The sequence below is a fragment of the Heptranchias perlo genome, chromosome 35, assembly GCF_035084215.1.
Source record: "Heptranchias perlo isolate sHepPer1 chromosome 35, sHepPer1.hap1, whole genome shotgun sequence".
Taxonomy (NCBI): Eukaryota; Metazoa; Chordata; class Chondrichthyes; order Hexanchiformes; family Hexanchidae; genus Heptranchias; species Heptranchias perlo.
In genome coordinates this window covers 10,497,287-10,569,375 of record NC_090359.1, presented here as the reverse complement: position 1 = coordinate 10,569,375, position 72,089 = coordinate 10,497,287, and the positions used below count along the sequence as shown (strand labels likewise).

The following is a 72,089-nucleotide window of genomic DNA, read 5'->3' as shown; positions in this document are numbered from 1 at the left end:
AGTAAGAGGAGGGGTGGGGCTGATTATGGACCATAAAGGAGATCTACTCATGGAGGCAGTGGGCATGGCTGAGATATTAAATGAATACTTTGCATCTGTCTTTACCAAGGAAGAAGATGCTGCCAGAGTCTCGGTAAAGGAAGATATCGTTAAGATACTGATGGGCTAAAAATTGATAAAGAAGAGGTACTAGAAAGGCTAGATGTACTTAAAATAGATAAGTCACCTGGTCTGGATGGGATGCACCCGAGGATGCTGAAGGAAGTAAGGGGGGAAATTGCAGAGGTACTGGCCATAATCTTCCAGACATCCTTGGACATGGGAGTGGTGCCAGAGGATTGGAGATTTGCAAATGTTACACCCTTGTTCAAAAAAGGGTGTAAGGATAAACCCAGCAACAATAGGCCAGTCAGTTTAACCTCAGTGGTGGGGAAACTTCTGGAAACGATAATACTGGACAGAATTAACAGTCACTTGGACGAATGTGGATTGATTAGGGAAAGCCAGCATGGATTTGTTACAGGCAAATCGTGTTTAACTAACCTGATGGAGTTTTTTGATGAGGTAACAGAGAGTGTAGATGAGGGCAATGTGGTTGACTTTGTGTATACGGACGTTCCAAAGGCGTTTAATAAAGTGCCACGTGGTAGGCTTGTCATCGAGGTTGCGGCCCATGGAATAAAGGGGGCAATAACAACATGGATACAGAATTGGCGAAATGACAGGAAACAGAGAGTAGTGGTGATCGGTTGTTTTTCGGACTGGAGGGAGATGCACAGTGGTGTTCCCCAGGGGTCGGTGCTGGGACCACTGCTTTTCTTGATATATATTAAGGACTTGGACTTGGGTGTACAGGGCACAATTTCAAATTTGCAGATGACACGAGACTTGGAAGGGTAGTGTGCAGTGAGGAGGATAGTGATAGACTTCAAGAGGATATAGACAGGCTGATGGCATGGACGGACACGTGGCAGATGAAATTTAAACCAGATAAATGTGAAGTGATATATTTCAGTAGCAAGAAAGTGGAGAGGCAATATAAACTAGAGGGCACAATTCTAAAAGGGGTGCTGGAACAGTGAGATCTGGGGGTATATGTGCACAAATCGTTGAAGGTGGCAGGGCAGGTTGAGAAAGCGGTTAAAAAAGTGGTCGGGATCCTGGGCTTTATAAATAGAGGCATAGGGCCTGATTTTAGCAGGCCTGCGGGTTTCCGGCGGGTTGGGTTTCGGGTGCGTGGCCTCCGCGCCCGGTGAAATTAGTGGGCTGCCCGCGCGATCGTAGCAGGCAATGCACTAATTGGAATCACTTACCTGCTCCTCCGGACTCCGCGCTGCTGGTCTGCGCGTCGGGCGGGCTGCGCATGCGCAGTACGATCTGTCAGCTGGAGGCTCTCTAGTTAAAGGGGCAGTCCTCCACTGACAGATGCTGCAACCAATGGAACAAATTAGAGCATGGAGCAGCCCAGGGGGAAGGCTGCTCCCAGTTTAATGATGCCTCACCCCAGGTATCATCAGATGGGGTGAGGAGGAGGGGGAGGACAGAGATCTTCCACCCGGCGGGCGGGAGGAAGCGGCCTGCCTCTGCCACCAAGAAGGCCTGGCTCGAGGTGGCAGAGGGGGTCACCTGCACCATCAACATATCGCCCACCTGCATACAGTGCAGGAGGCGCTCCAATGACCTCAGTAGGTCAGCCACAGTGAGAGCACATAGTCTTTCCCCTACACTCCGTCTGCCACAACACTGCCCCCACCCCACATCTCCTTCGGCACCGCCAACACTACTCTGTCACATCACCCCTCATACCCACTCAAACCCCATCCTCATCTTACCTGCATCTACTCACCTCGCCAGTACTCACCCGCCACTAACACGCAACCCAATCCTCATACAATCTCATGGCTCTATCCCATACTCACCCTCTCGTGCATCTCTCTCACGGCCAGCCTCACTCAACCTGCCACCATCTGTGCTGCAGCCACAGGGCATGCATCGCATATGTGCAGTCGGCAGCGTACGGCAAACGTGTCGTGAGCATGAAGGGGATGCACAAGGGTGTCTGAGGGTTTGCCATGGGTGTTACCTATATTGAATTTCAGAGCAACAAACATCACACATTATATTGGCACCACCACTGCCATGTCTCCGCGAATCCTGTCTGTTGTGTCCAATAATGCCCGCTCCTGGGTATCACTATGAGGACCCACCACTGATGCCACCCATTGTGTCACTGCAGAGTAGGTGGCAGGTGTATTTGCAGGGCTCTTGCGCGCAGACGACTGAGAGACATCCGCGGTGTACCCGGCTGCACCCTGGAAGGATGCGGAGGAGAAGTTGTGGAGGGCAGTGGTGACTTTGGCAGCGACAGGTAAGCAGATGGTGCTGGGGCCAGCCAGGAGCAGCTCGGCATGAAAGAGCCTGCAGATCTCCACGACTACATGTCGAGTGAATCTGCGCCTCCGTGTGCACTGCTGCTCGGAGAGGTCCGGGGAGCTGCGCCTCGGTCTGTGGACCCTGTGGCGAGGGTAGTGCCCTCTGCGACGCGTCTCTCTCTGCGGTAGCCCTCCCTCCTGCTGTACAGGTGGATATGTCACAGCACTCTGTTGTGGAGCTCCACGTGTCAGAGGTGGACGGCGTGGATGGCGAGGCTGGTGATGCTGTTCGCCCTCCGAGGGGGTCATGACTGCAGCTACAGCGGCCCCCATCCGCAATATGTACATCTGGAGGGGGTCCGCAAGGTCGGCACATGTCTCCGGACCCCGGGGTGAGTGTGCAGGTTGGTGACTTTGACCGTCCGGAGGGGGGTGGTGGAGGCCACACTTTGTCCCAAATGACAGAGCGGCCTTCTGCAATGGGTGAGAGTCTCCCCCCCCACCTGTCAAATGGACCTTTGCAGCTGCCACAGGCTGACAGCTGCAACACGTCCAGTTCAACTAGGACTGTTTCCCCCAGTGTGTGAAACAGTCCCATGTTCCCCAAAATCACACACAGTCCCTCAATCAGGTCAGTTAATGACCTGAACAAGCGAAATAAATAACCTCAAGTGGCATCCCACTGGCTTTAATTGCCTGCGGGATTCCCACCAGCGGGGGCCACGCACGCACCCCCGCACGTCATCAGGGAACCCGGAAGTGGGCGGGATCGTGGCGGGTTCCCGTCACGTGACTGGATATCGGGATTTTCGGAGCCCCCCCGGTGGAAACGCACAGGAAACACGACGGTAAAATCGAGCCCATAGAGTACAAAAGTAAGGAAATCATAATAAACCTTTATAAAACACTGGTTTGGCCACAACTGGAATATTGTGTGCCGTTCTGGGAAGATGTGAAGGCCATAGAGAGGGTACAGAAGAGATTTACTAAATGATTCCAGGGATAATGGACTTTTCTTACATGGATGGACTGGAGAGGCTCGGGTTGTTCTCTTTGGAACAGAAAAGGTTGAGAGGATATTTGATAGAGGTGTTCAAAATCATGAAGGGTCTGGACAGAGGAGATAGAGAGAAACTGTTCCCATTGGCGGAAGGGTCAAGAACCAGAGGGCATAGACTTGAGGTGATTGGCAAAAGAACCGAAGGTGATATGATGTAAAACTTTTTTACACAGCGAGTGGTTATGATCTGGAATGTGCTGCCTGAGGGGGTGGTGGAGGCAGATTCAATCATGGCCTTTAAAAGGAGACTGGATAAGTACTTGAAAGTAAAAAATTTTCAGGGCTATGGGGATAGGGCGGGGGAATGGGACTAGTTGGATTGCTCTTGGATGGAGCCGGCGTGGACTAGATGGGCCGAATGGCCTCCTTCCGTGCTGTAATCTTTCTTTGATTCTACGATTCGAAGATTAAAAAGTATGACTCTGCCTAATCATATTATGATTTTCGAGGTGCCCTTTTACTACGTCCTTAATAATACATTCTAGCATTTTCCCTACTATTGATGTCAAGTTAACTAGCCTATAGTTCCCTCTTTTCTCTCTCACTCCTTTCTTAAATGGCGGGGTTACATTTGCTGCCTTGCAATCCACGAGGACCATTCTGGAATCTGGGGAATTCTGTAAGATCACAACCAATGCATCCACTATCTCTGCAGTCACCTCTTTTAAAACCCGAGGATGTCGGCCATCAGGTCCAGGGGGTTTCTCGGCTTTTAGTCCCATTAATTTCTCCAGTATTTTTTCTTTACTAATATTAATTACTTTAAGTTCCTCACTCTCATTCAACCCTTGGTTCCCCACTGTTTCCGGTATGTTTTTTGTGTCTTCTACTTTGAAGACAGATATCAAATATTTGTTTAACATCTCTGCCATTTCCTTACTCCCCATTATAATTTCTTCTGTCTCTGCCTCGAAGGGACCCACGATTATTTTCACTCATCTCTTCCTTTTCACATACTTGTGGGAGCTCTTACAATCTGTTTTTTTATATTTCTTGTTGGTTTTCTGTCAGATTCAATTTTCTCCCTCTTTATGAATTTTTGGTCATCCTTTGCTGATTTCTAAATCCCTCCCAATCCTCAGGCTAACTACGCTTTTTGACTACATTGTAAGCCTCTTCTTTTAATCTAATGTTATCCTTAAATTCTCTAATTAGCCACACTTTTCCCGTGGAGTTTTATTCCTCAAGGGAATGTATATTAGTTGAGAATTATGAATTATTTCTTTAAATATTTGCCATTGTTTGTCTACCGTTATATCTTTTAATCCAATTTCCCAATCTACCTCAGCCAACTCGCCCGTCAAACCTACAGAATTGGCTTTATTTATATTTAAGACCCTAGTTTCGGATTTAACCACATCACGCTCAAACTGAATATGAAATTCTATCATATTATGTTCACTCTCCCCCAGAGAATCCATTACTATAAGTTTACTAAGTAACCCTGTCTCATTACACAATACGAGATCTAAAATAACCTGTTCCCTCGGTGGTTCCTCTACCAATTAAGTACTTTTGAAGTGTAGTTGCTGCTTTACTGTAGGAAACACGGCAGTACATTGAACACAGCAAGGTCCCACAAACAGCAATGTGATAATGACCAGATCATCTGTTTTAGTGATGTTGGTTGAGGGATAAAAATTATAATTGAATTTAAAAGACCGGTCCAGCAGTCAGATACAGGTTTTCACCCACCTGCAATGTTTCTAAACCCGACCTTATCACTGGGGAAAATACCAAGCAAAGGCTGGGCCAGGGAGGCAGGGACTCTCCACAGGTGGTGGGGGGGAGATCAAGGGAGAATTGCCCAGGTTGCTCTTACACCCTCTTCTCGTGGCTGGATTCAGACCAGCAATGGTGGAGGTCTAAGACCCAGAGAAGGGGAGAAACGGCCTCAGATATAGAAATGACCGAGGCTCAGTGTTAATCACTGTGAAAAAGTTTACAATTCAGCAAATATGTTGTCCACACGGAGAAAATTGTCCACCGCAGCCAACGTATCAGGCGGGTAGAAGTGAACTCTTCGAGGAGTCGCGTTTCCCTTAAAAACTCTCCAGCCAAATGGTGATGTCCCTTTAAATTTACAATCCTGCCACACCAGTCATCGCCAGCTTTAATGTGCTGTGTCAGATCCTCTATCCAAGCAGTTTTCTGCTCCTGTCACTGTGACTCATTTCTCTTATACACCAGAGAGAGGGAGAGAATGTACTGCAAGTCTATTTATAAATCTCAGCCCATCTCCCCATCACTCACTGAAACATTGTTGGTGCAGAGGGGTGATTAAGCAACACATATTTCTCCCTGTACCTTACACATTAAAGCTGAAATGTGTCCATTATAATGAGAACGGATGATGTGCCACGTAAGTACAGTGCCTGGCATGTGATCCTTGGCACATTTATACACAGAGGCACCCTCAGAAAAGGTGGCAAATACCATGGCACTATTTTGGATGGAGAGGGCCTGAGGCTTAATTGCGACAGGCCTTTCCCCACAATATATGTGTGAGTGACAGGAGACACAGACGGAGACACGGGAGAGACAGACGGGGAGAGAGAGACAGACAGACAGACATGGGAGAGACAGACGCAGATATTAAAACGTACTCTTGTTTTAGATGGAGTATGACTTAAAAGCAAAGTAATGCATTGTTTCATTGACTAGTAATGTGGTGAATAGTTACTAATAGACCCGAACTCATTCATAACACCTGCAAGAATAACTTGCAGTTATAGCTTTCCCTCCAGTGACACATGTGGACTATCATGCAATGTGAAACAGGGTGATTTTAACTCGCCCTGATCGCAGGAGCAGTTAAAATGGAGCAGCTCCATTTCCTGCTCCATTCCCGTCAATCGGCCGTTTTAACGCCACTCATCTTGGCTTTTAACGAGTCTCCCGCCGGACTCCTCGGTCACATCGTAACCCCTGAAATTTAACCCACTTCTGAGCAGGGAGGCCACCCCGCAGGGGGAACCTGTCGAGAAGCCTGCAAGACACACTGAGGTAAGTTTAAAAAATAAACTGACCTTTGAGTAAATAAGGAGAAATTGTTTCCACTGACAGGAGGGTTGATAACCAGAAAAAAACAGATTGAAGATATTTGACATCCAATCCAAATACATTGGGCCCGGTGTTACCAGGGCTGCGGATTCTCGGCGGGGGGGCTATCGGGCACGTGGGTAACGCGCCCGGTGAAATCAGTCAGCTCCCCGCGCGATCGTAGCATAAGTGGATCCACTTACCTGGTCTTCCGGGTTCCCCACTGCTGGTCTGCGCGTCGGGCGGACTGCGCATGCACAGTCAGATCCGTCAGCTGGAGGAGCTCTATTTAAAGGGGCAGTCCTCCACTGACAGATGCTGCAACAAACAGAAAAAATTACAGCATGGAGCAGCCCAGGGGGAAGGCTGCTCCCAGTTTAATGATGCCTCACTCCAGGTATCAATACATAGGGTGTGGTGGAGGGGGAGGACAGAGATCTTCCCCCCCCACCCCCGGCGGGCGGGAGGAAGCGGCCTGCCTCTGCCACCAGGAAGGCCTGGCTCGAGGTGGCAGAGGAGGTCACCAGCACCACCAACATATCGCCCACCTGCATGCAGTGCAGGAGGCGCTCCAATGACGTCAGTAGGTCAGCCAAAGTGAGTACACTTACTCATTCCCCCACACTCCATCTGCCACATCACCGCCCATCACCGCCCACACCTCCTGCACAGCCAACACTACTCTGTCACATCACCCCTCATACCCACTCAAACCTCATCCTCATCTTACCTGCACCTACTCACCTCGCCAGTACTCATCCCGCCACTACCACTCAACCCAATCCTCATACAATATCATGGCTCTATCTCATACTCATCCTCTCGTGCATCTCTTTCACGGTCAGCCTCACTCAACCTGCCACGACCTGTGCTGCAGCCACAGGGCATGCATCACATATGTGCAGTAGGCAGCGTAAGGCAAACGTGTCGTGAGCATGAAGGGGATGCACAAGGGTGTTTGAGGGTTTGTCACGGTTGTTACTTATATTTAATTTCTGAGCAACTCACATCACATATTATATTGGCACCACTGCTGCCATGTCTTCGCGAATCTTGTCTGGTTTGTGCAATAATGCCCTTTCCTGAGGATCACTATGAAGACCCACAACTGATGCCACCCATTGTGTCACTGCAGAGTGGGTGTAGGTGTATTTGCAGGGCTCTTTTGTGCAGTCGGCTGAGAGACGTCGGCGATGTCCCCGGTTGCACCCTGGAAGGATGCGGAGGAGAAGTTGTTGAGGGCAGTGGTGACTTTGACAGCGACAGGTAAGAAGATGGTGCTCGGGCCAGCCGGGAGCAGCTTGGCATGAAGGAGGCTGCAGATGTCCACGACTACATGTCGAGTGACTCTGAGCCTCCGTGTGCACTGCTGCTCAGTGAGGTCCAGGAAGCTGAGCCTCGGTCTGTGGACCCTGTGGCGAGGGTAGTGCCCTCTGCGACGCATCTCTCTCTGCGGTTGCCCTCCCTCCTGCTGTACAGGTGGATGTGTCACAGCGCACTGTTGTGGAGCTCCACGTGTCAGAGGTGGACGGCGAGGCTGGTGATGCTGTTCGCCCTCCGAGGAGGTCATGACTGCAGCTACGGCGGCCCCCATCCGGAAGATGTACATCTGAGGGGGTCCGCAAGGTAGGTACATATCTCTGGACCCCGGGGTAAGTGTGCAAGTTGGTGACTTTGGTTGTCAGGAGGAGGGTGGTGGAGGCCAAACTTTGTCCCAAGTGACTGAGTGGCCTCCTGCAATGGGTGAGGGTCTCCCCCCACCCACCTGTCAAATGGACCTTTGCAGCTACCACAGGCTGACAGCTGCAACAGGTCCATTTGAACTGGGAGTGTTTCCCCCAGTGTGGGAAACAGTCCCAGTTTCCTTTAAAATCCCACCCCTTCTCACATAATCCCTGAATCAGGCCAGTTAATGACCTGAACAAGCAAAATAAATACGTTCAAGTGGCATCCCCTTGGCTATAATTGCCTGCGGGATTCCCACCAGCGGGGGCTGCGCGCGCATGCCGGCGCGTCAGTGGGGAACCCGGAAGTGCGATTTCCCGATTTTCAGAGCCCCCCGCCAGGAACGCACCTGATAGCGGGTGCTAAAATGCTGCCCATTATATACAAGATGGGTAAAAAGAGTTAAGATACAGATTAGCCATGATCGAAATGAATGGCAGAACAGAATCGCGGGAATGAATGATCTACTCCTGAGGGTGAGCGTGCAGTTCAATGGGCCCTTACTCTCACTTGATTCAGTTCTATGGGCGCCTACATTCACAGGGGTACAGTTCCATGGACCCTGACAGTCACTGGGGTACAGTTCCATGGACCCTGACAGTCACTGGGGTACAGTTCCATGGACCCTGACAGTCACTGGGGTACAGTTCCATGGACCCTGACAGTCACTGGGGTACAGTTCCATGGACCCTGACAGTCACTGGGGTACAGTTCCATGGACCCTGACAGTCACTGGGGTACAGTTCCATGGACCCTGACAGTCACTGGGGTACAGTTCCATGGACCCTGACAGTCACTGGGGTACAGTTCCATGGACCCTGACAGTCACTGGGGTACAGTTCCATGGACCCTGACAGTCACTGGGGTACAGTTCCATGGACCCTGACCGTCACTGGGGTGCAGTTCCATGGACCCTGACTGTCACTGGGGTGCAGTTCCATGGACCCTGACTGTCACTGGGGTGCAGTTCCATGGACCCTGACAGTCACTGGGGTGCAGTTCCATGGACCCTGACAGTCACTGGGGTACAGTTCCATGGACCCTGACAGTCACTGGGGTACAGTTCCATGGACCCTGACAGTCACTGGGGTACAGTTCCATGGACCCTGACAGTCACTGGGGTACAGTTCCATGGACCCTGACAGTCACTGGGGTACAGTTCCATGGACCCTGACAGTCACTGGGGTACAGTTCCATGGACCCTGACAGTCACTGGGGTACAGTTCCATGGACCCTGACAGTCACTGGGGTACAGTTCCATGGACCCTGACAGTCACTGGGGTACAGTTCCATGGACCCTGACAGTCACTGGGGTACAGTTCCATGGACCCTGACAGTCACTGGGGTACAGTTCCATGGACCCTGACAGTCACTGGGGTACAGTTCCATGGACCCTGACAGTCACTGGGGTACAGTTCCATGGACCCTGACAGTCACTGGGGTACAGTTCCATGGACCCTGACAGTCACTGGGGTACAGTTCCATGGACCCTGACAGTCACTGGGGTACAGTTCCATGGACCCTGACAGTCACTGGGGTACAGTTCCATGGACCCTGACAGTCACTGGGGTACAGTTCCATGGACCCTGACAGTCACTGGGGTACAGTTCCATGGACCCTGACAGTCACTGGGGTACAGTTCCATGGACCCTGACAGTCACTGGGGTCCAGTTCCATGGACCCTGACAGTCACTGGGGTACAGTTCCATGGACCCTGACAGTCACTGGGGTCCAGTTCCATGGACCCTGACAGTCACTGGGGTCCAGTTCCATGGACCCTGACAGTCACTGGGGTCCAGTTCCATGGACCCTGACAGTCACTGGGGTCCAGTTCCATGGACCCTGACAGTCACTGGGGTACAGTTCCATGGACCCTGACAGTCACTGGGGTACAGTTCCATGGACCCTGACAGTCACTGGGGTACAGTTCCATGGACCCTGACAGTCACTGGGGTACAGTTCCATGGACCCTGACAGTCACTGGGGTACAGTTCCATGGACCCTGACAGTCACTGGGGTACAGTTCCATGGACCCTGACAGTCACTGGGGTACAGTTCCATGGACCCTGACAGTCACTGGGGTACAGTTCCATGGACCCTGACAGTCACTGGGGTACAGTTCCATGGACCCTGACAGTCACTGGGGTACAGTTCCATGGACCCTGACAGTCACTGGGGTACAGTTCCATGGACCCTGACAGTCACTGGGGTACAGTTCCATGGACCCTGACAGTCACTGGGGTACAGTTCCATGGACCCTGACAGTCACTGGGGTACAGTTCCATGGACCCTGACAGTCACTGGGGTACAGTTCCATGGACCCTGACAGTCACTGGGGTACAGTTCCATGGACCCTGACAGTCACTGGGGTACAGTTCCATGGACCCTGACAGTCACTGGGGTACAGTTCCATGGACCCTGACAGTCACTGGGGTACAGTTCCATGGACCCTGACAGTCACTGGGGTACAGTTCCATGGACCCTGACAGTCACTGGGGTACAGTTCCATGGACCCTGACAGTCACTGGGGTACAGTTCCATGGACCCTGACAGTCACTGGGGTACAGTTCCATGGACCCTGACAGTCACTGGGGTACAGTTCCATGGACCCTGACAGTCACTGGGGTACAGTTCCATGGACCCTGACAGTCACTGGGGTACAGTTCCATGGACCCTGACAGTCACTGGGGTACAGTTCCATGGACCCTGACAGTCACTGGGGTACAGTTCCATGGACCCTGACAGTCACTGGGGTACAGTTCCATGGACCCTGACAGTCACTGGGGTACAGTTCCATGGACCCTGACAGTCACTGGGGTACAGTTCCATGGACCCTGACAGTCACTGGGGTACAGTTCCATGGACCCTGACAGTCACTGGGGTACAGTTCCATGGACCCTGACAGTCACTGGGGTACAGTTCCATGGACCCTGACAGTCACTGGGGTACAGTTCCATGGACCCTGACAGTCACTGGGGTACAGTTCCATGGACCCTGACAGTCACTGGGGTACAGTTCCATGGACCCTGACAGTCACTGGGGTACAGTTCCATGGACCCTGACAGTCACTGGGGTACAGTTCCATGGACCCTGACAGTCACTGGGGTACAGTTCCATGGACCCTGACAGTCACTGGGGTACAGTTCCATGGACCCTGACAGTCACTGGGGTACAGTTCCATGGACCCTGACAGTCACTGGGGTACAGTTCCATGGACCCTGACAGTCACTGGGGTACAGTTCCATGGACCCTGACAGTCACTGGGGTACAGTTCCATGGACCCTGACAGTCACTGGGGTACAGTTCCATGGACCCTGACAGTCACTGGGGTACAGTTCCATGGACCCTGACAGTCACTGGGGTACAGTTCCATGGACCCTGACAGTCACTGGGGTACAGTTCCATGGACCCTGACAGTCACTGGGGTACAGTTCCATGGACCCTGACAGTCACTGGGGTACAGTTCCATGGACCCTGACAGTCACTGGGGTACAGTTCCATGGACCCTGACAGTCACTGGGGTACAGTTCCATGGACCCTGACAGTCACTGGGGTACAGTTCCATGGACCCTGACAGTCACTGGGGTACAGTTCCATGGACCCTGACAGTCACTGGGGTACAGTTCCATGGACCCTGACAGTCACTGGGATACAGTTCCATGGACCCTGACAGTCACTGGGGTACAGTTCCATGGACCCTGACAGTCACTGGGGTACAGTTCCATAGGCACCTACTCTCACTGGGGTACAGTTCTGTGCACTCTGACTCTCACTGGGGTACAGTTCTGTGCACCCTGACTCTCACTGGGGTACAGTTCTGTGCACCCTGACTCTCACTGGGGTACAGTTCTGTGCACCCTGACTCTCACTGGGGTACAGTTCTGTGCACCCTGACTCTCACTGGGGTACAGTTCTGTGCACCCTGACTCTCACTGGGGTACAGTTCTGTGCACCCTGACTCTCACTGGGCTACAGTTCTGTGCACCCTGACTCTCACTGGGCTACAGTTCTGTGCACCCTGACTCTCACTGGGGTACAGTTCTGTGCACCCTGACTCTCACTGGGGTACAGTTCTGTGCACCCTGACTCTCACTGGGGTACAGTTCTGTGCACCCTGACTCTCACTGGGGTACAGTTCTGTGCACCCTGACTCTCACTGGGGTACAGTTCTATGCACCCTGACTCTCACTGGGGTACAGTTCTATGCACCCTGACTCTCACTGGGGTACAGTTCTATGCACCCTGACTCTCACTGGGGTACAGTTCTATGCACCCTGACTCTCACTGGGGTACAGTTCTATGCACCCTGACTCTCACTGGGGTACAGTTCTATGCACCCTGACTCTCACTGGGGTACAGTTCCACGGACACTGACTCTCATTGGGATACAGTTCCACGGACGCTGACACTAATAATGAAATACCATGGATGAATAAAGAGATAAGATCAGAATTGAAACTAAAGAAAAAGTCATATACTCAGCACCTGGTCAATAAAGAAGAGGATGACAAAAGGGAATACGAAGAGGTTAGGAAATAAGTAAACAAAAAACCTATTCGGAAGGCAAAGAGGAATTACAAAATTAAATTATCAAAAAATACTTTTTAAAAAGTAAAGTATTCTACAGACACATAAATAACAAAAGGAAAATCATGATAGGGGTAGGGCCACTAAGGGATGCACAAGGTAAACTCACAGGTAACGGCAGAAATGTGGAATCATTACTTTGCCTCAATATTGACACGAACGAGATGGATAAGACATTAGAAGCAGAAATCAAAAAAGTTGTAAAGACATTTATGATAGAAAAGGGGAGATAATTGATAAACGAGTCAAACATAGAAAAGAGTAGAAGGATATGCTGATAGGGTTAGATGAAGTACCTGAACTATCTCCTCCTTGAAGGCCTCCCTTTGCTCTTTAACTGTTTTACCTGATAATCTTTGTTCCCATTCCATAAGGGCCAGATCCCTTTTCAACTCACTGAAATTAACCCTCTTCCGATTAAGTATCTTCAACTTTCATTGTCCTTGTACTTTTCCATAATTACTCTAAACCTAATCATATTGTGTTCACTGTTTCCAAAACACTCTCCCATTGAAACTTGCCCCACTTCATTCCCCAGAACTAGATCCAGCACTGCTTTCTTCCTCGATAGGCTGGAAACATAATGATCAAGAACCTCAGACATTGACAAAAGCTTAAACTATCCCAGCAGCTCAATCTAATACAGCACCTCCAACTAACCCAGTAACTTAAGCTAAAACTGCACTTGCAGCAAATAGATTACCTCAAACTAAAGCTGCCGCCCTAAGTAATCCAGCACCTCAACATAATCTAATACCTCAAGCAAAAACAGTACCTCAGACCAGCCCAGAACCTCAAAATAACCTAATACTTCAAAATAATACAGCCTCCAAACTAATCCAACACCTCAAGCTAACCTAGCACCTCAAGTTAGTCCAGCACCTTAACCTAACCTAGCTCTTCAAGTAGTACAGTACCTCTAACTGGCCCAGCACCTCAAGCTAATCCAGCACCTCAAGCTAATGCCATGTATCTCTGAAACTGACCACAGCACCCTGAAACTGACTCTGGTACTGCAAACTGTGTTCAGGGACCATAACTGAGGCAGTGTTCAATGACTGACTATCCCATCTCCCCAAATGAGTCAGCATCCTGAAGCTGTCCACAATACGCCCCAAACCGATCACATCATCCGCAAAAAAAACACAATACCCAGAAACTGACCCAGTCCCCACACACTTACCTCACCATCCACACATTGATCAAACACCCAAAGCTAACGATGGCATCACACGTTGGGCTTCTGCCTCCTGTAAAATGATAACTGCACTGTCACAGCAAACCACAGCATCTGTAAATGGACCGTAAACAGTGCACATTACCCCAATACTGAGCAGAGAAACCCCAAACCACAACACCCACAAACTGACACAGAACAACAAACATAGACAACGATCTCTGATGACTCAACATGCCCAGACTGATGCCAACACTGAGGGATTGCAGAAACCCCTGACGCTCAGCCTTCGGTGTCAGCCTCGTCATGTGGGTTCATTCTGGGTTCGAGATATGTTTCGTGCGTTGAATATTTTTAGGCTGATGAATCAGTGTAAGACTTTGGTTCAATCTTGGATTCTGGGCTTGTTTTCAGTTTCAACACAAATTTGGGTACTTGGCTTTTCTTTATGTTTATAATTCATTTTACATGAGTTGGTCACTTTAGAATTGGGATTGGTTCAGGGTCCCAGTTCAGTTTTATATTCTGGGTTAGTTTGGTCAATTTGAGATTCTGTGTTGTTTTGAGTTTCTGGTTCAGTATCTGGTTGTAACATACTGCACTCAAACTGACCACAAGAGCTCCAATTAACTCAGGACCCTCAAGACTAACATTCTCCACACATCCAAAAACACCCAGCACTGCAAAATATTCCACAGGACCCCGGCAAAGACTGATACTCACAGACTGATCTCAATGATCCCTAACATTACATCATATCTTAAAAACAGCAGAAGAGCCTGAAACGAACTACAGAACGAACAAGTGAACCAGTGGAGTCAGCTAGGGTTCTGGGCCAGGTCGGGTTTCCAGGTCTGCTTGGTGTTTCGGGTTTGCTGTATTTTAATATTCTGAGTCCGTTTAGGATAATGGATCAGTTTCGGGTTTAGATCAGCCTGTGATTCTGAGTTGGTTGCAGTTTTGCTTTGGTTCCGGATTCCAGGTCGGTTTAGGATTCTGGAACAGTTTAACGTTCTTCCACTCTGAGAGGGAAATCCAGAGGACCGGAGCTCTTGGATTGACTCGAGTTCCTTTGGAGCTGTAACAATTTAGGCTACGGAAAGTGTCAGTATGAGGGTCTGGGTCAGTTTATGTTTCTGTACAGGTTTAGGGTTTTATGTCGATTTGGGGCTTTGGATCACTGGGTTTTGGGACGTTTAGGGTATCCAGTCATTTCAATTTACATTTTCATTTGGGGCTTAATGTGAGTTTGGAATTGTGGGTTACTTTGTAGTTATGTTGAATGTAAGATTCTGGATCATTTTCAGGTTCTGACTCAGTATTCTGCAGGTGGTCAGTTTAGGTACCTGTCACTTTTGGGATTCTGGATCAGTTTAGGGTTCCAGGTCAGTTTAAGTTTCTGGGTCACCAGGGGTTCGTGAGCTGATTTAGGGTTTTGTGCAGCTTAGTGTTTTTGGTCTCTAAAGTACTTTGGATCAGAGGGTCTCAAGAAGGGCAAAAGAATCTTGTTCATTGAGAGTTCTGTGTATGTTCAGGATTCCAGGGCACTTTTAAGTTCCAGATCAAGTTGAGGTTGTTCAGAAGTTTGGGTGTTCATGTTCAGTTCAGTTTAGTTTGGTTCAGGTAGGGTTTGTGTCTCTGGGTCATTTTACAGTTCCTGGTTTATTTGAGGTTTGTATGTGAGTTTAGGGTCTTCCAGTGTTGGGCATCGTGTTGTTTCGGTTTGAGAATCAGATTGAGAGTTGTTGCTTATTTTGTTCAGAGTCATTGTTGGGTTCTGGTTAAGTTTAGGTTTGTGACTCGCTCTGTTTGGGGAAATGGTTCAGCGTCTGATTAAGGGTTAGTTTGGGGATTTAGATCAAGTTATGTTTCAGTGTCAGTTTTGGATTGTATCATTGTATGTTTGCCTTGTCGTGCAAGTGTCTACAAAAGATTGGGGTTCTGGGTCACTTTGTAATTCTGGTCAGTTTAGGTTTCAGGTCCAGTTTGGAAATCTTCAATATCATTTCCACCTCAATATTTATCTAGTTAATCTTCACAGCTTTAATTGAGGATTTATTCCACATTTTTTTTTAAGTACAAAATATCAACTTTATTCTCAGTAATAATACGTACAGAGACACTGGAAAAACCTGTTTTTCATTTTGAATATCTCCCCACAGGGAGGTGCACCGTTCCCAGAGACACTGCAATACTGGGTCGATGCGTGGAGTGGACGGAGCAAGCCCCTATTCCATCTCCCTGTTCCAAAAATCAAATTAATATACGGTCCCCAGATAGGGGACGTATCAGATATTAAACTGATAAGAACAGACTTTTTTTTCAAAAAATATACTTTATTCATAAAATTTGTCACAATACATACAATACAGTTGTCATATCACATTTCAAACATACACAATACAGAATATACTTTTTGCAAGATACGTAAAGTACAGTTCAATTATGATTCCAACAATACAGTTACACATTGTTCATAATTACAGTTCATGACACTCTAGGGTGCCTTATTGCATTACAATCAATAAGCTTATTGATTACAGATTAATTACAGGTACATTACATTTCATTACATAAATTTGTATTTTACATTCTGCCCGAGGTGGGTTTTCCCTGATTGCAGCCCCTTGGTTTACAATGGCGGGAGAGCTCTAAACGAGAGCCTTTCCCCACAGAGCCTTTGCGGCGGCCGCACCCAGCTTCAGTGCATCCCTGAGCACGTAGTCCTGGACCTTGGAATGTGCCAGTCTGCAACACTCGGTCGAGGACAGCTCCTTGCGCTGGAAGACCAGCAAATTTCGGGCAGACCAAAAGGCGTATTTCACCGAGTTGATGGTCTTTCAGCAGCAGTTGATATCTGTCTCGGAGTGCTTCCCTGGTAACAGCCCATAAAGCACAGAATCATGTGTCACTGAACTGCTCCCTTGTGGGAGAAACTGGAACCAGTTTAAAAATAAGGGGTCTCCCATTTAAGATGGAGATGAGGAGAAATTTTTCTCTGAGGGTCGTGAGTCTGTGGAACTCCCTTCTCCAGAGAGCAGCGGAAGCAGGGTCATTGAATATTTTTATGGCTAAGTTATATAGATTCTTGATTAACAAGGGAGTCAAAGGTTATCGTAGGTACACGGGAAAGTAGGGTTGTGGTCACAATCAGATCAGCCATGATCTTATCAAATGGCAGAGCAGGCTCGAGGGGCTGAATGGCCTACTCCTGCTCTTAATTTGTATGTATGAACCTGGACAGATACCACTGCATCGCTCTCCAGATCTTCTTTGCAAAGGGACATTCCAGGAGGAGATGGGTGACGGTCTCGTCCCCATCGCAACTTCCTCGGGGACAGCGCACGTTGGCACTGAGAGGTCGGGAGTGCATGAAGGATCTGGTGGGAAGGGCCCTTCTCACCACCAGCCAAGCTACGTCTTGGTGCTTGTTTGAAAGCTCTGGCGATGAGGTGTTCTGCCAAATGACTTTGGCAGAAAGCCTCATCGCTGCACAATGGGGGAATCCTTCCAATCGAACACGAAGGATTGTTAATGTTGTATCCACATCACGTACTTCTGTGCCCCAATAGTTTGTTGTGACACACAATCCATTTCTCTTGTTGTGTTTTATACTATTACCGTGCACGTTTCTGTTCTTATGGAGGTGTCTGTGGGTTCCTGTGGGCTTGATGTTGGTAATTTCAGCCTCCAATGCCTGTGTTTGGACACAGCCCACACTGACAGGAGGTAAATCTGTTCTACCTGCTGCTTGTAAGGATCCCACATTAAATCAGTCTGGGCAGCATCAATCCATTACTTACTGGGAGTGGGCCCACCACAAAAATTGTATTTAATTAATGATCTCACTCAGATAAGATCAGAGCAGGTGGAGTTGGGACAAAGAGCAGAATTAATAGCAAGCTGGGTAAAAAACAGAAAATAGAGAGTAAGTGTTAAAGGTCGTTACTCAGACTGGCAAAAGGTCTGAGTGGTGAATCACAGGGATTGGTGCTGGGACCACTGTTCTTCACCATTTATATGAACGATTTGGACTTGGGAATTGGAAGTATAATTTCAAAATTTGCGGACAACACCAAACTGGGGGGTATAGTTAATACTGAGGAGGAGTGCGACACAATACTGGAAGATATAAATAAATTTGCACAATGGGCGTGTAACTGGCAAATGAATCTCAATATAGATAAGTGTGAGGTTTTAAATTTTGATGGGAAGAATAAGTGGGCCACTGCTTCAATAATGGGGTAAAGGAGCAGAGGCGTCTAGGGGTACAGATACACAAATCGCTAAAAGTAACGACACAGGTTAATAAGGCCATTAAAAAAAGCAAACCAGCACTGGGGTTCATTTCCAGAGGGATAGAATTGAAAAGCAGAGAAGTTATGTTAAACTTGTATAGAACCTTGGTTAGACCACACTTGGGGTACTGTGAACAGTTCTGGTCTCCATATTATAAAAAGAATATAGAGGCACTCCATAGAGTAGGTGAAAAAAAGATTTACGAGGATGATACCAAAACCGAGAGGTTATGCTTAACAGGAAAGATTGAACAGGCTGGGGCTCTTTTCTCTAGAAAAGAGAAGACTGAGAGGTGACCTGATGGAGATCTTTAAGATCATGAGAGGGTTTGATAGAGGAGTCGTAGAGAAGATATTTCCACTTGCGGGGGAGACCAGAACTAGGGGCCATAAATATAAGATAGTCACGAATAAATCCAATCGGGAATTCAGGAGAAACCTATTTACCCAGAGAGTGATTAGAATGTGGAACTCGCTGCCACAAGGAGTAGTTGAGGCGAATAGCAGAGATGCATTAAGGAGAAGCTGGATCAGCAGATGAGGGAGAGAAGAATAGAAGAATATGCTTTTTTTTTATTCGTTCACGGGATGTGGGCGTCGCTGGCAAGGCCGGCATTTATTGCCCATCCCTAATTGCCCTCGAGAAGGTAGTGGTGAGCCGCCTTCTTGAACCGCTGCAGTCCGTGTGGTGACGGTTCTCCCACAGTGCTGTTAGGAAGGGAGTTCCAGGATTTTGACCCAGCGACAATGAAGGAACGGCGATATATTTCCAAGTCGGGATGGTGTGTGACTTGGAGGGGAACGTGCAGGTGGTGTTGTTCCCATGCGCCTGCTGCCCTTGTCCTTCTAGGTGGTAGAGGTCGCGGGTTTGGGAGGTGCTGTCGAAGAAGCCTTGGCGAGTTGCTGCAGTGCTGACAGGGTTCGATGAAGCAGGGAGGGAGGGGGCTTGTGTGGAGCATAAACTCCGGCATAGACCTGTTGTGGGGAATGGCCTATTTCTGTGCCGGACATTCTATGTAAGATAGGCTGCAGCATGGCTGGTGTTAAAAGTGAATCAGTGTCAAACTGGTGAAAATGTCGGTGCTATTGGGGTGTTGGGGCCGCATCACCTTCCTTAGAATTAATAATAATAGGAACAAAACTTCACTCATTTAATCTTCTAATATGCAGAGCATATCTTTGCTTCGTTCGTGAATAATGAACCTAGGCCCTGCGAGTAAAATTGCAACTGACTGTCCACAAAGTTTAATGGAAACTGAGCAACTTGTGTTGATGTATCACCAGCCTGAAAATATAGGGCTCGATTTTAAAAGTAAAGAACAGGTGGGTTGGGGGTGGGGGTGCATTGAAAATTGTCACCTTATCAGACCCGCCTCCAACCCGCTCATTTCCGGTTTTCACGGGGGTGGGCGAGGGGCGGGCGACCAACCCGCTCCCAGGGGGCAGGGCGGGCCTTAAAACCTTTCAAGGAGGCTTCAGGCATCCAATTTTTACTAATTCCAGATTTGAACCCTGGGGGGCTCATTCAGGATTCCTGGGCCTTCTATTTTACTCCTTGTGAAAGGAGGTGAGAAGGCCCGAGAGTAACAGGTAGGTGCCTAGAAAGGCACAGTTTGTGGGTCCTGAGGAGCAGGAGTGCTTCCCCTAGGCCCAACAAGCCTAACTGCACCGACACCCCACCCCCCCGCCGATCACTGATCCCCGACCCTGATCCTCCCCCTCCGACCCCGATCCTTCCCCTCCAACCCCCGACCCTTTCCCTCAACAATCGCTGACCCCTGCAATGACCCTTGATCCCGCACCCCCCCCCACCATGACTGACCCCCGATCCCATCCCACATGACTTGCGACCCCCGTGCCCACCCATGCCCATCCGTGCCCTCCCATCCATGCAAACAAAGATGTACCTGGAGACGTCCTCTCCTTGGCTGGTTTCCTGTCCCACAAAGACCAGCCTGTCAATCAACCGGTCAGTCAGACAGGAAACTGACAAAAAATAAATAAAAGACGTCCTTCCGTCAAAATCGTAAGGACATCCGGGAAACCCGTACTCATGGGTTTCCTGACCTCAAATTGACCCCGCCCCTTTCCCGGCTCCGTTTTAAAATCACCCTCATAATCTCTGAACATCAACCATGGAGTGGAGTGAACAAATAGGCAGCTGCAGTTAAAGGCAGAGAAATGGAATATATAGAGAGAGACGGGTAGGGAGAGGGAGGGATGTGGAGAGAGAGAGAAAAGGAAATTCCGAAAGAGGGAGGGTGGATAAAGAAAAGGAGTGACTTAAACAGAGAGAGGGGTGGACGGCAGACAGAGAGATCCAGGAACGGGGCAAAATGTGGGGATTGTGTAGAAAACGGGTCTTCAAAATTGCAGAGAACAGAGCCAGGCACAGAGAGAAAGTGGATCGGGACAGAGTGGGAGGGAAGAGAGAGGGTAAAGAGCGATTGATGGGGATTTAAAAAATTTTTAAAAATTTATTCGTTCACTGGATGTGGGCGTCACTGGCAAGGCCGGCATTTATTGCCCATCCCTAATTGCCCTTGAGAAGGTGGTGGTGAGCCGCCTTCTTGAACCGCTGCAGTCCGTGTGGTGACGGTTCTCCCACAGTGCTGTTAGGAAGGGAGTTCCAGGATTTTGACCCAGCGACAATGAAAGAACGGCGATATATTTCCAAGTCGGGATGGTGTGTGACTTGGAGGGGAACGTGCAGGTGGTGTTGTTCCCATGCGCCTGCTGCCCTTGTCCTTCTAGGTGGTAGAGGTCGCGGGTTTGGGAGGTGCTGTCGAAGAAGCCTTGGCGAGTTGCTGCAGTGCATCCTGTGGATGGTACACACTGCAGCCACAGTGCACCGGTGGTGAAGGGAGTGAATGTTTAGAGTGGTGGATGGGGTGCCAATCAAGCGGGCTGCTTTATCTTGGATGGTGTCGAGCTTCTTGAGTGTTGTTGGAGCTGCACTCATCCAGGCAAGTGGAGAGTATTCCATCACACTCCTGACTTGTGCCTTGTAGATGGTGGAAAGGCTTTGGGGAGTCAGGAGGTGAGTCACTCGCCGCAGAATACCCAGCCTCTGAACTGCTCTCGTAGCCACAGTATTTATATGGCTGGTCCAGTTAAGTTTCTGGTCAATGGTGACCCCCAGGAGGTTGATGGTGGGGGATTCGGCGATGGTAATGCCGTTGAATGTCAAGGGGAGGTGGTTAGACTCTCTCTTGTTGGAGATGGTCATTGCCTGGCACTTATCTGGCGCGAATGTTACTTGCCACTTATGAGCCCAAGCCTGGATGTTGTCCAGGTCTTGCTGCATGCAGGCTCGGACTGCTTCATTATCTGAGGGGTTGCGAATGGAACTGAACACTGTGCAGTCATCAGCGAACATCCCCATTTCTGACCTTATGATGGAGGGAAGGTCATTGATGAAGCAGCTGAAGATGGTTGGGCCTAGGACACTGCCCTGAGGAACTCCTGCAGCAATGCCCTGGGGCTGAGATGATTGGCCTCCAACAACCACTACCATCTTCCTTTGTGCTAGGTATGACTCCAGCCACTGGAGAGTTTTCCCCCTGATTCCCATTGACTTCAATTTTACTAGGGCTCCTTGGTGCCACACTCGGTCAAATGCTGCCTTGATGTCAAGGGCAGTCACTCTCACCTCACCTCTGGAATTCAGCTCTTTTGTCCATGTTTGGACCAAGGCTGTAATGAGGTCTGGAGCCGAGTGGTCCTGGCGGAACCCAAACTGAGCATCGGTGAGCAGGTTATTGGTGAGTAAGTGCCGCTTGATAGCACTGTCGACGACACCTTCCATCACTTTGCTGATGATTGAGAGTAGACTGATGGGGCGGTAATTGGGCGGATTGGATTTGTCCTGCTTTTTGTGGACAGGACATACCTGGGCAATTTTCCACATTGTCGGGTGGATGCCAGTGTTGTAGCTGTACTGGAACAGCTTGGCAAGAGGCGCAGCTAGTTCTGGAGCACAAGTCTTCAGCACTACAGCTGGGATGTTATCGGGGCCCATAGCCTTTGCTGTATCCAGTGCACTCAGCCGTTTCTTGATATCACGTGGAGTGAATCGAATTGGCCGAAGACTGGCTTCCGTGATGGTGGGGATATCGGGAGGAGGCTGAGATGGATTATCCACTCGGCACTTCTGGCTGAAGATGGTTGCAAACGCTTCAGCCTTGTCTTTTGCACTCACGTGCTGGACTCCGCCATCATTGAGAATGGGGATGTTTGCAGAGCCTCCTCCTCCCGTTAGTTGTTTAATTGTCCACCACCATTCACGACTGGATGTGGCAGGACTGCAGAGCTTTGATCTGATTCGTTGGTTGTGGAATCGCTTAGCTCTGTCTATAGCATGTTGCTTCCGCTGTTTAGCATGCATGTAATCCTGAGTTGTCGCTTCACCAGGTTGGCACCTCATTTTTAGGTGCGCCTGGTGCTGCTCCTGGCATGCTCTTCTACACTCCTCATTGAACCAGGGTTGATCCCCTGGCTTGTTGGTAATGGTAGAGTGAGGAATATGCCGGGCCATGAGGTTACAGATTGTGCTGGAATACAATTCTGCTGCTGCTGATGGCCCACAGCGCCTCATGGATGCCCAGTTTTGAGCTGCTAGATCTGTTCTGAATCTATCCCATTTAGCACGGTGGTAGTGCCACACAACACGTTGGATGGTGTCCTCAGTGCGAAGACGGGATTTCATCTCCACGAGGACTGTGCGGTGGTCACTCCTACCAATACTGTCATGGACAGATGCATTTGCGACAGGTGGATTGGTGAGGACGAGGTCAAGTAAGTTTTTCCCTCGTGTTGGTTCGCTCACCACCTGCCGCAGGCCCAGTCTAGCAGCTATGTCCTTAAGAACTCGGCCAGCTCGGTCAGTAGTGGTGCTACCGAGCCACTCTTGGTGATGGACATTTAAGTCCCCCACCCAGAGTACATTTTGTGCCCTTGCTGCCCTCAGTGCTTCCTCCAAGTGGTGTTCAACATGGAGGAGGACTGATTCATCAGCTGAGGGAGGACGGTAGGTGGTAATCAGCAGGAGGTTTCCTTGCCCATGTTTGACCTGATGCCATGAGATTTCATGGGGTCCAGAGTCAATGTTGAGGACTCCCAGGGCCACTCCCTCCTGACTGTATATCACTGTACCGCCACCTCTGGTGGGTCTGTCCTGTCGGTGGGACAGGACATACCCAGGGATGGTGATGGAAGAGTCTGGGACGTTGGCTGAAAGATATGATTCTGTGAGTATGGCTATGTCAGGCTGTTGCTTGACTAGTCTGTGGGACAGCTCTCCCAATTTTGGCACAAGTCCCCAGATGTTAGTAAGGAGGACCTTGCAGGGTCGACTGGGCTTGGTGTTTTGCCGTTGTCGTGTCCGGTGCCTAGTGGTCCGATGCCGGGTGGTCCGTCCGGTTTTATTCTTATTATGACTTTTCGTCGCGAGATTTTACAACTGAGTGGCTTGCTAGGCCATTTCAGAGGGCAATTAAGAATCAACCACATTGCTGTGGGTCTGGAGTCACATGATAGAGAGGGACGAAAAGGAAGTGAGAGAGTGAGGGGTAGGAATACAGTGAGGTGGACTCAGAGGTGAGAACTCGGTTGGGAGAGAATAGGAGATGGGGAGCAAGGTGGAGAGGGATGCGGATCGAGTGAAAGGGACAGGGAGGAAGAGAGATACACTAGTGTGCAAGGAGTTGGAGGCAAATAAGCAGGGCAACAGGAATAGTGAGATAGGCAATGGGAGATGGAGAGGGATGAAGACAGATACAGACCGTGTCAGAGAGAGAGAGAGAGAGACTCGAACGGGAAGGTGGGAGACAGAGAGACAGGCCCACGGACAGCTGTGTTCGTGCTGCAGGTCAACCATTCTTTAAGATGATCTCAGCTGTTTAGATTCACAGATTATTCATTTAATGGAGATTTCTTACAGTAAAGGAGAGAGCAGGTCCCCAGTGACACCAGAACCAGAGTTTTATTAACACAGCACATGGAGATTTCTTACACAGTCCAACCCCTTAATGGCAAAGTCACACATTGTACAAAAGGGATCCAACAAACTCCTGAAATTTGTCACAGTTGCAAAGAAGGTTATTCATATATCAGTGATAACGCCCTTTGTACAACTTGCTGTCTGCAGGAACTGAGCTAACTGGAGCTATGTTTACTTTTAAAAAAAACTGTGTCCCCGACCCTGTCTCCCCGTGTGTCCCCGACCCTGTCTCCCCGTGTGTCCCCGACCCTGTCTCCCCGTGTGTCCCCGACCCTGTCTCCCCGTGTGTCCCCGACCCTGTCTCCCCGTGTGTCCCCGACCCTGTCTCCCCGTGTGTCCCCGACCCTGTCTCCCCGTGTGTCCCCGACCCTGTCTCCCCGTGTGTCCCCGACCCTGTCTCCCCGTGTGTCCCCGACCCTGTCTCCCCGTGTGTCCCCGACCCTGTCTCCCCGTGTGTCCCCGACCCTGTCTCCCCGTGTGTCCCCGACCCTGTCTCCCCGTGTGTCCCCGACCCTGTCTCCCCGTGTGTCCCCGACCCTGTCTCCCCGTGTGTCCCCGACCCTGTCTCCCCGTGTGTCCCCGACCCTGTCTCCCCGTGTGTCCCCGACCCTGTCTCCCCGTGTGTCCCCGACCCTGTCTCCCCGTGTGTCCCCGACCCTGTCTCCCCGTGTGTCCCCGACCCTGTATTTGGCGTTTTCTCCCTTTCCCTGTCTCCTTCTCTTTCTCTGACTGAAACTTGTCTGATGAGTGGTAACACTGTCATACAAGGTACTTTCTGAATCCTCACTGCCTGTCTGTACAATTCACCTTCTCCCCCTAACCGCTGTGGTGTTGCCGTGGATTTCTTCCAAACACACATTGGCCTCACCCCTTCCTGCTTTGTCAACTTCTCTTCCTTTGCGCATTATCTCTGGACTCCTCCTCTTCGATCACCTCCCTGCCGATCCCCATACCCCGCCCTCCCATTGCTCCACTGATCAGATCTCATTGACCTCCATTGGTTTCCTGTCCCTCAACACATTCCCTATAAGTCCCTCCGAGGTTTGCCTGTCCGACCTCTGCAAACGCCTCCATCTCCATGTCCCACACTCTTTGATCCTCCAACACTGGCCTTCTGTGCATTCACTCATTCCTCAGTTCTCCTTCTGCGGCAGTGCCTCCAGCTAACCCGGCTTTACTCTCTGTTAATCCCTTCTGACTGACGGAAACTTCATCTACTCCTGTTAAATTCCTCTATTGACTATTCTAACTGAGTCATAAGTCATTATTAAAAAAATATCAGGCTAATCGGCCGTTTTAAAACAGCAACGGACCTTCTGCGGCCTGGATGAGTCCGTGTTTCATGTCTACAAGGAGTGTGAGAGGTTGCAGCCCCTGTTCCACTATTTAAAGGGGCTGCTCCACAACTTCTGGCTGAGCTTCAGTCCCACGCTCCTCATCTTTGGCCACCGGGTGAGGAGGAGGGCTGGTCAGTCGGAGGATCTGTTCCCGGGCCCGGCCAAGGTGGCCATCCACAGGTCCAGGTTAGACCTGGCCCGAGGGGGTGGTAGCTCCGACTGTCGGCCTCTCTTCCGTGGCCTTGTCCGCCCCAGGTGGCCCTGGAGAAGGAGCACTCGGTGTCCGCCGGTTGCTGGAGGCTTTCCGCGACCGGTGGGCACCGCAGGGGCTGGACCGTACAGTCGACATCAGCAACAACTTAATGATTGAATTAAATTAGTTTCTTTTGTCCTTCTTTGTACGATTTGGGTTTAATTAGTTGTGCCCCTTAAAAAAAACAGCGACTGAATGTGGAAACATTCCTTCACTGTGATCAACACCAGTCATTCCCAGACTATTGAGGACCAACGGCTGTTAAAATATCAGACACGGAGTTACAGGAATGTTTTAAGGGGGCCCAGAAATAGTTAAAAGAGAATTAACCCCACAGATGCTGTAGGCGGGCTCGATTATTAGTCCAGACCAGTCCCCGACCCTGTCTCCCCGTGTGTCCCCGACCCTGTCCCCCCCGTGTGTCTCCGACCCTGTCCCCCCCGTGTGTCCCCGACCCTGTCCCCCCCGTGTGTCCCCGACCCTGTCTCCCCGTGTGTCCCCGACCCTGTCCCCCCCGTGTGTCCCCGACCCTGTCCCCCCCCGTGTGTCCCCGACTCTGTCCCCCCCCGTGTGTCCCCGACCCTGTCCCCCCCCCGTGTGTCCCCGACCCTGTCCCCCCCCCCGTGTGTCCCCGACCCTGTCCCCCCCCCGTGTGTCCCCGACCCTGTCCCCACCGTGTGTCCCCGACCCTGTCCCCACCGTGTGTCCCCGACCCTGTCCCCACCGTGTGTCCCCGACCCTGTCCCCCCCCGTGTGTCCCCGACCCTGTCCCCCCCCGTGTGTCCCCGACCCTGTCCCCCCCCGTGTGTCCCCGACCCTGTCCCCCCCCCGTGTGTCCCCGACCCTGTCCCCCCCCCGTGTGTCCCCGACCCTGTCCCCCCCCCGTGTGTCCCCGACCCTGTCCCCCCCCGTGTGTCCCCGACCCTGTCCCCCCCCGTGTGTCCCCGACCCTGTCCCCCCCCGTGTGTCCCCGACCCTGTCCCCCCCCGTGTGTCCCCGACCCTGTCCCCCCCCGTGTGTCCCCGACCCTGTCCCCCCCCGTGTGTCCCCGACCCTGTCCCCCCCCGTGTGTCCCCCGACCCTGTCCCCCCCCGTGTGTCCCCGACCCTGTCCCCCCCCGTGTGTCCCCGACCCTGTCCCCCCCGTGTGGAAACTAATATCCAGTCGCTAATTCACAGCCCTTCCTCCGGACAATTACATTTCGGGTCAGACTCCCTGAGGACGTGTTTAAAAAATGATCTGAATACAGGAACATGTTTTGATAATGTTACTGTCTGTTGCTTTTGCTCATTTTATGTCGGGTGCTATTAAATTTAATTTTGATCTAACTTATGACAACAAATGTGTTTAAAGGAGATATCGTTGGCCCTGATGCTGAGTCCCTTTGGTAAATTGAGGTGATAATTGTGATCTGGAATTGAGTTGTGATGTTGGGAGTCAGTTCCCGCTTCACTTCAGCCGTTTTCCTCATTTGACCAATTTACCAATTAGAGTAAACGGATATTTAATCGCATTGAGCAGCTCCTCTCTGAACTTACTCTGGGTCACTGTGTAAATGGCCGTGTTCGTGCAGGAACTCAGAAGCTGAAGCATAATTCCCGCTTGTTCGAAGTTTGCAAAAGGGTTATAGAAAGATCTGTGTTTAAAGATGCTTTTAATTCGATAACATAAAAAATATACGACCGTTGTCATCCAGAGCAGGATAAAACTGCCGGATATGGCAAAAAGTAAAACGATGGACCTTCTGCGGTTCTTCATCTCAGGGTCCTTGTCATTCTCACCATTGCTGAGGTCCCGGAGGCTCCTTCGGGCCCGACTGGCCACTAAAATGCGTCTGACGGTGAGAGCATTAAACAATAAAATCAAACAGAATGGAAGCAACGGGGTTAACAGCTGTTCAATCCAAGAAAATGCGATCCATGCGGGTCGAATATAAAACTGTGATGATACAAGGCAACCCCACGGTATATTGTTAATTGTTACATACGGATACGGAACATACACGAAGGGCCGGGGAATGTTCTTTAAACCGAACAGCGCGCTCAAAGTCACGATAATCACAAGTGAAGTTTTCTCGGTGCAATATTTTGTTTTCAGCTTCTGACAACTAATGGCTACAAAACGATCAAAGGTAAAAGCGACCGTTAACCAAACAGAACTGTCTGTGGCAGTCGGAGCCAGGAAGAGAATGAATCTGCAAACACGAGTGTAGAACAGGAAAGTGTCCCCCCAATAAAGATGAGCAATCCGATATAAGATCACATTACAGACAATCACCAGGAGATCCGCCGTCGCCATGGCCACCAGGTAGCGAGTGATACATTTGGAGAGACCGCACTTTCCACGGGACAGGATCACAATCGCCAGCAAGTTCACTGAGAGAAAGAGAGAGACAGAAACAGTGAAATCACTAACCGGGCTGATCAATGAGCTCTCAGTTTAACCGATGTACATGGGCTATGATTGTGTTTATTTATTGGTTTTGCCCCTTGGCTTCTGCCTCCTGTTCCGAAGGGGCAGCTCATTCTGGGAGGTTCCTTTCGGGTGACGGTGGCCCCGGGATCCCTCACCCGACAGCTGAGTCCTCACTTGTGATCCTTGAGATTAAGTTTATTCAGTCGATTCCGACACTGGGAGGTCCACGGGGCAGGACGTCAACAAATTTGAAAGCAAATGCGACAAGATAATTTCCAGTAAATTAGGCAAACAGGCTGGTGGAATGGGCGGGACATGGCAGATGAAATTTAATGCAGAGAATTGCGAAGTGATACATTTTGACAGGAAGCATAAGGAGAGGAAATATAAGCTAAATGGTACAATTCTAAAGGAGGTGCAGGAACGGAGAGATCTGGGGATATATGTGCACAATTCTTTCAAAAAGGAATTGGATAAATACTTGAAAGGAAAGAAAATTGCAGGGCTGCGGGGAAATGGGACTAACTGGATTGCTCTGACAAAGAGCCGGCACCGGCTCGATGGGCCGAATGGCCTCCTCTGTGCTGTAACTACTCTATGATTCTAAGAGATGGATCCCAGAAGCCGCACTATGTAAGAACAAATCACCACCAACTCTCATTCATGTTCTCCAGCTAAACCCCTCTCGAATTAATGCCAAGTCTGGTTTCCCCCACTCTCCACAATAACATACATGGGCAGCAGCATGCAGTCATTAGTACATAAGTACATAAGAACATAAGCAATAGAAGCAGGAGTAGGCCATCCAGCCCCTCGATCCTGCTCCGACATTCAATAAGATCATGGCTGATCTTCGACCTCAACTCCACTTTCCCGCCCGGTTCATTTTCTTGGAATCTAAAAATCTATCGATCTCAGTTTTGAATATATTCAATGACTCAGCATCCACAGCCTACTGGGGTAGAGAATTCCAAAGATTCACAACCCTTGGAGTGAAGAAATTCCTCCTCATCTCAGTCTTAAATATCTGACTCCTTATCCTGAGACAATGCTCTCTAGTTCTGGACTCTTCAGCCTGGGGAAACAGCCTCTCAGCCTCGACCCTGTCAAGCCCTCTCAGAATCTTACATATTTCAATGAGATCACTTCTCAATCTCCCAAACTCCAGAGATTATAGGTCCATTCTACTCAATCGCTCCTCACAACCCTCTCATCCCAGGAATTAATCGAGCGAACCTTCTATTTATAAGCTGTAATTCAGTTGGTAGCACTCTCGCCTCTGAGTCAAATGGTGGTAGGTTCAAAGCCCCACTCCACAAAAGTTGCACCAACAATCTCGGCCGATCTTCCAGTGTCAGACTGAGGGTGTTGCTCTGTCAGTAGATATTGCCTTTCAACCAACATCACTAAAAAATCAAATCATTTGGTGATTATCACATGGCTATTTGTGGGATTGTGCTATGAGCAAATTAGCTGCTGTGTTTCCTACATTACAACAGCAACCACACTTCAAAAGTACTTTATTGGTTGTAAAGCGCTTTGGCAGGTCGGGAAAGGCGTTAGGTAAATGCAAGACTTTCTTTCTTTTCTTCATTGCATCCCCTCGAAGACAAGTATATCCTTCCTTCGGTAAGGAGACCAAAACTGTACACAGTATCCAGGTGTGGTCTCACCAAAGCCCTGCACAATTGCAGCAAGACTTCCTTACTCTTGAACTCCAACCCCTTGCAATAAAGACCAACATTCCATTTGCCTTCCCAATTGCTTGCTGTAACTGCATGTTAACTTTCTGTGTTTTGTGTACAAGGACACACAAATCCCTCCGAACATCTACATTTAATAGTTTTTTATCATTTAAAAAAAAATCTGTTTTTCTATTCTTCCTACCAAAGTGAATAACCTCACATTTCCCCACATTATACTCCATCTGCCACCTTCTTGCCCACTCACTTAACCTATCCATCTCCCTTTGCTCACTCTTTGTGTCCTCCTCACAGCTTACTTTCCCACCGAGCTTTGTATCGACAGCAAACTTGGATACATTACACTCGGTCCCTTATCTAAGTCATTCATATAGATTGAAAATAGCTGTGGCCCAAGCACTGATCCTTGTGACACCCTACAAGTTACAGCCTGCTAACCTGAGAATGATCCGTTTATTCCTACAGTCACCCTTTTTCAACTAGCCCTTACAATACTTTAAACATCAAATGCATAAAAATCCTGTAAAGTCATTGCAGGAATATAATTACGATCTGAGAGGAACATTTGATGGGAATACAAGATTGTACCTTCAACTCAGGAGGACAGTTTCTGTCACATGTTTTATTTATCTGATGTGTATTCCGTTTGTTCCCTGTCCTTCTATCCTGAAGACACTGACTCATGCCGGGATACACAGCCGCAATCTGCTCTCCGGAACCCCAGGCGATCGGTCCTCGGGAAACACAACAATCTCACCCGGTCCTTCCTCACCCGATCTCCACAACAGGCGCGCTTTCACCAGGAGGCAGTGGATTACACTCAGGACTGTGCGCCCTGCCTGTTTTACCCCTGCCTGGCCAGGGAGCACCAAGGACACATTTAGACCCCAGACTCGACAGTTCAGCACAGAGCGAGGGTGAGTTCCTCGGTGCATTGACCAATGGGATAAGAATGAAAGTTTTCGCTGTATCACAAAACTTTGCAAAATAACATTCCATGTTTACCAGACTCAGCGTTGAAATAGTTCAATGTTCTGTAACTTACACCATACGTGCTGATAATGACCTACCAGGTAACCCAATTGCTGCGAGAATAGGGTAATAAACTGCTTCTGTCTCCGCAATTGCAGGCACATGCATTTCTCTGTGGAGACGATTAATTTCGATGCTGTAAAGAGGTATGCGGACTTCAATGTCAGGTAACGAAGTTAAAGCAGCGAGATACTTATAGTTTAAGTAAACCTCTCATGAGACAATTAAATCGCATATCTGCTGATATTACTTACAGACTCTTGAACAAACAGGTTTTGGTCCCATCTGACCTTTGACTATCACACTCATTAAGGTGACGGAACATTACACATCGACCAGCTGAGTAACCTTTTGGAACAGTGAATTGTACAAAGGCAGAGCCACAATTTCTAAGTTAAATATATTAAATGAAGATTGAAACCACAAGCACACCGTGCAAAAAATATCGAAACTCAGTTCACCAATGTGAAAGTTCTACTTGAATTTTCTGTTCTCCCATTGCCAGCCTGGTCCGACTATTCCCTCTATCGCCACTGGTAGTTTGTGAATTGTAATTCAGTTTAAATGGAAAAAAACAAAATTAACCTGGAACAAAAAGTGACTACGAAGCTGTCAGGTTATCCTAAGTGGTTCACTATTGTCGTTTAGGGCAGGAAACCTGCCGTGCTTACCGGTCTGGCCTATACGTGATGATGAACTGCCCTCTGAATCAAACCGCTACAAAAAAAGGCTGAGAAGAATAAAATCGGACGGACCACTTGGCTGCCTCCCAAGCATCGAATTCGGACATGACAAAGGCACACCCAGCCCAGTCAACCATGAAAACTCTTCCAACATCTGGGGACTGACGCCAAAGTTGGGACAGCAGTCCCACATTCTAGTCAATCCTACAGAATCAAAGCTATCAGCAAAAGTCCCATCATCATCCTTGGGTACATCCTCTCCCACCGGCAGGTCTGACCCACCAGAAGTGGATATACAGTGTGGTGCGAGTGACCCTGGAATTCTTCAACATTGAGTCTGGACCACATGAAGTCTCAAGGCCTCAGGTCAAACATGGGCAAGAAAACCTCTTGCTGACTATCACCTATCACCTCGCCTCAACTGATGAATCAGTTCTCCTCCATGTTGAACACCACTTGGAGGAAGCACAGAATATACTTTGGGTGGGGATTTCAATGTCAGTCAACAAAAGTGGCTCAGTAAAACCACCATTGACAGAGCTGGCAGAATCCTGAAGGATATAGCTACTAGACTGGGCTTGTGACAGTGAGTGACAGAAACAACATAAGGTAACAATCTACTTGACACCGTCCTCACCAATCCACCTGTCACCAATGCATCTGTTCATGACAGTATTGGTGGGAGTGACCACCGCACAGTCCTTGTGGAGACCAGGTCCCAACGAGGAAGCCCTCCATCGTGTCATGTGACATTCTCAACTTGCTAAATAGGAAAGATTAAGAACAGATCTAGCAGCTCATAACTGGGCATTCACGAGGCACTGTTTTGCCATTGGCAGCAGCAGAATTTTAATCCACCACAATCCGTAACCTCATGTCCCGGCATATCTCTCACTCCTCCATCACCATCAAGCCAACCCTGGTTCAATGAGTAGTGTAGAAGTGCATCTCTGGATCAGCATCAGGTGTAGCTGAAAATGAGATGTCAACCTGGTGAAGCTTCAACACAGGACTACATGCTAAACAGCGGAATCAGTAGGCGATAGACAGAGCTAAATGATCCCATAACCAACGTATCTGGTCCAAATTCTGCAGTCCTGCCATATCCAGTCAAAAATGGTGGCGGAGAATTAAGAAATTATCGGGACGCAGAGGCTCCCTGAACATCCCCATCCTCAAAGGTGGTGGAGCGCAGTATGTGAGTGCAAAAGACAAGGCTGAAGTGTTCGCAGCCATCTTCAGCAAGAAGCACCAAAGGGATGATCCTTCTCAGCCTCCTCCTGAGGTCCCCACCATCACAAATGCCAGTCTTCAGCCAATTCGATTCACTCAACAAGATATCAAGTCACGGATGAACGCACTGGACACAGTAAAACTATGTGCCCCAACAACATCCCAGCTGAAAACGTGTTGCAGAACCAGCCAAGCTGTTCCACTACATCGACAACACTGGCATCTACCAGTAGGAAGAATAAGGAGGCCTCACACTACTTGGATAATAAAAGTCCAAATTGGATGGAGGACCAAATGGTCTAGGGGTACAGATACACAAATGACTAAAAGTAGTGACGCAGATTAATAAGGCCATAAAAAGGCAAATCAAGCACTGGGGTTCATCTCTAGAGGGAAAGAATTCAAAAGCTGAGAAGTTATGTTAAACGCTTATCGAACACATGGAGTACTGGTCACAGTTCTGGTCTCCATATTATAGAAAGGATATAGAGGCATTGGAGAGGATGCAAAAAAGATTCACAAGTATGATACCAGAACTGAAAGAATATATGATGTGGAGATGCCGGTGATGGACTGGGGTGGACAAATGTAAGGAATCTTACAACACCAGGTTATAGTCCAACAGTTTTAATTGAAAATCACAAGCTTTCGGAGCTTTCCTCCTTCGTCAGGTGTGTGAAGGTTTCCATAAAAGCTCCGCATGTATAGTAACAGAACAATGCCTGGCGATTACAGATAATCTTTCCAACTGCCTGTTATCACACCTCTGCATGGATGGTGTTCAGACAGGGGAACATTACACCCAAGACCACTGAATACGCAAGCGGTCAGATTACAAAGACATAAGAACATAAGAAATAGGAGCAGGAGGAGGCCAATCGGCCCCTCGAGCCTGCTCCGCCATTCAATAAGATCATGGCTGATCTGATCCTAACCTCAAATCTAAATTCATATCCAATTTCCTGTCCGCTCCCCATAACCCCTAATTCCCTTTACTTCTAGGAAACTCTCTATTTCTGTTTTAAATGTATTTAATGATGTAGCTTCCACAGCTTCCTGGGGCAGCAAATTCCACAGACCTACCACCCTCTGAGTGAAGAAGTTTCTCCTCATCTCAGTTTTGAAAGAGCAGCCCCTTATGCTAAGATTGTGCCCCCTCGTTCTAGTTTCACCCATCCTTGGGAACATCCCTACCGCATCCACCCGATCAAGCCCCTTCACAATCTTATATGTTTCAATAAGATCGCCTCTCATTCTTCTGAACTCCAATGAGTAGAGTCCCAATCTACTCAACCTCTCCTCATATGTCCGCCCCCTCATCCCGGGGGAAAAAAGAGACAGAGAGAGAGACAAAGAATGGCCAGTTGTATTAAAAACAGATAACTTTTTTTTTTCTCTTCCCCCCCGCCCCCCGCGGTGGGGTTACATGTAGCGCGACATGAACCCAAGATCCCGGTTGAGGCCATCCTCATGGGTGCGGAACTTGGCTATCAATTTCTTCTCGACGATTTTGCATTGTCGTGTGTCTCGAAGGCCGCCTTGGAGAACGCTTTCCCGAAGATCGGAGGCTGAATGTCCTTGACTGCTAAGTGTTCCCCGACTGGGAGGGAACCCTCCTGTCTGGCGATTGTTGTGCGGTGTCCGTTCATCCGTTGTCGCAGTGTCTGCACGGTCTCGCCAATGTACCATGCTCCGGGGCATCCTTTCCTGCAACATATGAGGTAGACAGGCACCTTAGCCAGTGCGTGCAGTTTCTCCTTATTTACTCGATCAAAACCCCTCTTAATTTTGAACACGTGGATTACTTCTACCCTGAACCTTCATTGCTCGAAGCAGAACAATCCCAGGTTCTCGAGTCTCTCCACACAACTAAACCCCATCCCTGGTATAATTCTGAAAATCTCCTCTCCATCCTCTCCAAGACCTTGACCTCCTTAATAAATTATAGTGAGATGAACTAACATATCACAGGCCGGGGATCCAACTTGCCCTGTGGGGCTCAGTACCACACGGGTGAATCCAGGTAACTTAGCTCAGGCCGAGGACTGAGCCTCGGCTTTTCTTGCTCCGGGGCTCAGTAGCACACCTCGTGAGATCAGCTAACTCAGTACAGGCTGGAGATTGAACATGTGCCCATCCTGCTCTGTGTGGGACTCAGTACCACACCAGTTGAGATCAGCTCACTCAGCACAGGCCGGGATGGCGGAGAGAGACAGAGACACGTGTTGTGATCTGTCCCTTTTTATAAACACTTCAGTTTATTTCACTCCGTGTCCAACACCGTGCGATCTCCCCTGGTGTGTCAGCTTTCTGTGTTTATACAGAGTGTAATGTATTGAATTGTCTCTTGGATCACACGGGGTGGTAGACGGGGGTCTGTGTGCGGAGGGTTCGGGGGGTGAGCTCTGATTCCCGCCCTCTTCTGGATTGAAAGGAGAAAAGAATGAATGAGAGAGAGAAGCGATGTGGGAGAAGGGATGATGGAAGAATTTGTCCATGAATCTGATTAAAGTGGCCCAAACACAAGATAATATTCAGATATCATCAGCAGAACATTAATACAAGCTGTAAAACAAAAGCAAAATACTGCAGATGCTGAAAATCTGAAGCAAAAACAGAATATCTCCTTTTTCTGATGAAAGGTCATTGACCTGAAAGGATGTTTCTCTCTTCACAGATGCTGCCTGACCTGCTGAGTGTTTCCCGTATTTTCTGTTTTTATTATTAATATAACCTGAGCTCTGTCGAGCGTTTGTTGGTCGATTCACTGATAAAGCTGGGAATTGAGGGGAAGCTGGTTCATGGCGAACCCCAGCTCTGAATCCCCCCGGCAGAGAGTTCAAGGAATGTTTAATATAAATGAGATTCAACGACAGGATCAGAAAATCTCTCCTTGATGGTCGGTCTCATTCTCCCGAAGTGAGGAATGAGCGGGAGGGGCAATTCCACCCGGGGTTATATTTTATTCCAAAAGGATGAACCAAGGCACAGTTTGATGTGGGGCCGAAATAGCTCAGTTGGGAGAGCGTTTGATTGAAAATTTAAAGGTCGCTGGTTCGATTCCGGATTTCAGCAGTTTTTAGATTATTTTGTTTCTTCTTTGGGTCGATTCTCGAACATTTCTTCACACTGACATTTTTACCTGACACTGAACGGTTGGGGATGAAATGAAGAGACATCAAGGATGTCTGTATTTAGCTTTTATTTCTCTATTTCCTTCTGCCTTTCTCTCTGGATTTTGTCTCTCTCGGTGCTCGATGAACATTTGATTTGATGCATTTGTCCTAAACTGATGCCTTTTCCACATCTCAGGGCGGTCAGACATGCTCTGTCTGTCTGTTACTGCTTGTGACCATTAACGGGAACAGGCCGCGAGTTAAACATTTATCAGCAAACCGCCAGAGAGATAACACAGCGGGAATAAAACACATTGCCTCACATTGTTAGACACCGAGTGACACAGATTGTAATGTGTGTCAGTAAACAGACCCGGAAAACAGAGTCCGAGAAAGGAAAGAAATAGAGAGATAGAAAAGAGTCATAAAAAGAAAGAAAACCCTTTCTCCACCCCAACAACAACAACAACTTGCATTTATATCGCGCCTTTAACGGAGTAAAACGTCCCAAGGCGCTTCACAGGAGCGATTATCAAACAAAATGTGACACGGAGCCACATAAGGAGATATTGGGACAGGTGAGGTAGGTTTTAAGTGTCTTAAGGGAGGAGAGAGAGGTCGAGAGGCGGGGAGGTTTATGGAGGGAAATCCAGAGCTTTGGGCCCAGTCGGTTGAAGGCACGGCCGCCAATGGTGGAGCGATGAAAATCGTGGATGCGCAAGAGGCCTGAATTGGAGGAGCTCAGAGATCTCGGAGGGTTGTCGGGGTGGAGGAGGTTGCAGAGATAGGGAGGGGCGAGGTCATGGAGGGATTTGAACAGGAAGATGAGAATTTAAATTTTGAGATGTTGGTGAACTGGGTGCCAATGTCGGTCAGCGAGCAGAGGGGTTCTCCTCCTGAACGGTGGTTTGAATGTTTGGGGGGCGGGGCTGTGATAAATATCTTGATTTAATATAATGATCCCACTTTTCAACTACCCCAAATTATTACAATGCTGACCTGGAACAATCTAGAACATACCGCAAAACAGGACATTAAGATCAATGGTCACTTTAGCAAGGAGTTTAAAAGATTCTTCTAAGGAGGAGAAGGCTCAAGAAATGGACTGTGAACATTTCATGACGGCCTATTTATTTGTGTCCAGGGAGAGGGATGAGACACATGAAATGTTTCACACATTTCAAATCTCCGCGGTCAGACTGGCGATTGTTTATTGATCAGGAAGATGGCTGGTAATAATCTGAGACCCAGTGAAGAGGTGAGAACAGAGCAGCAGGGAATGATCCCAGAACAATAGGAGCCAGCAGCTCACCGTCTGGTCCCTGTGTCAGGGACAATACACAACACCTCAGCTCCAGACCAGGAACAGAGAGCTGCTGTTAACGTGGCCCAGCCCTCGCTAACTGCTGGAACTGTGGGATGGAAATCACACTTTGGGTCTCGGAGGCTGCTTTAGGGGCTCAGTGGCTCATCGAAAGAATGATTTCTATTAAAGAGCAGGGCTCTGCTCCATCACAGACTGATACTGTATAGTACATGGCAGAGTAAAGCTCACTCTACACTGTGCCATCAAACACTCCGGGGACAGGTGCATCAAGGGTTAGATCAAGATTAAATCTCCCTCTACACAGTCACAGAGGATGTCATTTGTGACTTTGACAAGGGCCGTTTCAGTACTGTGGCAGGAGTGGAAACCTGATTGGAGGGATTCAAACATGGTGTTGTGGGAAAGATGGACATGGATTTGGGAGGCGACAACACTTTGAAGAGGAAAGGGAGGTGGGAGATGGGGTGGTAGTTTGCAAGGACACAGGGGTCAAGGGTGGGTCTTTTATGAAGGAGGGTGATGATGGAAGATTTGATCGGGAGGTGGACCGTGCCTGAGGAGAGGAGACCATTAACAATGTCAGCTAACATGGGGCCAGGAAGGGAGGTTGGGGGGTCAGCAGTTTGGTGGGAATAGGGTCGAGGGAGCAGGAGGTGGGTCTCATGGTCAAGAGAGCTCAGAGAGGGCATGAGGGGAGATAGGAGAGAAACTTGGTGGGCTCGGGGAAGGGAGGGGAGCTGCAGAGGCAGCTGAATGAATGGTCTCAATCTCAGTCACACCCCCCATGACTGTCTTTCAATTTACCTTAAATCTTTCTCTTCTGGTTATTAACCCTTCCATCACTGGAAACAATTTCTCCTTAAATACTCTGTCAATACCTTTCATAATTGTGAATACCTCCTTTGAATCGTCCATTAACTTTCCGGTTGTAGTCTCAGTGCCCTTCTTGCTAGTTGTTTTTTCAGTTTCCATATGGTCTAGCGGTGAGGATTCCTGGTTTTCACCCAGGTGGCCCGGGTTCGACTCCCGGTGTGGGAATAGTGAACTTTGAGACCCAGCCTCCCAATTTGCCTGCAGTCCGGGCTGTGGCTGCTGCTTCTGAATTCGCATCACACTGAGAAATGAGGCAGACCACAGCACTTGAAGGGACAGTGCACCAAAAACCCAGTCCCACAAGCTGAAGGGAAGCAAGCAATAATGCCCCGACAGGTCACTCAGCAGCTCATGGCCAAGTGTCTGACTGCAGTCCTTTTATTATTTACTGTAAAGCCCGAGTCTGAGTGAAACACGCACAGAACAATCTGGAAACACTCAGCGGGTCGGGCCCCATCTGCGGAGAGAACGGACCAATTAACTGAGAGTCTCAATGAGACAAGGAAAGAGACACGGCCCACTGTGAGAAACAAGGAACTTGCATTTGTATAGCACCTTTCACATCCTCAGGACATCCCAACGCACTTCACTAGAAGTTCAGTCACTATCGTTTTATAAGAGAACGTAGCAGCCAAGTTGTGTACAGCAAGATCCCACAAACAGTGATGCTATATTGAGCAGACCTCCTGTTTGTTGGGTGCTGATGGTTGGGGAAAGAATATTGGCCAGGACACCGGGAGAACTCCCTGCTCTTCACAAATTACCACTTAACACCTCATTCAAAGGACAGCACCTCTCACGATGCAGCTCCCTCTCAGAACGACACAGTCAGTCTGGATCATGTGTCCCAGTCCTGGAACGGGAGCTGGAACCCACACCCTTCTAAACACCAGCCTGACTCCCTGGGGTTACTCTCACCGTTGGCTCGTCATGAACCAGACTGTGCCACTCCCAGAGTAACTGATGACCACAGCCTCAGCCCTGGGTCCCGGTCTGCACCATAACCGCAGCCTGTTACCGCTCATAGAAAGTGGCGTGGGATTCCTGAGTTCATTCTGTGATGTGCATTGAGGGAGTGGGACTAGCTGGATTGATCTTGCATAGAGCCGGTATGGACTCGATGGGCCAAATGGCCTCCTTCCGTGCTGTAACGTTTCTATGATTCTATGATTCTATGTGGGTGGAGAGGGATACAAGGAAGTGATCAGAGATGGCCTTATCCATGATTGACACGATCGGGAGTAGAGAGGCCACGTGAGATGGCAAGGTCGAGGGACTGGCCATGAATATGGGTCGGGGAGTTTCTATGCAGTGAGAGATTAAGGGAGGATAAAGTATCACATAATAGACTTGTTGGCAAAATTGAAGCCCATGGGATTAAACGGACAATGGCAGCGTGGATACAAATTTGGCTAAGGGGCAGAAAACAGAAAGTAGTGGTGAACAGTTGATTTTCAGACTGGAGGCAAGTATACAGTGGTGTCCCCCAGGGCTCGATATTAGGACCACTGCTCTTTTTGATATATATTAATGACTGGGACTTGTGAGTACAGGGTATAATTTCAAAGTTTGCACATGACACGAAACTCAGAAATGTAATAAACAATGTTGAGGATAGTAACAGACTTCAGGAGGACAGAGACAGACTGGTGAAATGGGCAGAAACATGGCAGATGAAATTTAATGCAGAGAATTGTGAAGTGATACATTATGGTAGAAAGAATGAGGAGAGAAAATAAAAAGTAAATGGTGCAAATTTAAAGGGAGTGCAGGAATAGAGAGACCTGGAGGTGTATGTACACAAATCTTTGAAGGTGGCAGGATAAGTTGAGAAGGCTGTTTAAAAAAGCAAATGGAGCCCTTGGCTTTATTAATTGAGGCACAGAATACAAAAGCAAGGAATTGATACTAAACCTTTATAAAACACTGGTTGGGCCTCAGCTGGAGTATTGTGTTCAATTCTGGACACCAAACATTGGGAAAGATGTCAAGGCCTTAGAGAGGGTGCAGAGGTGATTTACTAGAATGGTGCCAGGGATGAGGGACTTCAGTTATGTGGAGAGACTGATTAAAGTTCACTCTGAACTGCCCCATCAAACACTCGCAGGACAGGTACAGCATGGGTTATATGCAGAATGAAGCTTCCTCTACACTGTCAAATCAAACATTCCCAGGGCAGGTACAACACGGGTTAGATACACAGTAATGCTTCCTCTACTCTGTGCAGTTTCGATATCGCCTCAGATTTCAAATAAAAGGTTGCTTTGCTGCACAGTCTGCTGGTGTCTCTCTCTTTCTCTGCACTCAGTTACACCGCTCTCTACCTCCCTCTGCTGGTGTCTCACCTGACGAAGGAGAAAGCCTCCGAAAGCTGTCATTTTCAAAGAAAATTGTTGGACAATAACCTGGTGTTGTCAGATTCTCTGCATTTCTCTGTTCTCAGTTACACCGCTCTCTACCTCCCTCTGCTGGTGTCTCTCTGTATCTCTGTACTCAGTTACACCGCTCTCTACCTCCCTCTGCTGGTGTCTCTCTGTATCTCTGTACTCAGTTACACCGCTCTCTACCTCCCTCTGCTGGTGTCTCTCTGTATCTCTGTACTCAGTTACACCGCTCTCTACCTCCCTCTGCTGGTGTCTCTCTGTATCTCTGTACTCAGTTACACCGCTCTCTACCTCCCTCTGCTGGTGTCTCTCTGTATCTCTGTACTCAGTTACACCGCTCTCTACCTCCCTCTGCTGGTGTCTCTCTGTATCTCTGTACTCAGTTACACCGCTCTCTACCTCCCTCTGCTGGTGTCTCTCTGTATCTCTGTACTCAGTTACACCGCTCTCTACCTCCCTCTGCTGGTGTCTCTCTGCATCTCTGTACTCAGTTGCACCGCTCTCTACCTCCCTCTGCTGGTGTCTCTCTGTATCTCTGTACTCAATTGTAAACAATTTTACAACACCATGTTATAGTCCAGCAATTTTATTTTAAATTCACAAGCTTGTGAATTTAAAATAAAATTGCTGGACTATAACTTGGTGTTGTAAAATTGTTTACAATTGTCAACCCCAGTCCATCACCGGCATCTCCACATCTCTGTACTCAGTTACACCGCTCTCTACCTCCCTCTGCTGGTGTCTCTCTGTATCTCTGTACTCAGTTGCACCGTTCAATCTGTTCCCGCAGCTCCTTCGGGAGTTTAATGATTTTGAAATGAAGACTTTTTCCTGTGTGACTTGTGAAGTTTTGATCAGTGAAATGTTTGTGAAAGAGAAGGATTGAGAGCCTTTAGTGTGGGACAGATGTTGTTTAACAGAGAAGCCACACGATGCGATAAATTGAGCAATGGTTTCTGGAGTGGAGCGGTTATCACATTTATCTCACACGCGAAAAGTCCCCGGTTCGATCCCAGATGAGAACGTTATTTGGGAATTTGCTCCGCATGAATCTCCAGGGTGAGCTTTTTCTCCTGTGGGAAGCAGGCGATAATTGGCTTTTCCTGTTAAATTTGGCCACGGCTGCACCACATTGCTTCAGGGAAGAAGCGATTTGGGAGAAGGGATGAGGGAAGAAAGTGCCCATGAACCTGATTAAATGAGGCCAAACACAAGATAATTTTCAGATATCATCAGCTGAACATTAACATAACCTGAGCTCCGAGATCTGACCGGGTCCCATTCCCCCAGAGTGAGGAATGAGCGGGAGGGGAAATTCCACCCGGTTTATATCTTTGTCCAAGGTGATGTCACAAAGTCCAATTTACTGTGGAGCCGAAATAGTTGAGTTTGGAGAGCGTGAGATTGAAGATCGAAAGGTCTCTGGGTTTGATTCTGTGTTCGGCAATTTTTGTTGCTTTGTTCTCGTTCTTTGAGTCGATTCTCGCATTTATTTACACTGAAATTTTAACCGGTACAGAAAGGTTGGGGAAGAAATAGACAGGCATCAAGAATGGGAAATATTGATAGCGTCTTTATTGAGCTTTTATTTCTCTTTTCTCTTCTGCCTTATTCTCTGGAATTTGTCTCTCTCGGAGCCGGGAGACCATTTGATTTGAGGCATTTGTCCCAAACTGATGTCTTTTCCACATCTCGGGGCGGTCAGACCCGCTCTGTCTGTTACTACTTGTGACCATTGACGGGAACAGGCCGCGAGTTAAACGTTTATTAGCAAACCGACAGAGAGATAACACAACGGGAATCAAACTCATTGGGCTTGATTTTATCGGGGAGGGGGGTCACGGGGTCATGAGGTCATGGGTGGGTCAGTCATCGGAGGGAGGGCTCAGTCATCGGGGGTCGGATTCGGGAGTCATTGCAGGGGTCGGAGATCATGGGGTTCGTAGTTCGTGCAGGGGTGTCGGAGATTTGGAGGGGGTCGGCCGATCATCTGTATGGGATCACGGCAGGTTGGCTTGTTGGGCCTGCGGAAAGCACTCCTGCTCCTCCGGGCCACCAGCTGTGCTATAAAGGCACTTACCTGCTGTTTCGGGCATTCTCGCCTCCTCTCATGTGGTGTGAAGGAGAAGGCCCAGGAATCCCGGCCCCAAGAGGTTAAAATAAAAAAGCTGTAAAATTGGAGGCCCACATTCAAGCTACATAAACACTCACACACAGACATATACAGACCAACATACACACACCAATAACATGAAAGTAACACAGGACGACTTGACAAACAGTGGAAGCAGCATGCTGCAGAGAGAGCTCAGCGATCCCACAAACAACGGATCAGATCAAAGCTCTGCAGTCCTGCCACACCCATTTGTGAATGCTGGTGGATAATTAAGAGACTATTTGAGGACTGGATGCAGAGCAATTGAGATTTTTACGAACTGGCGGTTAAGGTGACAGATTAGAAATTCATTCATTTCCCCCGCGCAGCTTCAAATCTGACAGACTTCAAATCCCGTCATTCATCAACCTGTTTCATCTCTGCATTTCAAAATTCAACAAGTTTCTTGTAGAATTAATAATTCTGAAGTGAATTAAAATTCCACAGCATTGAGTACCTCGAGTTTTATGCTCATTTTAATTGATCTGCAAGATTTCACGAAATCTACGACAGAAATGGAACAAAAATCAGCCAAATTATCCAAATTCTGACTCTCAGTATTTCTGAGTCAATCTCTGTGCATCTGTTTCTCTGTGTCTGTCTGTGTATGTGCCTCATATTTTCTATATTTTCCTGAGAAGATCTGTCTCTTTCTGTCTCACTCTCTCCCGCGTTACCCACATCATGATCCAACATGAGATGGAAAAATGGTCGGTAATTTTTCATTCAACAGTGGTCCGTGGAAAGTGAAACAAACTGTCATCAAATGAATAATTCAAACAGATTCACTGAAACGTGAAGCATCTGTGGTGAATGTACGATCAAAACCTGTAACAATTCCTCGTTAGTATAGTGGTGAGTATCCCCGCCTGTCACGCGGGAGACCGGGGTTCAATTCCCCGACGAGGAGGTTATTGCTGCTTTCGAAGCTTCACTTTCATTTATCTGAAATATTGGATGTTGAAAATACAATGAAAAACTGACTCGGCCTTTCCCACTTCTGCAATTTGATTTCACAGCGATTTTAAATATCTGCTCTCTGCCTCACGCTTCAGCTCGATGTGAGAACCACAATGATGGGCAAGAAATAAAACGCAGAATCGCGCTGTCACCAGCCCGAAACAGAGAGAGACAGGTCTCGGAACAGGCGCAGATCTCACATACAGCAATGAAAAGGATGCACGTTTCAGTGAATCTATTTTAACTACTTCTTTGATGACAATTTGTTTAACTTTCCACATGCCACTGTTGAAAGAAGACTTACTTTCTATCTCTTTATTCGTCAAGGTCCAGAGAAAAATTATTTGGGGAGCAGGGAAAAAGTGACAGATAGAAAGAAAGAGAGAGACACTCAGAAACGCATATAACAAGTGAGACAGACATAGTCATATTCACACATACACAAACACACACATTCCTAGCTGCATAAACACACACACACACCAATAACCTGAAAGTAACACAGGACTACTTGACAAACAGTGGAAGCAGCATGCTGTTGATAGAGCTAAGCGATCCCACAAACAACGGATCAGATCAAAGCTCTGCAGTCCTGCCACACCCATTTGTGAATGATGGTGGATAATTTAAACAACTAACGGGAAGAGGCTCTCTGAACATCCCCATCCTCAATGATGGTCAAGCCCAGCACGTGAGTGCAAAGATTTAGAAACCGTCTTCAGCCAGAAGTGCCGAGTGGATGATCCATCTCGGCCTCCTCCCGAAATCCCCACCATCACAGAAGCCAGTCGAACATCGAGGTGAAGAGTGAAGCTGAGAGCAGATTTTAAAACCGCTGGAAAATCAGTGAAATTAAATTGGGGAAAGTGGGAAACTCCGAATCAGTTTTGCACTGTCCATTCCGCATCCAATATTGGAAATGAATGAGAGAAAAGGCGGCGGAAGTTTCATCCCCCCGTCGGCGAATTGAACCCCGGTCGCCCGCGTGACAGGCGGGGATGCTCACCGCTCTTACTAACGAGGAACTGCTGCACCCACCGTGCACTCATCCCAGATGGTGTTAGACATGCTTCATGTATCAGTGCATTTCTTTTAACTATTTATTTGATGACAGTGTGTTTCATTTTCCACGGGCCACTCTTGAAAGAACCTTTTACATTTACTTCTCTTTGTTGGACAACGACAACTGACTCTGTCTTTCTTTCGTTCTTTCTTTCTCTCTTATCGTGGTGAGTTGCCCCGCCTCAGTCCGGGGTTTCATTCCCCGACGGGGAGGAAGCATTGAAAAGACGCCAACTTTTAATTTTATGTCTTCGCCGAGCTTCTTCCCAAAAAAAAACTACCGGGAAAAAAAACGGGTGATTGTCACTTTCAGAATATTAATGTACGGAGACTATTTGAGGACTGGATGCAAAGCAATTGTGATTTTAACTGACTCGTGGTTCAGGTGACAGATTAAAATTTCATTCATTTCCCTCGCGCAGGTTCAAATCTGACAGACTTCAGATCCCGTCATTTATCAACGTGTTCATCTCTGCGTTTCAAAATTCAACAAGTTTCTTGTAGAATTAATAATTCTGAAGTGAATTAAAATTCCACGGCATTCAACACCTCGAGTTTTATGCTCATTTTAATTGATCTGTGAGATTTCTCGAAATCTACCACAGAAATAGAACAAAAATCAGCCAAATTATCCATGTTCTGTCTCTCCATATTTCTGAGTCACTCCATGTGTATGAGTGTCTGTGTCTATCTGTCTGTGTATGTGCCTCATATTTTCTTTGTTTTCTTGAGTCGGTCTTTCTCTGTCTCACTCTCTCCCGCACTCCCCACATCATGATCCAACATGAGATGGAAAAGTGGTCGGTAATTCTTCTTTCAACAGTGGTCCGTGGAAAGTTAAAGAAACTGTCACGAAAAGAATAGCTCAAACAGATTTACTGAAACGTGAAGCATCTGTGGTGAACGTACATGCCCTTCCGGCTCCAGTTCCTCGTTCGTATCGTGGTGAGTATCAGTGTCTCTCACCCTTGAGACTGGGGTCAATTCCCCGACGGGAAGGTCTGCCTTTCGAAGCTTCACTTTCATTTATGAGCAACATCGAATGAAGAAAATGCAGTGAAAAACTGACTCGGACTTTTTCACTTTCTACGATTTAATTTCACTGATCTCCGAGCAGATTTTAAAATCCTCACCTCGATATCAGAACCACAATAATGAGGAAGAAATAAAACGCAGAATCGCTCTGTGAACAGACCCGGGCTAATTCACCAGCCCGAAACAGAGAGAGACAGAAAACTGCTCATTATTCCAGGATTATCCAGCAATCCATAGATACCCCCGGTATCTCTTCTCGACCACAAACCGACTTCTTGCACCCCCTGCCTCCTCCACCCTCACCACAAAATTTGCGAGGAGCTCCTGGACTATTTTGTCACAAAGATTGAGACCATCCGTTCAGCTGCCGCTTCAGTGGAAAACTCTCCAGTGGCTGGAGTGAGAAGGAGCACAAAAGAAGATGGTAGTGGTTGTTGGAGGCCAATCATCTCAGCCCCAGGACATTGCTGCAGGAGTTCCTCAGGGCAGTGTCTTTGGCCCAACCATATTCAGCTGCTTCATCAATGACCTTTCCCCCATCATAAGATCAGAAATGGGGATGTTTGCTAATGATTGCGCAGTGTTCAGTTCCATTCGCAACCCCACAGATAAGAAGCAGTCCGTGCCCACATGCAGCAAGACCTGGACAATATCCAGGCTTGGGCTCATAAGTGGCAAGTAACATTCATGCCAGACAATTGCCAGGCAATGACAATCTCCAACAAGAGAGAGTCTGACCACCTCCCCTTGACATTCAACGGCACTACCATCGCCGAATCCCCCACCATCAACATCCTGGGTGTCACCATTGACCAGAAACTTAACTGGACCAGCCATATAAATACTGTGGCGACACGAGTAGGCCAGAAGCTGGGTATTCTGTGGTGAGTGACCCACCTCCGGACTCCCCAAAGCCTTTTCACCATCGACAAGGCACAAGTCAGGAGTGCAGCTCCAACAACACTCAAGAAGCTCGACACCATCCAGGACAAAGTAGCCCACTTGTTCGGCACCCCATCCACCACCCTAAACATTCACTCCCTTCACCACCAGCGCACTGTGGCTGCAGTGTGTACCATCCACAGGATGCACTGCAGCAACTCGCCAAGGCTTCTTCGACAGCACCTCCCAAACCCACGACCTCTAACATATAGAAGGACAAGGGCAGCAGGCACATGGGAACAACACCACCTGCACGTTCCCCTCCAAGTCACACACCATCCCGACTTGGAAATATATCACCGTTCCTTCATCGTCGCTGGGTCAAAATCCTGGAACTCCCTACCTAACAGCACTGTGGGAGAACCTTCACCACATGGACTGCAACAGTTCAAGAAGGCGGCTCACCACCACCTTCTCAAGGGCAATTCGGGATGGGCAATAAATGGTGGCCTCGCCAGCGACGCCCACATCCCATGAACGATTAAAAAAAGGCAGTAATGGCGCGGCTGGGATACAAAACCATGCTGGCAAAGCTCAATGGATTAGCAGTCCATCACCTCAACCACTCAGCCACCTGGTCGCAAGAACAGTGCAAAGAAAGCCCTTTTATTAGATTCTTTCAAGGCAAAAATCTTGGACTCAAAGGTCAGAGTCGGAAAGCCGCTTTTCAATCACCAGTTCCGAGATTCTGGACAACACCCTTGTGAAGCGGCAGCGTGGCCGAGCGGTCTGCGGCGCTGGATTTAGGCTCCAGTCTCTGCGCTGCCATAATCTGAGCTGTTGAACATTTTAGCCTCATCACCAAAATCTTTCTTTTCTCAGCAGTGTCATGCGTGCCATTAATGTTGTTGGGGCACAACTGCCACACCTCACGTGCTGCGTCGTGATCGTTTTGTGGTTCACACTCTGCGTTGTGGTCGCAGTAACATCGGAGCGAATCCGAGTCTCCACAGAGTTTCATTTACCGATTTTTTCCTTCGCCACATGTGCTGAGAGAATGCAGCAAGAAATCAATCTTCAGAACATGAAAGAAAAATGTTTTGGTGAAAACCTTTCAATTCCGTCAAATCCCAGCACTCTCACATGCCTGTACTTGATGTTCCACAGTTCAAACCCGCCTCTTCTCCCAGCTTTTTCTTCCTTCCACAGTCAATAGGCCGCCTTTCCTTTCCTCCTTCCATTTCATGGACACTTTCCTGCTCCATTGCCGACTCTAACATTCACTTTCACGATCTCACTCCTTTAAGTTTGTTCTGCTCCGACCGCTGTTTCTATTGGGCACATGTCCCATTCGCACCAATGTTCATTTGTGCCTTGAAACCAGTCGACACATTTCGATCTGCGTGACCGCTCGACAGGCAAACACGACGAAAGCAGGGCTGGTCTCTGGAAAGACAGCCGCCCGAATGTTCACGAAATTTACTTGGGGAATCTTGTGATCCAGGGGATGGTAACTGAAGAACTGGTTTTTGTTTTGATGTTTGTTGGCTCTTTTCTCTCAGCAGTTGATGTGCGTGAGTGACGGGCAGCGCTGCAGAGCTGCGAATGGCGGTTGAAAGGTGCACATTTGGCAAGTTGGGGCGGTGCAGTAAGATCGGAAGTGTTCCGCCTTGATCTTAATAGTTCTGTTGAAACGTGCGGTTGAATCGAGTATAGGATAAATGTAAAGAGCGCCTGTGGGGAAAAAGGAGCGATTACAGGCCATGAGCGGAAGGTCTTTCAAAATCTCGTGGCGCAGGACGCTGTGTGCGGAAACGGCAGATTTTAAAGCGCGTGTGTTGGAAAGTGAAGTGTGATCTTGTGTGTGAGAAGAGCACAAGAAAGTTGTGCTTGAAGCTGCGCCCTTGAGGCAAGTTGCAGGTTGTCAGGAAAACTGCGATAGTGAAAGCACAAAAATAAACCCAGAATCTGCTGGCAACACTCAGCAGGTCAGGTAGTATCTGTGGGGAGATACTCAAGTATTTATCCAATTCTCCTTTTAAAGTTACGATTGAATCGAGCTCCACCATCCTTTAAGGCAGTGCGTTCCAGATCATAACAATTTGCTGTGTAAAAAAACCTGCTTATTTCCCTCTAGTACTTTTGCCAATTATCTTAAATCTGCGTCCGTTGGTTGCCGACCCTCCCGCCAGTGGGTGAAGTTTCTCCTTATTCACTCGATCAAAACCCCTCTTAATTTTGAACACGTGGATTACTTCTACCCTTAACCTTCATTGCTCGAAGCAGAACAATCCCAGGTTCTCGAGTCTCTCCACACAACTAAACCCCATCCCTGGTATAATTCTGGGAAATCTCCTCTCCATCCTCTCCAAGACCTTGACATCCTTAATAAGTTATAGTGCCCAGAATTGGACACAATACTTCAGATGAGGCCTGAACAATGATTTATAAACGTTTAACATAACTTCCTTGCTTTTGTACTCTATTTCTCTATTATTAAGCCAAGGAACCGGATGCTGTTTTAACGGTTTCACCAACTTGTGCTGCCACATTCAAAGATGTTGATGAAAACTGTCGAAACTTAACACTATACAAATGCATTAACACCCAAACAAGTAGTACAAGGTGAAACTTTATTGAACCCCAACTTGTATACAAGTGGATGTGCACCTCAAACAATGGTTGAGGGTGCAACTTCGCCGAGTCAATGAATCAGTTCATGTTTATACAATTCATGAGGCAACGCCCACCTGTTACAGAATATGGGCGTACACGTACATTCTTTATTGGCTCAGGTAGTTGGTCAATCAAGTAGTGAGCCAGCCGCCGAACATCCATAGCCATCACGTCGGCCTGAGCAGATGTCAGCTATTTTCTTTCTCTCTGCATTCCTGTTCCTTGTTATCAGTAAGGCTGGAGCCAGTCTCAAGGCTTCATGGCCATTCATCAACTCTATTATTATTATATTCTGTCCTTCTCTCAAGGAAGGCCAGGCTGTGCTAGGCCTAATTATCAACATACCAAGGCTCAAACGCAATTACACAATTGTGCTTACTTTGTGTTTGTGGCTAATCCTATCATGTGAGTTAATAAAGAGTTAATATGGTCAAGTATCCCGTCATGCACTTCCACAAAATTACCAGTAACACATTGGGTGAGAACGGATAACAGAGCACAGGCCGGGATGGCGGAGAGAGACAGAGACACGTATTGTGATCTGTAACTTTTTATAAACACTTCAGTTTATTTCACTCCGTGTGCAACACCGTGCGATCTCCCCTGGTGTGTCAGGTTTCAGTGTTTATACAGAGTGTAATGTATTGAATTGTCTCTTGGATCACACGGGGTGGTAGACGGAGGTCTGTGTGCGGAGGGTTCGGGGGGTGAGCTCTGATTCCCGCCCTCTTCTGAATTGAAAGGAGAAAAGAATGAATGAGAGAGAGAAGCGATGTTGGAGAAGGGATGATGGAAGAATTTGTCCGTGAATTAATTAAAGTGGCCAAAAATAAGATAATATTAAGATATCATCAGCAGAACATTAATACAAGCTGTAAAACAAAAGCAAAATACTGCAGATGCTGGAAATCTGAAATAAAAACAGAAAATGCTGGAAATACTCAGCAGGTCAGGCAGCATCTGTGGAGAGAGTTCTGATGAAATGTCATCGGCCTGAAAGGATGTTTCTCTCGCCACAGATGCTGCCTGACCTGCTGAGTGTTTCCCGCATTTTCTGTTTTTATTATTAATATAACCTGAGCTCTCTCGAGCGTTCATTGGTCGATTCACTGATAAAGCTGGGAATTGAGGGGAAGCTGGTTCATGGCGAACCCCAGCTCTGAATCCCCCCGGCAGAGAGTTCAAGGAATGTTTAATATAAATGAGATTCAACGACAGGATCAGAAAATCTCTCCTTGATGGTCGGTCTCATTCTCCCGAAGTGAGGAATGAGCGGGAGGGGCAATTCCACCCGGGGTTATATTTTATTCCAAGAGGATGACCCAAAGGCCAGTTTAGAGTGGGGCTGAAACAGCTCGATTGGGCGAGCGTTCAACAGAAAATGTAAAGGTCCCTGGTTCGATCCTGGGTTTTAGCAGTTTTCTGTTATTTTGTTTCTTCTTCTGTGGGTCGATTCTCGAACATTTATTTACACTGACATTTTTACCCGACACTGAAAGGTTGGGGATGGAATAGAGAGACATCAAGGATGTCTGTATTTAGCTTTTTTTCCCCTATTTCCTTCTGCCTTTCTCTCTGGTTTTTGTCTCTCTCGGTGCCCGATGAACATTTGATTTGATGCATTTGTCCTAAACTGATGCCTTTTCCACATCTCAGGGCGGTCAGACACGCTCTGTCTGTCTGTTACTGCTTGTGACCATTAACGGGAACAGGCCGCGAGTTAAACATTTATCAGCAAACCGCCAGAGAGATAACACAGCGGGAATAAAACACATTGCCTCACATTGTTAGACACCGAGTGACACAGATTGTAATGTGTGTCAGGAAACAGACCCGGAAAACAGAGTCCGAGAAAGGAAAGAAATAGAGAGATAGAAAAGAGTGATAAAAAGAAAGAAAACCCTTTCTCCACCCCAACAACAACAACAACTTGCATTTATATCGCGCCTTGAACGGAGTAAAACGTCCCAAGGCGCTTCACAGGAGCGATTATCAAACAAAATGTGACACGGAGCCACATAAGGAGATATTGGGACAGGTGAGGTAGGTTTTAAGTGTCTTAAGGGAGGAGAGAGAGGTCGAGAGGCGGGGAGGTTCAGGGAGGGAAATCCAGAGCTTTGGGCCCAGTCGGTTGAAGTCACGGCCGCCAATGGTGGAGCGATGAAAATCGTGGATGCGCAAGAGGCCTATTTTTTCATGCCCTCTCTTTGCTTTCCTATTTTCCTTTTTAATTTCACCAACGTTTAATGATTTCTCACCATTTAAAACATATTCTGTTCTTTTATTCTTCCCATCAAAGTGAATAACCTCACATTTCCACACATTATACTCCATCTGCCACCTTCTTGCCCACTCACTTAACCTGTCTATCTCCCTTTGCAGACACTTTGTGTCCTCCTCACAGTTTACTTTCCTATCTATCTTTGTATCGTCAGCAAACTTGGACACATTGCACTCGGTCCCTCCATCCAAGTCGTTAATACAGATTGAAAATAGCTGACGCCCAAAAACGGCCGGCATTGCTCTCTGTTCAGTCAAGAGGAACTTCCCTGCCTGGAAATTGGTCCCAGCCTTGTTGAGGTGCAACACGTCCATCTTGTGCAGGTGTTTAATACTAATCAATGCACAATGAGGCCCTGGGAAAGCGAGTATCTCTCCACAGATACTACCTGACCTGCTGAGTGTTGCCAGCAGTTTCAGGGTTTATTTTTGTGCTTTCACTGGAGCAGGTTTCCTGACAACCTGCAACTTGCCTCAAGGTCGCAGCTTCAAGAACAACTTTCTTGTGCTCTTCTCACACACAAGATCGCACTTTACTTTCTGACACACGCTTTAAAATCTGCCGTTTCCACACACAGCGTCCTGCGCCACGAGAATTTGAAAGACCTTCTGCTCATGGCCTGTCCTCGCTCCTTTTTCCCCACAGGCGCTCTTTACATTTATCATCGACTCGCTTCAATCTCACGCTTCAACAGAAATATTAAGATCAAGGCGGAACACTTCCGATCTTACTGCACCGCCCCAACTTGCCAAATGTGCACCTTTCAACCGCCATTCGCAGCTCTGCAGCGCTGCCCGTCGCTCACGCAACTCAACTGTTCAGAGAAAAGAGCCAACAAGCATCAAAACAAAAACCAGTTCTTCAGTTACCATCCCCATGATCATAAGATCACCCAAGTGAATTTCGTGAACATTCGGGCGGCTGTCTTTCCAGAGACCAGCCCTGCTTTCGTCGTGTTTGTCTGTCGAGCGGTCACGCAGATCGAAATGTATCGACTGGTTTCAAGGCACAAATGAACATTGGTGTGAATGGGACATGTGCCCAATAGAAACAGCGGTCGGAGCAGAACAAAATTAAAGGCATAAGATCGTGAAAATGAATGTTAGAGTCGGCAATGTTCATGAAATGGAAGGAGGAAAGGAAAGGCGGCCTATTGACTGTGGAAGGAAGAAAAAGCTGGGAGAACAGGCGGGTTTGAACTGCGGCACATGAAATACAGGCATGTGAGAGTGCTAGGATTTGATGGAATATTTGGTTTTATTTCATGTATTAAAGATTGAAATATTACTGCATTCGATGAGCAAGAGAGGCAGAAGACAAAAACTATGCCGTGACTCGGATTCGAACCGAGGTTGCTGCGGCCACAACGCAGAGTACTAACCACTATACGATCACTCCACCACACCACAACTGGAACTGCTCTACCTATAGTATTTATAAACCTCCTTTAAGGTATCAAAAGATCCCAAGGGGCTTCACAGTCACGTTTTCAAACAAAATTTGACACAACCACAGAAGGAGATATTAGAAGCAAAATACTGCCGATGCTGGAAATTTGAAAAAAAAAACAGAAAATGCTGTAAATAATCAGCAAGTCAGGCAGCGTCTGTGGAGAGAGAAACAGAGTTAACGTTTCAGGTCGATGATCCGTCGTCAGAACTGGAAAAGGTTGAAGATTAAACAGAAATTGTGAACTTTGATTGATACTTCACGTTATTCACATCTTACACTCGCAACACCTCCGGGCGCCAATCAGGACTTTGCTGATTTGAGCAGAGTTCAGTGAGCAATGCAAAATTCATCCACCGTGGCTTCGGATTGGACCGAGACCCAGGACTTCTGGATGAATATACTGAAGGAACCAACACATCAAACGGTAAATGCAATAATGGCGCGGATGGGATAAAAACCATGCGTGGAGAGAGAGGTCGAGAGTGAGCATGTGGCGGTGCGTGGCGTTGAGCGTGGATCTCAGGAAGCGGCGGGAGCAGTGGTTGGAGGAACGCTGAATATCATGGAGATATCTGGAATCATGGGTGGATCCGAAACATGAAGGGTGGAACTTAAGTTGGAATCCATGTGGAATAAGTCGGAGCCGGACACAGTTGCTGAGGAAGGAGATGTGTCTGTGAAAGTGAGTTTTAGTAGAAACCTGATCAAACACTCTGTCTTCAGCAGCACCGACTCTCTCTACTTCAGAGCTGTCCTGGTCCGCAGTTCCATTTCATCCTTCGCCTCATCCGGCGCTTCAACAAAAAACTTTTTTTCTTCCTTTCAGGTGTCAAGGACCGCAAGTTTCAACAACTCTTAGATACCAACACCCCTCCCGATCCTTCTTCCCCTTCACTTTCCTCTGACCCCATCCCTCCCTCCAATCTCTTTGTCGTGTTTTCACCATTCCCTCTGACCTTCCCCTCTCTGGCCCCAAACTTCAGTCCTCAGCAAAGGCCTCAGCTTCATCCCCTTACGCCCCCACCTCAATGAGTTTCGAGCTGGACTCGATGCTGAGCTCTTCTTCCGTCGCCTTCTCCTCCGCGCCCATTTCATTGACCAGGAGTCTTCCCCCCGCACAGCGGACCCTTTCTCCCTTCTTCAGAATTCTCGGTCCACCTGGACCCCTCCCTCTATCCTCTTACCCTCTCTTGATCTTTTCATTGGGAACTGCCGGCGTGACATCAGCCGTCTCAATTTCTCTGCTCCCCTCACTCACTCTAACCTCCCTCCCTCTGAACTTGCAGCACTCCGTTCTCTCGAGTCCAACCCTGACATTGTCATTAAACCTGCTGACAAGGGCGGTGCTGTTGTTGTTGTGAGGTGAGTCGACCTCGACCGAGTGGAGGCTGAACACCAACTCTCCGATACCTCCTCCTACCTTCCCCTGGACCATGACCCCACCACCGAACATCAAGCCATCACTGACCGCCTCCTCTGGAGATCTTCCCCCCACGGCCTCCAACCTCACAGTCCCCAAACCCTGCTTCTACCTCCTTCCCAAGATCCAAAAACAGGACTGTCCCAGTTGATCCATCGTCTCAGCCTGTTCTTGCCCCGCGGAACAAATTTCTTCCTATTTCGACTCTACTTTCTCTCCCCTCGTCCAGTTTATTCTCTATCCGTAACTCATCCGATTCCTTCCGCCACTTGAACAATTTCCAGTTCCCCGGTCCTAACCCCCTCCTTTTCACCATGAACATCCAGTCCATCGACACCTGCATCCCCCACCAGGACCGCCTGCGGGCCCCCTGCCTCTTCCACGAACGAGAGCCCAAACAATCACCATCCACCACCACCCTCCTCCGCCTGGCTGAACTTGTTCTTACGGTGAACAACTTCTCCTTTGACTCCACTCACTTCCTCCAAATAAAAGATGTCGCTATGGGAACCCCTATGGTGGTTCTCATGTTGCCATTTGCAGCTCCTCTGGACCCATCTTTTGTTTTGTTTACTTGTCCCATTACCACCCTCCTTGCCTTGCACCATCATTCCTTTTGTTATTTAATCACTCCTGCCCCCCCACCCTATCAGAGACCTTCCCTTTTGTTCTTTCCTCCCCTCCCCTTCCTCCCCCATCCCTTTCCCTGACTCTGTATTTGCTTAAAAACTGTTTAATCTTCAAGCTTTTCCAGTTCTGACGAAGTGTCATCGACCTGAAACGTTAACTCTGTTTCTCTCTCCACAGACGCTGCCTGACTTGATGATTATTTACAGCATTTTCTGGTTTTATTTCAAATTTCCAGCATCGGCAGTATTTTGCTTCTAATATCTCCTTCTGTGGCTCGGTGTCAAATTTTGTTCAAAAAACTCCTGTGAAGCGCCTTGCGACGTTTTGCTACGTTAATGGCGCTATTTCAATAGTTCGGGCAGCAACTCAATCACCGACATGTGGCGCCGTGATCGTATAGTGGTTCGTACTCTGCGTTGTGGCCGCAGCAACCTCGGTTCGAATCCGAGTCACGGCATAGTGTACGCTGCTTCTTTTGTTCTCTCCCGCGCTTGCGAATATAATGCAACAATTTCTCAATATTGAACACATGAGAAAAACATTTTTTGTTGGTGGCGAAAACCTATTTATTCCATCAAATCCCAGCACTCTCACATGCCTGTACTTGATGTTCCACAGTTCAAACCCGCCTCTTCTCCCAGCTTTTTCTTCCTTCCTCGGTCAATAGGCCGCCTTTCCTTTCCTCCTCCCATTTCATGGACACTTTCCTGCGGCATTGCCGACTCTAACATTCACTTTCACGATTGTGGATTGTTCTGCTCCGACCGCTGTTTCTATTGGGCACATGTCCCATTCGCAACAATGTTCATTTGTGCCTTGAAACCAGTCGATACATTTTGATCTGCGTGACCGCTCGACAGACAAACACGACGAAAGCAGGGCTGGTCTCTGGAAAGACAGCCGCCCGATTGTTCACGAAATTTACTTGGTGAGTCTTGTGATCCAGGGGATGGTAACTGAAGAACTGATTTTTGTTTTGATGCTTGTTGGCTCTTTTCTCTCAGCAGTTGAGGTGCGTGAGCGACGGGCAGCGTAACAGAGCTGCGAATGGCGGTTGAAAGGTTCACATTTGGCAAGTTGGGGCGGTGCAGTAAGATCGGAAGTGTTCCGCCTTGATCTTAATAGTTCTGTTGAAACATGCGATTGAATCGAGTAGAGGATAAATGTAAAGAGCGCCAGTGGGGAAAAAGGAGCGATTCCAGGCCATCAGCGAAAGGTCTTTCAAATTCTCGTGGCGCAGGACGCTGTGTGCAGAAACGGCAGATTTTAAAGCGCGTGTGTCGGAAAGTAAAGTGCGATCTTGTGTGTGAGAAGAGCACAAGAAAGTTGTGCTTGAAGCTGCGCCCTTGAGGCAAGTTGCAGGTTGTCAGGAAAACTGCGATAGTGAAAACTCAAAAATAAACCCAGAAACTGCTGGCAACACTCAGCAGGTCAGGTAGTATCTGTGGGGAGATACTCAAGTATTTATCCAATTCTCGTTTTAAAGTTACGATTGAATCGAGCTCCACCATCCTTTAAGGCAGTGCGTTCCAGATCATAACAATTCGCTGTGTAAAAAAAATCTCCGTATTTCCTTCTAGTTCTTTTGCCAATTATCTTAAATCTGCGTCCGTTGGTTGCCGACCCTCCCGCCAGTGGGTGAAGTTTCTCCTTATTCACTCGATCAAAACCCCTCTTAATTTTGAACACGTGGATTACTTCTACCCTTAACCTTCATTGCTCGAAGCAGAACAATCCCAGGTTCTCGAGTCTCTCCACACAACTAAACCCCATCCCTGGTATAATTCTGGTAAATCTCCTCTCCATCCTCTCCAAGACCTTTACATCCTTAATAAATTATAGTGCCCAGAATTGGACAAAATACTTCATATGAGGCCTGAACATTGATTAATAAACGTTTAACATAACTTCCTTGCTTTTGTACTCTTATTTCTCTATTATTAAGCCAAGGAACCGGATGCTGTTTGAACGGTTTCACCAACTTCTGCTGCCACATTCAAAGATGTTGATGAAAATTCCCAGGAACACATTGGGTGAGATCGGATAACACAGCACCGGCTGGGGATGGTGGAGAGAGACAGAGACACGTGTTGTGATCTGTAACTTTTTATAAACACTTCAGTTTATTTCACTCCGTGTCCAACACCGTGCGATCTCCCCTGGTGTGTCAGCTTTCTGTGTTTATACAGAGTGTAATGTATTGAATTGTCTCTTGGATCACACGGGGTGGTAGACGGGGGTCTGTGTGCGGAGGGTTCGGGGGGTGAGCTCTGATTCCCGCCCTCTTCTGGATTGAAAGGAGAAAAGAATGAATGAGAGAGAGAAGCGATGTGGGAGAATGGATGATGGAAGAATTTGTCCATGAACCTGATTAAAGTGGCCCAAAAACAAGATAATATTAAGATATCATCAGCAGAACATTAATACAAGCTGTAAAACAAAAACAAAATACTGCAGATGCTGGAAATCTGAAGTAAAAACAGATAATGCTGGAAATACTCAGCAGGTCAGGCAGCATCTGTGGAGAGAGTTCTGATGAAAGGTCATCGACCTGAAAGGATGTTTCTCTCTCCACAGATGCTGCCTGACCTGCTGAGTGTTTCCCGCATTTACTGTTTTTATTATTAATATAACCTGAGCTCTGTGGAGCGTTTGTTGGTCGATTCACTGATAAAGCTGGGAATTGAGGGGAAGCTGGTTCATGGCGAACCCCAGCTCTGAATCCCCCCGGCAGAGAGTTCAAGGAATGTTTAATATAAATGAGATTCAACGACAGTATCAGAAAATCTCTCCTTGATGGTCGGTCTCATTCTCCCGAAGTGAGGAATGAGCGGGAGGGGCAATTCCACCCGGGGTTATATTTTATTCCAAGAGGGTGATCAAAAGGAAATTAAGAGTGGGGCCGAAATAGCTCAGTTGGGAGAGCGTTAGAGTGAACATCTCAAGGTCCCTGATTTGATCCCGGGTTTCGGCAGTTTTGGGTTATTTTGTTTCTTCTTCGGGCCGATTCTCGAACATTTATTTGCACTGACATTTTTACCCGACACTGAACGGTTGGGGATGGAATAGAGAGACATCAAGGATGTCTGTATTTAGCTTTAATTTCTCTATTTCCTTCTGCCTTTCTCTCTGGTTTTTGTCTCTCTCGGTGCTCGATGAACATTTGATTTGATGCATTTGCCCTGAACTGATGCCTTTTCCACATCTCAGGGCGGTCAGACACGCTCTGTCTGTCTGTTACTGCTTGTGACCATTAATGGGAACAGGCCGCGAGTTAAACATTTATCAGCAAACCGCCAGAGAGATAACACAGCGGGAATAAAACACATTGCCTCACATTGTTAGACACCGAGTGACACAGATTGTAATGTGTGTCAGTAAACAGACCCGGAAAACAGAGTCCGAGAAAGGAAAGAAATAGAGAGATAGAAAAGAGTCATAAAAAGAAAGAAAACGCTTTCTCCACCCCAACAACAACAACTTGCATTGATATCGCGCCTTTAACGGAGTAAAACGTCCCAAGCCACAGGAGCGATTATCAAACAAAATGTGACACGGAGCCACATAAGGAGATATTGGGACAGGTGAGGTAGGTTTTAAGTGTCTTACTGGAGGAGAGAGAGGCAGAGAGGCGGGAGGTTTAGGGAGGGAAATCCAGAGCTTTGGGCCCAGACGGTTGAAGGCACGGCCGCCAATGGTGGAGCGATGAAAATCGTGGATGCGCAAGAGGCCTGAATTGGAGGAGCTCAGAGATCTCGGAGGGTTGTCGGGGTGGAGCAGGTTACAGAGATAGGGAGGGGCGAGGTCATGGAGGGATTTGAACACGAGGATGATAATTTAAAATTTGAGATGTTGGTGGACTGGGAGCCAATGTCGGTCAGCGAGCAGAGGGGTTCTCCTCCTGAACGGTGGTTTGAATGTTCCGGGGGCGGGGCTGTGATCAATATCTCGATTTAATATAATGATCCCACTTTTCAACTACCCCGAATTATTACAATGCTGACCTGGAACAATCTAGAACATACCGCAAAACAAGACATTATGATCAAAGGTCACTTTAGCAAGGAGTTTAGAAGATTCTTCTAAGAAGCAGAAGGCTCAAGAAATGGACTGTGAACATTTCATGACGGCCTATTTATTTGTGTCCAGGGAGAGGGATGAGACACATGAAATGTTTCACACATTTCAAATCTCCGCGGTCAGACTGCCGATTGTTTATTGATCAGGAAGATGGCTGGTAATAATCTGAGACCCAGTGAAGAGGTGAGAACAGAGCAGCAGGGAATGATCCCAGAACAATAGGAGCCAGCAGCTCACCGTCTGGTCCCTGTGTCAGGGACAATACACAACACCTCAGCTCCAGACCAGGAACAGAGAGCTGCTGTTAACGTGGCCCAGCCCTCGCTAACTGCTGGAACTGTGGGATGGAAATCAGACTTTGGGTCTCGGAGGCTGCTTTAGGGGCTCAGTGGCTCATCGAAAGAATAATTTCCATTAAAGAGCAGGGCTCTGCTCCATCACAGACTGATACTGTACAGTACATGGCAGAGTAAAGCTCCCTCGACACTGTGCCATCAAACATTCCGGGGGCAGGTGCATCAAGGGTTAAATGAAGATTAAATCTCCCTCTACACAGTCACAGAGGATGTCATTTGTGACTTTGACAAGGGCCGTTTCAGTACAGTGGCAGGAGTGGAAACCTGATTGGAGGGATTCAAACATGGTGTTGTGGGAAAGATGGACATGGATTTGGGAGGTGACAAGACTTTGGAGAGGAAAGGGAGGTGGGAGATGGGGTGGTAGTTTACAAGGACACAGGGGTCAAGGGTGGGTCTTTTGAGAAGGAGGGTGATGACGGCAGATTTGATGGGGAGGGGGACAGTACCTGAGGAGAGGAGACCATTAACAATGTCAGCTAACATGGGGCCAGGAAGGGAGGTTGTGTGGTCAGCAGATTGTTGGGAATAGGGTCGAGGAAGCAGGAGGTGGGTCTCATGGTCAAGATGAGCTCAGAGAGGGCATGAGGGGAGATAGGAGAGAAACTTGGTGAGCTCGGGGAAGGGAGGGGAGCGGCAGAGGCAGCTGAATGGATGGTCTCAATCTCAGTGACAAAGAAGTCCATGAGCTCCTCGCACTTTTTGTTGGAGGTGAGGGTGGAGGAGTGAGGGGAGTGGGGTTTAAGAAGACGGTTTGTAGTGGAGAAGAGAAGCCGGGGGTTATCTTTACATTCCAGGATGATCCTGGAATAGTGAGCAGTTTTGTCAGAGGAGACAGGACCCGATAGTGCTTTATGTGGTCCAGCCAGATCTGGCGATGAATGGCCAAAGCAGTTGTCCACCATAAACTTTCAAAGCTGTGTCCCTTGGACTTAAGGAAGCAGAAATGAGGGCAGACCCAGGGGGATTGACCAGGGTGAGGGAGAGTGATGGCTTTAATGGGTACAAGGGCGTCAAAGGTGGAGGTGAGGGTGTGATTGAGCAAATCAGTAGCTGCAGAAATGTCGTGGTGAATGGAGGGACAAAGTCCAGAGAGTTGGGAATTTGAAAGTGCCGTTGTAAGTGACCTGGGGGAGGGTTTTTTCCAGGGATGAACACAGAAGGAAGTGGGTTAGTCCCACTCCCCGGCTCTTTCCCCACAGCCCTGCAATTTATTACACGTCAACTATTTATTCAATTCCCTTTTGAAAGTTACTATTGAACCTGCTTCCACCTCCCTTTCAGGCAGTGCATTCCAGATCATAACAACTCGCTGTGTAAAAAAATCTCTCCAAATCCCCCAATGATTTCTTTCAATTTATCTGAAATCTGTGTCCTCTGGTTATTAACCATTCCATCACTGGAAACAATTTCTCTTTACACACTCTGTCAAAACCTTTCATAATTGTGAATACCTCCTTTGAATCGTCCGTTAACTTTCCGGTTGTAGTCTCAGTGCCCTTCCTGCTAGTGCTTTATTTTAGTTCCCATGTGGTCCAGCGATTAGGATTCTTGGTTTTTACCCAGGTGGCACGGCTTCGATTCCCGGTGTGGGAATAGTTAACTTTTAGTTTCAGCCTCCCAATTTGCCTGCAGTCCAGGCTGTGGCTGCTGCTTTCTCTCTCATTTCTGTGTCAGTCCCACAATCACACTGCGAAATGAGGCAACAGTGCACCAAAAACTGAAGGGAAGCAAGCAACAATGTCACGACAGGTTGGACAGCAGCTCTTGGCCAAGTGTTTGACTACAGTCCTTTTATTATTTACTGTAAAGCCCGAGTCTGAGTGAAACACACACAGAACATTCGGGAAACACTCAGTGAGTCGGGCCCCATCTGCGCAGAGAACGGACCAATCAACTGAGAGTCTCAATGAGACGAGGAGCAAGACACGACCCCCTGTGAGAAACAAGGAACTTGCATTTGTATGGCACCTTTCACATCCTCAGGACATCCCAACGCACTTCACTAGAAGTTCAGTCACTATCGTTTTTAAGAGAAGGTAGCAGACAAGTTGTGTACAGCAAGATCCCACAAACAGTGATGAGATATTGAGCCGATCTCCTGTTTGTTGGGTGCTGATGGTCGAGGGAAGAATGTTGGCCAGGACACCGGGAGAACTCCCTGCTCTTCACAAATTGCCACGGGATCTTTTACACCTCGGAGCAGAAAGAAGGGACCCCCATTAAACACCTCATTCAAAGGACAGCACCTCTCACGATGCAGCTCCCTTTCAGCACGACACAGTCAGTCTGGATCATGTGTCCCAGTCCTGGAACTGGAGCTGGAACCCACACCCTTCTAAACACCATCCTGACTCTCTGGTGTTACTCTCACCCCCGGCTAGTCATGAACCAGACTGTGCCACTCCCAGAGTAACTGATGACCACAGCCTCAGCCCTGGGTCCCGGCCTGCACCATAACCGCAGCCTGATGCCGCTCATAGAAAGTGGCGTGTAATTCCTGAGTTCATTCTATGATGTGCATTGGGGGAGTGGGACTACATGGATTGATCTTGCATGGAGCCGGTAAGGACTCGATGTGCCAAATGGCCTCAAACCATGCTGTGACCTTTCTATGATTCTCTGATTCCATGTGGGTGGAGAGGGTTACAAGGAAGTGATCAGAGATGGCCTTATCCATGATTGACACGATCAGGAGAAGAGAGACCACGTGAGATGGCAAGGTCGAGGGGGTGGCCATGAATATGGGTCGGGGAGTTTCTATGCAGGGAGAGATTAAGGGAGGATAAAGTATCACACAATAGACTTGTGAGCAAAATTGAAGCCCATGGGATTAAACGGACAATGGCAGCATGGATACAAAATTGGCTAAGGAGCAGAAAACAGAGAGGAGTGGTGAACGGTTGTTTTTCAGACTGGAGGCAAGTATACAGTGGTGCCCCCCAGGGCTCGGTTTTAGGACCACTGCTCTTTTTGATATATATTAATGACCGGGACTTGGGAGTACAGGGTATAATTTCAAAGTTTGCAGATGACACGAAACTCAGAAATGTAATAAACGATGTTGAGGATGGTGACAGACTTCAGGAGGACATAGACAGACTGGTGAAATGGGCAGATGAAATTTAATGCAGAGAATTGTGAATTGATACATTTTGGTAGGAAGAATGAGGAGAGGCAATTTAAACGAAATGGCACAATTTTAAAGGGAGTGCAGGAATCGAGAGAACTGGGGGTGTAGTTACACAAATCTTGGAAGGTGGCAGGACAAGTTGAGAAGGCAGTTAAAAAAGCAAATGGGGCCCTTTGCTTTATTAATTGAGGCATTGAATACAAAAGCAAGGAATTGATACAAAACCTTTATAAAACACTGGTGAGGCCTCAGCTGGAGTATTGTGTTTAATTCTGGGCACGTAACATGAAGAAGGATGGCAAGGCCTTAGAGAGGGTGCAGAGGAGATTTATTAGAATGGTACCAGGGATGAGGGACTTCAGTTATGTGGAGAGACTGATTAAAGTTCCATCTGAACTGCCCCATCAAACACTCCCAGGACAGGTACAGCACGGGTTAGATGCAGAATGAAGCTCCCTCCACACTGTCAAATCAAACACTCCCAGGGCAGGTAAAACACGGGTTAGATACACAGTAATGCTTCCTCTACTCTGTGCAGTTTATATCTCGCCTCAGATTTCAGATAAAAGGTTGGTTTCCTGGACACTCTGCTGGTGTCTCTCTGTCTCTCTGCACTCAGTTACACCGCTCTCTACCTCCCTCTGCTGGTGTCTCTCTGTATCTCTGTACCCAGTTGCACCGCTCTCTACCTCCCTCTGCCGGTGTCTCTCTGTATCTCTGTACTCAGTTACACCGCTCTCTACCTCCCTCTGCTGGTGTCTCTCTGTATCTCTGTACTCAGTTACACCGCTCTCTACCTCCCTCTGCTGGTGTCTCTCTGTATCTCTGTACTCAGTTACACCGCTCTCTACCTCCCTCTGCTGGTGTCTCTCTGTATTTCTGTACTCATTTACACCGCTCCCTACCTCCCTCTGCTGGTGTGTCTCTGTATCTCTGTACTCAGTTACACCGCTCTCTACCTCCCTCTGCTGGTGTCTCTCTGTATCTCTGTACTCAGTTACACCGCTCTCTACCTCCCTCTACTGGTGTCTCTCTGGATCTCTGTACTCAGTTACACCGCTCTCTACCTCCCTCTGCTGGTGTCTCTCTGTATCTCTGTACTCAGTTACACCGCTCTCTACCTCCCTCTGCTGGTGTCTCTCTGCATCACTGTACTCAGTTACACCGCTCTCTACCTCCCTCTGCTGGTGTGTCTCTGTATCTCTGTACTCAGTTACACCGCTCTCTACCTCCCTCTGGGGGCGTCTCTCTGTATCTCTGTACTCAGTTACACCGCTCTCTACCTCCCTCTGCTGGTGTCTCTCTGTATCTCTGTACTCAGTTACACCGCTCTCTACCTCCCTCTGCTGGTGTCTCTCTGTATCTCTGTGCTCAGTTACACCGCTCTCTACCTCCCTCTGCTGGTGTCTCTCTGTATCTCTGCACTCAGTGACACCGCTCAGTCTGTCCCCGCAGCTCCTTCGGGAGTTTAATGATTTTGAAATTAAGTCTTTTTCCTCTGTGACTTGTGAAGTTTTGGTCAGTGAAATGTTTGAGAAAGAGATGGAATGAGAGCTTTAAGTGTGGGACAGAAGTTGTTTAACGGAGAAGGCACACGATGCTTTAAATTGAGCAGTGGTTTCCCGAGTGCAGCGGTTATCATGTTCACATCACTCATGAAAAGTCTCTGATTCAATCCCGGGCGGGACCATTATTTGGGAAATTGCTCCGCGTGAATCTCCAGGATGAGTTTCTTCTCCTGTGAAAAGCGGGCGATAATTGATTTTTCCTGTTAAATTTGGCAACCGCTGCACCACATTCCTTTCAGGGAGAAGGGATGATGGAAGAAAGTGCCCATGAACCTGATTAAATGAGGCCAAACACAAGATAATATTAAGATATCATCAGCTGAACATTAACATAACCTGAGCTCCGAGATCTGACCGGGTCCCATTCCCCCAGAGTGAGGAATGAGCGGGAGGGGAAATTCCACCCGGTTTATATTTTTGTCCAAGGTGATGTCACAAAGTCCAATTTGCAGTGGAGTCGAAATAGTTGAGTTTGGAGAGCGTGAGATTGAAGATCTGAAGATCTCTGGGTTTGATCCTGTGTTCGGTGATTTTTGTTGCTCTGTTCTCGTTCTTTGAGTCGATTCTCGCATTTATTTCACTGAAATTTTAACCGGCACAGAAAGGTTGGGGAAGAAATAGACAGGCATCAAGAATGGGAAATATTGATAGCGTCTTTATTGAGTTTTTATTTCTCTTTTCTCTTCTGCCTTTTTCTCTGGAATTTCTCTCTCTCGGTGCCGGGAGACCATTTGATTTGAGGCATTTGTCCTAAACTGATGTCTTTTCCACATCTCGGGGCGGTCAGACCCGCTCTGTCTGTTACTACTTGTGACCATTGACGGGAACAGGCCGCGAGTTAAACGTTTATCAGCAAACCGACAGAGAGAAAACACAACGGGAATCAAACTCATTGGGCTTGATTTTATCGGGGATGGGGGTCACGGGGGTCATGAGGTCATGGGTGGGTCACTCATCGGGGGCATCGGCGAGTCAGTCATCGGGGGTCGGGGGTCATCGCGGGGGTCGGAGATCATGGGGTTCGGAGCTCGTGCAGGGGTGTCGGAGATGTGGAGGGGGTCGGCCGATCGCCTGTGTGGGATCACGGCCGGTTGGCTTGTTGGGCCTGGGGGAAGCACTCCTGCTCCTCCGGGCCCACAAGCTGTGCGATAAAGGCATTTACCTGCTGTTTCGGGCCTTCTCGCCTCCTCTCATGTGGTGTGAAGGAGAAGGCCCAGGAATCCCGGCCCCCAAGAGTTTAAAATAAAAAAGCTGTAAAAATGGAGGCCCACATGCTAGCGACATAAACACTCACACACAGACATATACACACAAACATACACACACCAATAACATGAAAGTAACACAGGACTACTTGACAAACAGTGGAAGCAGCATGCTGCAGACAGAGCGAAGCGATCCCACAAACAACGGATCAGATCAAAGCTCTGCAGTCCTGCCACACCCATTTGTGAATGATGGTGGATAATTAAACAACTAATGGGAAGAGGCTCTTTGAACATCCCCATCCTCAATGATGGTAAAGCCCAGCGTGTGAGTGCAAAGTTTTAGAAACCGTCTTCAGCCAGAAGTGCCGAGTGGATGATCCATCTCGACCTCCTCCCGAAATCCCCAACATCACAGAAACCAGTCGAACATCGAGGTGAAGAGTGAAGCTGAGAGCAGATTTTAAAACCGCTGGAATGTCAGTGAAATTAAATTGGGGAAAGTGGGAAACTCCGAGTCAGTTTTGCACTGTACATTCCGCATCCAATATTGGAGATAAATGAGAGAAAAAGCTTTTCAAGGCGGCGAAAGTTTAATCTCCCCGTCGGGGAATTGAACCCCGGTCTCTCGCATAACAGGCGGGGACACTCACCACTATACTAACGAGGAACTGCTGCATTGACTGTGCACTCATGCCAGATGGTGTTAGACATGCTTCACGTATCAGTGCATTTCTTTTAACTATTTATTTGATGACAGTTTGTTTCATTTTCCACGGGCCACTCTTGAAAGAACCATTTACATTTCCATCTCTTTGTTAGACAACGACAACTGACTCTGTCTTTCTTTCGTTCTTTCTTTCTCTCTTATCGTGGTGAGTTCCCCCACCTTCGTCCGGGGTTTAATACCCCGACTGGGAGGTAGCAGTTTTCAGACGCTAACTTTTAATTTTATGTCTTCGCCGAGCTTCTTCCTAAGCAAAAACTACATAGCAAAAAAACAGGTGATTGTCACTTTCAGAATATTATTGTACGGAGACTATTTGAGGACTGGATGCAGAGCAATTGTGATTTTTACCAACTGGTGGGTTCGGTGACAGATTCGAAATTCATTCATTTCACCCGCGGAGGTTCAAATCTGACAGACTTCAGATCCCGTCATTCATCAACCTGTTTCATCTCTGCGTTTCAAACTTCAACAAGTTTCTTGTAGAATTAATAATTCTTAAGTGAATTAAAATTCCACAGCATTGAGTACCCCGAGTTTTATGCTCATTTTAATTGATCTGCAAGATTTCACGAAATCTACGACAGAAATGGAACAAAAATCAGCCAAATTATCCATATTCTGACTCAGTATTTCTGAGTCAATCCATGTGTATGTGTGTCTGTCTGTCTGTCTGTGTATGTGCCTCATATTTTCTATATTTTCCTGAGAAGATCTGTCTCTTTCTGTCTCACTCTCTCCCGCGTTACCCACATCATGATCCAACATGAGATGGAAAAGTGGTCGGTAATTCTTCTTTCAACAGTGGTCCGTGGAAAGTTAAACAAACTGTCATCAAATGAACAGTTCAAACAGATTCACTGCAACGTGAAGCATCTGTGGTGAATATACGGCAAATATCTGCATGAATTCCTCGTTAGTATAGTGGTGAGCGTCCCCGCCTGTCACGCGGGAGACCGGGGTTCAATTCCCCGACGAGGAGGTTATTGCTGCTTTCGAAGCTTCACTTTCATTTATCTGAAATATTGGATGTTGAAAATACAATGAAAAACTGACTCGGCCTTTCCCACTTCCACAAATTGATTTCACAGCGATTTTAAAAATCTGCTCTCTGCCTCACGCTTCAGCTCGATGTGAGAACCACAATGATGGGCAAGAAATAAAATGCAGAATCGCGCTGTCACCAGCCCGAAACAGAGAGAGACAGGTCTCGGAACAGGCGCAGACATGAAATATCTCACATACAGCAATGAAAATGATGCATGTTACAGTGAATCTATTTTAACTACTTGTTTGATGACAATTTGTTTAACTTTCCACATGCCACTGTTGAAAGAAGACTTACTTTCTATCTCTTTGTTAGTCAAGGTGCAGAGGAAAATTATTTGGGGAGCAGGGAAAAAGTGACAGATAGAAAGAAAGAGAGAGACACTCAGAAACGCATACAACAAGTGAGACAGACATAGTCATATTCACACATACACAAACACACACATTCCTAGCTACATAAACACTCGCACACAGACATTGACACACACCAATAACCTGAAAGTAACACAGGAATACTTGACAAACAGTGGAGCAGCATGCTGCAAACAGAGCTAAACGATCCCACAAACAACGGATCAGATCAAAGCTCTGCAGTCCTGCCACACCCATTTGTGAATGATGGTGGATAATTAAACAACTAATGGGAAGAGGCTCTATGAACATCCCCATCCTCAATGATGGTAAAGCCCAGCGTGTGAGTGCAAAGTTTTAGAAACCGTCTTCAGCCAGAAGTGCCGAGTGGATGATCCATCTCGGCCTCCTCCCGAAATCCCCACCATCACAGAAACCAGTCGAACATCGAGGTGAAGAGTGAAGCTGAGAGCAGATTTTAAAACCGCTGGAATGTCAGTGAAATTAAATTGGGGAAAGTGGGAAACTCCGAGTCAGTTTTGCACTGTACATTCCGCATCCAATATTGGAGATAAATGAGAGAAAAAGCTTTTCAAGGCGGCGAAAGTTTAATCTCCCCGTCGGGGAATTGAACCCCGGTCTCTCGCATAACAGGCGGGGACACTCACCACTATACTAACGAGGAACTGCTGCATTGACTGTGCACTCATCCCAGATGGTGTTAGACATGCTTCACGTATCAGTGCATTTCTTTTAACTATTTATTTGATGACAGTTTGTTTCATTTTCCACGGGCCACTCTTGAAAGAACCATTTACATTTCCATCTCTTTGTTAGACAACGACAACTGACTCTGTCTTTCTTTCGTTCTTTCTTTCTCTCTTATCGTGGTGAGTTCCCCCACCTTCGTCCGGGGTTTAATACCCCGACTGGGAGGTAGCAGTTTTCAGACGCTAACTTTTAATTTTATGTCTTCGCCGAGCTTCTTCCTAAGCAAAAACTACATAGCAAAAAAACAGGTGATTGTCACTTTCAGAATATTATTGTACGGAGACTATTTGAGGACTGGATGCAGAGCAATTGTGATTTTTACCAACTGGTGGGTTCGGTGACAGATTCGAAATTCATTCATTTCACCCGCGGAGGTTCAAATCTGACAGACTTCAGATCCCGTCATTCATCAACCTGTTTCATCTCTGCGTTTCAAACTTCAACAAGTTTCTTGTAGAATTAATAATTCTTAAGTGAATTAAAATTCCACAGCATTGAGTACCCCGAGTTTTATGCTCATTTTAATTGATCTGCAAGATTTCACGAAATCTACGACAGAAATGGAACAAAAATCAGCCAAATTATCCATATTCTGACTCAGTATTTCTGAGTCAATCCATGTGTATGTGTGTCTGTCTGTCTGTCTGTGTATGTGCCTCATATTTTCTATATTTTCCTGAGAAGATCTGTCTCTTTCTGTCTCACTCTCTCCCGCGTTACCCACATCATGATCCAACATGAGATGGAAAAGTGGTCGGTAATTCTTCTTTCAACAGTGGTCCGTGGAAAGTTAAACAAACTGTCATCAAATGAACAGTTCAAACAGATTCACTGCAACGTGAAGCATCTGTGGTGAATATACGGCAAATATCTGCATGAATTCCTCGTTAGTATAGTGGTGAGCGTCCCCGCCTGTCACGCGGGAGACCGGGGTTCAATTCCCCGACGAGGAGGTTATTGCTGCTTTCGAAGCTTCACTTTCATTTATCTGAAATATTGGATGTTGAAAATACAATGAAAAACTGACTCGGCCTTTCCCACTTCCACAAATTGATTTCACAGCGATTTTAAAAATCTGCTCTCTGCCTCACGCTTCAGCTCGATGTGAGAACCACAATGATGGGCAAGAAATAAAATGCAGAATCGCGCTGTCACCAGCCCGAAACAGAGAGAGACAGGTCTCGGAACAGGCGCAGACATGAAATATCTCACATACAGCAATGAAAATGATGCATGTTACAGTGAATCTATTTTAACTACTTGTTTGATGACAATTTGTTTAACTTTCCACATGCCACTGTTGAAAGAAGACTTACTTTCTATCTCTTTGTTAGTCAAGGTGCAGAGGAAAATTATTTGGGGAGCAGGGAAAAAGTGACAGATAGAAAGAAAGAGAGAGACACTCAGAAACGCATACAACAAGTGAGACAGACATAGTCATATTCACACATACACAAACACACACATTCCTAGCTACATAAACACTCGCACACAGACATTGACACACACCAATAACCTGAAAGTAACACAGGAATACTTGACAAACAGTGGAGCAGCATGCTGCAAACAGAGCTAAACGATCCCACAAACAACGGATCAGATCAAAGCTCTGCAGTCCTGCCACACCCATTTGTGAATGATGGTGGATAATTAAACAACTAATGGGAAGAGGCTCTATGAACATCCCCATCCTCAATGATGGTAAAGCCCAGCGTGTGAGTGCAAAGTTTTAGAAACCGTCTTCAGCCATAAGTGCCGAGTGGATGATCCATCTCGGCCTCCTCCCGAAATCCCCACCATCACAGAAACCAGTCGAACATCGAGGTGAAGAGTGAAGCTGAGAGCAGATTTTAAAACCGCTGGAATGTCAGTGAAATTAAATTGGGGAAAGTGGGAAACTCCGAGTCAGTTTTACACTGTACATTCCGCATCCAATATTGGAGATAAATGAGAGAAAAAGCATTTCGAGGCGGCGAAAGTTTAATCTCCCCGTCGGGGAATTGAACCCCGGTCTCTCGCGAAACAGGCGGGGACACTCACCACTATACTAACGAGGAACTGCTGCATTGACTGTGCACTCATCCCAGATGGTGTTAGACATGCTTCATGTATAAGTGCATTTCTTTCAACTATTTATTTTAAGACAGTTTGTTTCATTTTCTACGGGCCACTCTTGAAAGAACCTTTTACATTTCCATCTCTTTGTTAGACAACGAACAACTGACTCTGTCTTTCTTTCGTTCTTTCTTTCTCTCTTATCGTGGTGAGTTGCCCCGCCTTCGTCCGGGGTTTAATTCCCCGACGGGGAGGAAGCATTTTTCAGACGCCAACTTTTAATTTTATGTCTTCGCCGAGCTTCTTCCTAAACAAAAACTACAGAGCAAAAAAACAGGTGATTGTCACTTTCAGAATATTATTGTACGGAGACTATTTGAGGACTGGATGCAGAGCAATTGTGATTTTTGCTAACTGGTGATTAAGGTGACAGATTCGAAATTCATTCATTTCCCCCGCGCAGGTTCAAATCTGACAGACTTCAGATCCCGTCATTCATCAACCCGTTTCATCTCTGCGTTTCAAAATTCAACAAGTTCCTTGTCGAATTAATAATTCTTAAGTGAATTTAAATTCCACGATGTTGAACATCGCGAGTTTTATGCTAATTTTAATTGATCTGCAAGATTTCACGAAATCTACGACAGAAATCGAACAAAAATCAGCCAAATTATTCATGTTCTGTATCTCTGTATTTCTGAGTCACTCCATGTGTATGTGTGTCTGTTTCTGTGTGTCTGTGTCTGTTTGTCTGTGTATGTGCCTCATCGTTTCTATGTTTTCCTGCGTCGGTCTCTGTCTCTTTCTCTCTGAACAGAGTGAGACAGAAAACTGCTCACTATTCCAGGATCATCCTGGAATCCAAAGATATCCCCTGTATCTCTTCTCGACCACAAACCGTCTTCTTGCACCCCCTGCCTCTTCCACAGTCACCAAAAAAATTGCGAGGAGCTCCTGGACGATTCTGTCACAAAGATTGAGACCATCCGTTCAGCTGCCGCTCCGGTGGAAAGCTCTCCACTGGATCGGCATACCGAGCACAAAAGAAGATGGAGTGGTTGTTGGAGGCCAATCATCTCAGCCCCAGGACATTGCTGCTGGAGTTCCTCAGGGCAGTGTCTTTGGCCCAACCATCTTCAGCTGCTTCATCAATGAACTTTCCCCCATCATAAGGTCAGAAATGGGGATCTTTGCTGACGATTGCGCAGTGTTCAGTTCCATTCGCAACCCCACAGATAAGATGCAGTCAGTGCCCACATGCAGCAAGAACTGGACAACATCCAGGCTTGGGCTGATAAGTGGCAAGTAACATTCACGCCAGACAATTGCCAGGCAATGACAATCTCCAACAAGAGAGAGTCTAACCACCTCCCCATGACATTCAATGGCATTACCATCGCCGAATCCCCCACCATCAACATCCTGGGGGTCACCATTGACCAGAAACTTAACTGGACCAGCCATATAAATACTGTGGCTACAAGAGTAGGCCAGAAGCTGGGTATTCTGTGGTGAGTGACCCACCTCTGGACTCCCCAAAGCCTTTCCACCATCTGCGAGGCACAAGTAAGGAGTGTGATGGAATACTCTCCACTTGCCTGGATGAGTGCAGCTCCAACAAC

General features: G+C 47.7%; 4 non-coding genes and 1 pseudogene across 4 annotated transcripts; 4 read left to right on the top strand and 1 right to left on the bottom strand.

Annotated features, from left to right (window-relative positions):
• Nucleotides 1-16,124: 16,124 nt before the first annotated feature.
• On the bottom strand, nt 16,125-16,296 carry LOC137302582 (U2 spliceosomal RNA; annotated as a pseudogene).
• A 19,624-nt stretch (nt 16,297-35,920) lies between these two features.
• Nucleotides 35,921-35,993, top strand: trnaf-gaa (transfer RNA phenylalanine (anticodon GAA)). Its single transcript has one exon. It is a non-coding gene; the product is annotated as a tRNA-Phe (tRNA).
• A 2,334-nt stretch (nt 35,994-38,327) lies between these two features.
• trnae-uuc (transfer RNA glutamic acid (anticodon UUC)) lies at nt 38,328-38,399 on the top strand. Its single transcript has one exon. It is a non-coding gene; the product is annotated as a tRNA-Glu (tRNA).
• A 5,212-nt stretch (nt 38,400-43,611) lies between these two features.
• Nucleotides 43,612-43,683, top strand: trnad-guc (transfer RNA aspartic acid (anticodon GUC)). The gene has a single exon. It is a non-coding gene; the product is annotated as a tRNA-Asp (tRNA).
• Nucleotides 43,684-58,072: 14,389 nt separating this feature from the next.
• trnaf-gaa (transfer RNA phenylalanine (anticodon GAA)) lies at nt 58,073-58,145 on the top strand. Its single transcript has one exon. It is a non-coding gene; the product is annotated as a tRNA-Phe (tRNA).
• Nucleotides 58,146-72,089: the final 13,944 nt, after the last annotated feature.